General features: G+C 41.5%; 1 protein-coding gene across 1 annotated transcript; it reads right to left on the minus strand.

Moving 5' to 3' along the window:
* Positions 1-9,750: 9,750 nt before the first annotated feature.
* On the minus strand, positions 9,751-24,272 carry LOC311506442 (neurexophilin-1; the record flags this gene model as incomplete). The annotated part of the gene is made up of 2 exons (XM_084570393.1): positions 9,751-10,524; positions 24,216-24,272. 2 exons carry the CDS (start codon positions 24,270-24,272, stop codon positions 9,751-9,753), a joined length of 831 nt encoding a protein of 276 aa, XP_084426519.1.
* Positions 24,273-72,089: the final 47,817 nt, after the last annotated feature.

Consider the following 72,089-nt stretch of genomic DNA (forward strand, 5'->3'; position numbering starts at 1 on the left):
GCCTTAAGGTCAGCTTTTAAAGTTATGGCTGCTGTGTGATAGCTGTACCACCAAATAACTCAATTCCCCCCAAGGTGGAAGGGTCAAGAGGAGTCAAGGACAGTGACAAGGAGGGGATGGGTGGAAAGTAAATTTAGTAGGAGAGGGGAGACTTGCTGTTTCATCTGGAGCGTTGACCCTGATCATAATTCCAATCGGCTGACTTGTTTGATGCTGAAAGAAATCCCTCAGTGTGAAAGGAATTGCCTTGTGTGTGTGTGTGTGTGTGTGTGTGTGTGTGTGTGTGTGTGTGTGTGTGTGTGTGTGTGTGCGTGTGTTTTATATGCCCTTCCTTCATATCTATCTATCTATCTATGAAGGAGGGGCACTGACCACCATGATTTAGGTTTCCAAAAAATCCACCCTGAACTAAAAATCTAACAGCAGAAAACATTTGAGACAGTATCATATGCATTTGCCTCACAAGACAACCTGAAATCAGTAAGAGGGCTCAGCAGAATCAGCCATTAATCATCATAATGCAGGAGGCATCCAGCGATGAATTAGAATCCCCTGGCCCATGCAACCTCAATAATCCAATTATTTAAAAGCCAAAATAGAAGTTATAGTGGTATGCTGAAATCTTTAAGGTGAAGGTCGACACATTACAGCAAAGTAAGGCAAAAGACATCAGCTCCCTTGTGTGCTTGTACAGAAATCTCTTGATGAAGTTATTGTTTGAGCACGGCGCAAGTCCATGAATAATTTTAAATTCTTAGATAAAATGGTGAGGATTTCAGGAAATTTTAGGACTTAGGACTGCATTTGGGTTCAAGATGTATTGTTGTTTTAAGCCAGGATCTGAAGACCGATAGCAGGTTGAGCTGATGTTATTCTACAGGTAATGAGCAGGAAAATATTTGCTGAATAGAGATATCTATCACTGAAATGAGCATGTCAGCATTAGAGACAGCACTACAGCAGAGACAGTTCTATGACAGCCCTGAATATGTTAAATATTTTGTGATAAAGGGAAACATGCACCATGAATGTTGAGGTACTGATCATACAATACAAATGCATAGACATCCTACAGTATACCTTGTCATCATTCAAATTATCTCTACTCTAGTCATTACTCTAACCAGATTCATTCTTTGTTTATCTTCTAAACGTCTGTCTCTTGAATGATTTTGTACAGTTTAGAACAGGCCAGTTGTAAATAGTAGCTTTTCTGCTTTTTATTCCGCTACATTAGGGGACAGTTAAGAGGACAATATTGTGCATTTTAGAGTATTATCATTTTAAATACTTCAATTAAGCCAATCTGCGTGAAGTGTACTATTGACATTTTGATAATAAAATGCTCATATTAACAGTAGATTACAAGTTAATGTTAAAAGGAATCCCCAGGGAGTCATACAAGACTTTTTAGTGTCTTTGAGCTTATTGTTTTGGCTTCATAGCCAAAGAGCTTCATTCACAACAGCTGTTTACAGTTTTGGCGTACTGTCGCTGCTCTAATTAACATCATTTATGATGGATGCAGCAGGCAGTTGTTTACAATGAAAAAGCTCCAAAAACTGTGTGCTGCATACTCAGCAGCACCAAAAGGCAGACAGACACAGTTAGCAACACAGTAAACAAGCTTTTAGCAAAGAGATACAACAAACAGCGGATGGGTTTACATTCTTCAAGTTGGAACATAGACCACTCCAAATCAAATGAATGCTAGTTACTTGAAGCCAGCAACCGTTTGCTGACATAGCTAACATCTGTGATAACAGTTTTGTTTACACCTTGCTTCAATGGTCCTAGGTAGCCAAAAATGTATACCTGCCGTTTTAAACAAGAATTGGAATACAGGATTCTTTAATTATTTCCCATTTAGATTTTTTCGCTTTTATGTATTAGTCTCAGCTCATTCACACTGGAGGAGCTGCAAATGTGCTGTTAAATCGTTTTTAAAACCTGGATTTTAGACATTCCAGCCCTGTATATGAAATAATTAAACAGTGGGCTTTGATCCTCTTATAATTTGTTAAAATGTCAGACTGTGACTTACTGCATGACCGTCCATTGTCATTGAGAGGTCACATTAAAGTCTAGTCTTCCAATTACCTTCCTGCAATGATCCTGTTCTCCATCCTGGCTTTCTCTTTTTACTCAGTAGTAAACGGGAAAGCCCAGCCACCAATTTCACTTCAATCAGAGCAATAAAAGGAGGTCTTTGCCGCAAGAACTTTATTCAGACATTTTACAGAGGGATCTAGACCAAACTTTTTTATTTCACATGAAAAAAAAATAACTCTCAGAGCATTTCTTTGCTGTCTCTTTAGTGGAAACCTCCCGAGGTGAAACAACTATTTGTCCATCGGCTGCATTTTAATGTTGTGGAAAGGAGCTTTACTTATACAGCATGTGTGCATGTGCCAGTTGCAGTAAGTGTCTGTCATGGGACATGCTGCTGTTAGGTCGCTGATTTTTTCACTGCCTGCGGCTCAGTCCTGGTTTAGGAGAATGTCTGAGCTCAGCAGGACACAACTATGAAACATGTTTCAAAATCTGTGTTCAAAATCTTTTGTGAAAATTCTGCTGTTCAAAACGTAAGAATATCCTCACTTGAGAGATCCCTGTTTCCTTGTCTCCAAATAAGCAGTAATATATTGCACAGAGAGACCTGCAAATGAAGACTGATTAAGGTGCTGTGTGTTGTCTGCAGCTGAGTCTGCACATCGCTGAGTTTGTGATGAACCTGTGCAGGAGAGCCGATAATGATGTGAGCCCAACACGCTCCCATGACAGGCTCGAGCAGGGAAATAGCGGTGTGCGTGGAGGGGGGGTCGTTTCTTATGAACAGCCCCAAAGATAACAAGAAGCAGCAAGCCCCCCAACTATGTGTTTGACTTATCAAGCAACAGCCCTGCAGTACTAAGGACCAGACTGTCAGCAAAAACAAACCTGCTGAAATATATTTGTGGTTAGTGTGCGTTGGGGCTTCTTGGTAGGGCAACAGAGGGTGCTCGAGGGAGATGGAGCATTGCCAGGAAGAAAGCACAGAGGATGTGTTAGGGAGGATAGGAGCAAAAGCATGGCCGAAAACATCCATCAAGTTACAGTTTTTGAAGGACAGTTTTCCCAATGAGAGTCTCATCCCATCAACCCCTGGGCTAGGCCTCTGTCTTGCCTCAGCGGGAGAGCGCTCCTCCTCCTGAGACCTGAAGGAAGGCAGAAAAAATTTAAAATCTGGCAAGAGACAGTGATGGAGAGGGGCGGAAAGCTAACCTTTACCAACTCTTGTTTTATGTCTCCTTCTTTCTTCCTTCTCGTGTTCATTGCCTGATATGAGCCCTTAGCTGAAACACCCTTTCTCTCCTCTGAAGACTTTGGCATAAACACTTCTCAGTTACATGAAAAGAGGGAAAAATGCAGCATTTCACACCTCCCTTGTTGCCTTCCGGTTCTCTCTAATGCAGACACAGACAGATGCCGACACACTCTTCGCCAAGAGCACGTGCACGACCACACATCCACACCTGATTGTCTTCTAAGGGAGTGAATAATTACTTTGCCAAAGGGCACAACTGTGATCCCTGGCTGGTATTTAAAGCCTTGTCACAGAATTTTAATCACCCCTCCTCTCCATCGCTTCCTTTAGTTAAGTGGAAATGTCCGCTTTTCAGGCTAATACAGAGATCATGGCCTTAATGTCTTCATCATGTCCTCCAGCTAACACTGCCACATTTCATGACACAGATGCCCATCTTGAGTTTCCACTCTGGCATGGACGTGTGAAGCTATTTGCTGTCACACGCTGCAGTGAAACTCCACAACATGTGTTGTTGTGTTACAAGACTCAGTGACGCGTTTGATTATTTCCATCTGAAAGCCTTATTTTCTCGAATCGATTTATAGATAAAAGAGATTTTTCAAGCTAAGGTAGGGAATGTTGACATGATGAGGGTGTGTGTGAAAAAATACCCTCCTAATTAGTTTATTCAGTTATTCTTTTCTATTTCCATCATGTTGTAGTCCTAGGCCATCTGTGCTTTCTTTTGCAACAAGCTCTCACAGCCCCCCCACAGTTTCCTCAACCCCTACACTGCACTATAATTTTCCAGCCTCTCTTTTGGCCTCACGTGTACCCTGCATTGTGTGTCCACTCAGTCTAGTGATTTGCAGATAGGGGTTTTAGTACTCCATCGTGAAAGGAGCTCACGGTGTCGAGAGGCTTATATTGTATATGTCCTTGTCTGATGTAACCTGTCTCCCACAATGCTCACTTGGCCCACCCGCTCGTCTAAACTACTCGAAGCTACATGATTGGCATGGCAGGGTGCAGAGAGTATTAGGATGCTGGAGCATGAAACCGCTTTATGTATGTGAGCGCATGTGTACATCTGCATTTACATTTGTGCCCGTAGTCGAAGCGTGAACATGACCACCTCAACACACAACCCGGAATATCAAAGCACACCGAGTGTATTTGAATTCAGCGAGCGCAGGGAGGTAAAGTATGATAATAAATTGCATCTGGATGGAGTTGGTATCCAGGTAACAAAAGCCCTAATCAGTTTCGATAAGATCTGCACTGTCCAACATGATCTGGAAACAGATTACACAGACACTAATGGTGCACCAGTCTTGTGATATAAAATATAAAACAAGTTTTCTTTTGTACATGCGATTTCATATTCATATTCACCAGCATTTCATTTTCTCAGGGTGAAAATCCTCAGAGTAATGAAATGTGTGAAAGGATCATCAGGCTGACCCCTTATACTGTTTCATTATAAGACGAAATTTGGGGCTATATTACTCCTTTAAATAAATATATATTGATATATATTTACTAAAATGGATTAAAAATAAATAAATTATGCCAAGAAGATTATCCTCATTCCACTGTTTACAGACTGATTTGATGTGAGTGTCGTCAAGGAGAAACCTGAATCATATTAGTAACAGATGAATGTCATCAGATTTTTAATAAAAGCTCCACATCACTCTGGTTTCGTATATCAACAAATGAGTGAACCGGTCTAATCCCTGTTGATAATTTCAAAGTGTCGAGAAATGACAGCGTCCTGGTTGAGCTTCGACTTTGTCAACACTGTTAGCAATGGATGATGTTTCAGGGTGCAACGTCTCCTGGCAGAGCAATAGTACAGTTCGCGGTGTAACGTGTCATGAAGGAAAATGACTCATAATTATCACTGTACAGGATAAAATTACAAACCCGATAGTCCTGTTGTTCAAAAGATATTACCAAAAAGGAGTACGTACATCCCTAGCGTCTCCTCTCAGTTTCCTTTTCTCTTTTTTTTTTTTTTGTTTCCAGACACACGTTCTCATCACTCAAGGTTATTTTTCTGGATGTCTATTTATCATTTTCAGCATCACACGCCTTCTCCCACCTCCTTGTGCCATGACTAGTTATTTACTCAATTGACTATAGTCCAGTTTCCCATTACTCATACTGAAATGCCCTTTCCTCTTTGAGAAGTGAACACTCTTGATTTGTTTTCTCTTCGTCGTCGACCAAAAATCTCAGTGCTTGTTGTAAGCTCTTATTTCCATTATCAACGATTGCAGCCTCCACTTTTTCCACCTTCTTTATGCATTTGTGCACGTCTTGCATTGTGTGTGTCCGTGCACATATCTGACCTAGTATGCTGCTTTCAGTTTTCACATTAACCTCAATTCTGCTTTCATCCAAGTAAGATTTCTATTCTTCTGTCTCCATGTTGACTTATTTGCTTCCCTTTCATCATCCCCGGCAAGGTTATCCTGAGGCAGGCAGCACTTTTATGGGAACAAGGGAGTATGGAGAGAATGGGGTGGAGGGTCTGGCTTTGCCGCTAGCCATGCCGTAATCGATCGTGTTTAAAGGGATGTTGTGAGCTGAATGTTTGAACCCTTCCCCTCGTTAACAGTTGTCTGGGATTTAATTAAGAAGCAGTATGAATTTAATGTCAGTTGCGTTCTAAAATGAATGAGGAGCGCGAAGATGCACAACAAAGAAACTGAGAGTGGGGGGAAAAACATAAAGAGGAGGCTAATTAGGGGATGAAGTTGTGTTCATGCATCACTCCAGCTGAAACATTTCCTTCCTCTCTCAACCCCATTTTCCTCTCTGCTCCTTTTTCCTCCTCCTATTTCTCTCTCTCTGCGTGTATGTCTGCAAGAGCCCTCAGCAGAAATTTTTCGTCACATCTTTTCTTTGCCGTTGGCACACAGTATGGGTATGCAAATACAAGAAAACAGAGACTTCAGCATTGTTGACACGCTCTTCCTACTCACAAAGTAAAACCAGATATAGCCTGATTCTCTACAATCGAAGTGGCTCAAGTACTTTTGTGTACTTTATTGATTTTTAGAATGTTGAAAACCACAGTAAATGCCATCATATCATATCATCCATACAGTATATCATTCACATGACACAGAGAAACAAAACCATGAGCAACAAAAAGGTAAAACAGACAACCTTCACTGCATGACCCACATTTAAATACAATTTTATTCAGATCTGAGGACTCTTAGCTTTTATTTATATATATATATATATATATTTATATATCATGTATATTTATGTTTTTGACAGTCTCATTTTGTTACTATTCTTTGCTGAGTGGACCAGTGTTGTCTTGCAGTCTCTAAGGCCAAATACCCACGTGTCTGTTGGCACCAGATGGGTCAACAATAAGGCTGTTGCCATAACAACACTGTCTGTCCCACAGCAACATGACTGTCTCTTAAACTCAGTCCAGCAGCCTTTCTTTAACTCGCCCCGGAGAGGCGGAGAGGATGGAGTCTCAGTGAGAGTATTGCTGTAAAACTGAGAGAAGCAGTAAGGAGCAGAGTAAGGGGCTTCTTCTCTGTAGGTAGCCCAACATGTGTCCTTGGTTTTTCAACATCAGTACAGTGCTCTGGGCTTGTGTTGCCCAGCTTTGATTCCGTCGCGTGTTAGTACCCAACATCTCTTCAGATGCCCTGCAGGACAGGGGAGGAGTATTGAGGTTACTGGGGCGTATCTGTGTTGGGCACTCTGTTGGTATGCTCTCGAGGAGGTTTCAAGTCCTCACAGTCCAGGGGCTTATGTAAGATGCTTTGAACAGGAGAGAGGAAAATACCTAAACCAGCACATCTTAAGACTGTGTGTGCACACGCATTTGTTTGATGGGATATAGATATAGAGAGAAATAGATTGAGATGGAGCGAGGGGAGTTCTCACTGCCGATGTTCAGTTGGCTCGACGTTAAGCTCACAGAGATTAGCCAGCTCAGCTCAGCACAGTGTGCAGGGGGTGGGCGGGGCAGCAGTGAGGAACTACCCACAGCATGGTTCAACTACAGGGTATGAAAAGTAGAGAGGGTAAAGGAGGCTGAGGCCAGTCAGCCAGGCCACACGCAGGGAGAGGACAACAGCGTGAAGACAGCGGGGCATATGGCTGAGTAACATGCGGACGTCTGGAGAGGAAAGGGGCAGAGAGAGCCAGAGGATGAGGACATGGATGAACAGAGCACAAGATGCTGGGGGGTGCATTTTAAACACATGAAACTTTCTATTTCAGGAAAAGCACTTTCAGGCATGTATCAGGCGTTTAGTTTGAGTTGCTGCCAAGCCTATATTGTATATTCAGCTGGGACTGGGCTTTCAAATAAATATGCACAGACTGTAACCTGACACTCTGATTGATAGTAGCCTCCTTAGGAAAATCTCCTCAGTGAGAAGTCCTGATATTGAAATACTTATAGTGAGAGGGTGTTGTCAGCAAGCAGGGCGTCCAAGCATGTGTGTCCTTAGACAGACCAGACAGATGAACAGCAGACATGATTGTGCATTGCTGCCATTTGCTCTTGGCCACAAGTTGATTTTGTTGCAAAATTATGGGAGGAAATGAAAAACTTTCCCCTCCTACTCCTGCTCTCCCGAGCTCGCACAGAGCTGTCAAGGCGCTGCATTTATGTCTGGCATTATGCCTCCCCCCACAGGAGGACGGCTTCACGGTGACCGTTCACTGCTGCGTGAGTCCACCTGGGACATTGTCGTGCAGTTTCAGCCAAGCATGCACGTGCACTGATCTGGGCTATATCACTGATGTCACAGTACATTAGCATCAAACCGGTTATCTGATGTCACTGTTTAATGGCTATTCACACCTGTCGTGTGACTGTTCGTTGTTAATGAACCAAGAAGTCATTGTGTCCTCATAAACAGGACAGTGGTAACCTCTCAGCACACAAAATGTCAGGCTACCTAATTCATAGCTCCATTGTACGCTGCTCTCCACTGATATTGTTTGTGAGAGCAACATGAGATGGGCCAGCCAGTGGCCATTTATCTTAATGAGAGCAGTTAACTCTTGGCTGAGCTTTAGCTGCTGGCTCAACGCAAAAAAAACCCACAACAGTCCCCATGAACGTCCTCTCATCCTCCTACCCGCTGACTTGCTTTCAAGGAATACATTTTGCCCTCTCGTTGAAACCTTAATTAGTTCTAAAGGAGATTAAATTATATGTAATTATTGTGATAATATTTTCATTTATTCAAGATAACAGGCTGACTTTAGTGAACAGTATTTGTCAGGAGAAAGCATTCTCCCTCACACAGTCAAAGTTATCAAGGCGTGAAATCAGGAATCCTGACGGCAACAAAATGTAATCTTTCTCATACAGAGGAGACAAAAGAAGGCGCTGCATACTCTACGTCTCCTTCTCCACTTTAATTAAAAGAGCTCACTGAATCTCTCCGTCTCTCACTCCCCCACCTTGCACTCTCTCTCTTAAGTGTGGAGGGCCATTTCTATCTGCATGCAGAATCTAGTTATTTCCATCACACTGAACTTGTCTTCAGCCCTAGTCCCGAATCTTTGTTGAGTAATTTCTTTTTCTGTGTAAATTGTATCATTCTTTCTCTCTCTCCCTCTTTATTTCTGTTTTATTGAAGTGGGGGCAACATAACCGAAGGATATATTGTGATTAGATTTGGTAGGTAAACACTAGACGTTGAAGATGACATGGTGGGATGCTTGCATCACAGGATGAAGACAGAGAGATAGAGACTGAGTATGGGCAGAAGCTTCCATTATTTTTCTGGGATGGATTTAAGTTCATATAAAAAAATAAATAAATAAAAAAATAAAAAACATAATGACCGGGATGGTCCTGCGTCTGGTTACACCACATTCTCTTTGTGAAATAATGTTTTATGTTCTCTGTGGTATTTTCAAATCATGATTGTTTTATAGTTTATGACGGCAAAAACTAAATCACAATTGTAATAAAGTCAGAATTTGTATGCATTCTCCAGTGAATCATATCACAGCATTTAAATGCGCACACTAGCTTAAAATACTGCCTTGTGACTTTGTAAAAGAGCAATATTGTAAAGGGTGATTAAAGGACATTCACAACATGACTTAATGGAGGAGAGAAACTGCTGGCAAGAAGTTGGCATTTAGAAACTGGATTGAGGTAAGAATGTGCATGTTGCCGGTGCTTGATTTTTCATTACCAGTCCAGTTAATGAATGCTGTAGGTAAGCATTCCAAATGCCTCAATATCTGCATACCGTAGATTTTGTTTTGCATATATGTTTTTACATCTTAGAATAGTCAGGCTACAGAAGGTTTTTTTAAGGTGCCACACTGCCACTATGGCACTAAGGACAATTCACAGCCCTGGTTTTCTCCTCACTTGCTGCACTCACTCCCACTCATCCCCCTTTTCCTCTCTCCTCCTGCCTCTCCTCCCCCCTACAAGTCTTCTAGCCAGAGGGCAGGTAGGGCATCTCATTATGATAGTTGTAGTCCGGGCAGACCTTTTGCACCAGGCGGTAGTCCGTGCTATAGAATGAAATGTAGATACAGATGACTTTAAAAGGCTTGGAGCAAATCCAGGACACATGACTCTGGATCTGTTCCTGAAAGCAGGTTTTGGACGGGTCATAGTTGCACAACGAGGTACGCTTGCTGCGATCCACCTTCTCATAGTCCACGCGGCAGTTGAAGATCTTAGAGTCCTTTGGGTACACCACGCTCTGTCGCTCCAGGTCAAACTCCACTGCCTTGACAGGTGGCACCAGGCTGACTGAGATGTTGCCCTGGCCTGTGGAGTTGTGTCGAAAGTAGACGCTGAATGTGCCATTACCATGATCAACAATTTTGCCAGTGATCAGGAGGTTAAGCCTTACTGTCTTGATATTGGAATAGAAGTCTCCCCAGCCAAACATCTTCTTGAACTTGCCAGTCTTTACAATTGGCCGGCGTTTGACCCTGGAGCTTGAGGTGTCAGGTTTGAGTAGATCACTGCCCAGCATCTCCCAGAACTCCTGCTTAGAAAACTCCTGCTTGGAGAAAGGGACCGGGGAGCGGTAGGGCAGCTCCAGAGAGGTTGCATTAGCAGCTCTGCTTTTACTGTGCAGCATCCAGCGGCTCAGGGGCGAAAGGGGTGCTTGCCCGCTCAGAAGGCCTACCGTCTTGGAGGAGTCGTCTGAAGAGCTCTTGGGGCTAGAGGAATCTTCTTCTTGACCCAGTGCCACCTGGAAAGAGATGGTGGGGGAGGGGATTGAAGGAGAAAACAGAGAAAGAAAGTAGGCTGTTAATAACAAGCTAGAAAGAAACGTGGACAGAAACCAAATTAAAGATTTAATCGATACTTAATTTACCGCTCATACCTCCAGTGGTGTTAACTGTGACATTCCATCAGTGTTATATATATAAATAAATGGTTGAAATTTTACAGGTTTTGCTATTATTCCTTTTTTTTTTTGTTTACCTCAGCTGTGGGACAAATACTCCTTTATATCTAGTTTTCACAGAGCCGATGTAATTCCCTAAGCTCGCTTGTACTGGGCTCATGTGCCTCATTTGAGCTGCTGCTCAGTCCAGAGGGATCGAAGAACACATTCAAACTTAAAATCCACACCAAAACTGAATTCACATGCTGTGTGGTCTTGAGGAATTTCATCAACATTTGCGAGGGCAGAAATTTTTCTACAAGGGCTGTAAAACTGTAAAGTGCTGTCATTAAGAAACTCTTTTTTAAAGTTGTTTATTTGACAACAGAGTTTGGAGGTTGGTATATGTGGGTGGATGCATGAAAAGGGGCAGTATTTATGCTTGCAGTTATACAGTATACAGCAGTTATATTTCCACATTGCCAACGGCATTTTACTCAAACAATCTCATTTTAAGTAAATGAGACAATCATCCAAAATGACAAAAATAAATAAATAAATAAATAAATGGTTCGTATACAAAAATTATGCTGGAGCAAAGCAAAAGTGGACAGCAGTGTTTCTTGTTTAAAGGTAAGCTTTCTGCTTCATAAGCTCTGCTGTGTGAGTCTGAGTGCAGGGGAAACTGTTATTGCCTCGAAACATTTGGTCAGAGGATCAAAGTGTTTGAGAAAGGGGAGGTGGGCAAGCGGGAGGGACCAAGAATAAAGTGTAATGTCCAATTAAGACTTCCAGTGTTTTAATTAAAGAAAAAAAAAGTCAGTATCGGCACACGCGCGCACACACAAAGCTGTCAGATGTTAACATCAACTGAGAGGAGGGGAAGAGGAGGGGGAGAGATAACATAGTGCTGCTGTGCTCAGCAGTAGCTTTGTGAATGTGAAAATGGGTAATTATTCAATGGTAATGATCTATTAACAGGTAGATTCTATCTAATGTGCCATGGAAGTATCCAGCATTGTTTTGTCCTCCAGGTTTGACAGTGGAGAACTCACACACACATCATTTGTGAATTTTGACTTGTGGTAAAAGCAAACAATAAGTAATGCAAATGTGAACGCTGGGTTGAGTGTGTATGTGTGTCTGTGTGATCCACCCAGAGAGATTTTACAATGATGCATAATGCATGCATCCCTGTCTGTGCTCTGATCCATCTACTGTCTTGACTGCCAGGGCTTCCTTATACAGGCTTAGTCAGGATTATTAAGTCGGACTCATTTTTATTCAATCTTATGCAGGTTTTTCAAGCTTCCTCAGATTTGTTCACTTGCTCTGCAGTCAGTCAGTCAGTGATATTGATTTTCTTTCTCTCCGAAAAACATGTATTTCCTTTCATAACAATGTGTATCACATTTCACCTGCCCTGAAAGGATTCCCACTGATGTGGCTGTGGTCTGATGTTTGGACTCAGATGAGAGGACTCCCCTCTTCCCTTAATCTGGCTTTATTCCTATGGGGGTGTTACAGGCCAGACGCCCTCTGCTCTGGTTACCTGTCTGATGCTACGCTACACTGCTGTTCAGATCCTTCAGCCTCCCCACAGGGGCCGACAACAGTTCCTGACAACGACTCCTTCCTCTTGAATCAGATAGTTCTGATATCTTCTTTGAGAACTCATTAATAATGAAAAAAATGAAAGCGCTAAAGATTTATTGATTTTACTCTTTACAAACCTGTCTGTTTTTTCAGAAGGGGGAGTTGGGGGATGACGGGACGACTTTGATGAGACACCAGTCCCCATGGCTCCTACAGAAGGATGACTTTGTGTTTGATTTCTCTTCTTCAATGAGCTGCTGGCTGCTGGGCACAGAGGGTAGCGCTCTGCCTACCTCCCCAGATAGCACTTAAGAGCCCCTGCAGTGTCCTACAAAAAGTCCCCTTAGGGTTCTTGAAAAAATATGTCACCCTTGATTTCTGCAAAACTTCCCCTTGGTTTTAAGGTTCTTATCATTTTGGTAGTGATTCTCTGATGGGGCCTGCACACATATCCGAGCAGAAATGTATTGCAATAAGCTTTGTTGTAGCTTACACATTAAGTAAGGCATTCCTTCTCCCTTCTACTCCTGTACAGTCTTCATTAGAAGGCTTGTGAGACTGGGCTGCAGGAGAGGAGATGAAGTGAGTGCCTTGCTATTGTTGAACAGAAGATTTAAGTGTCTGGCACCACTGGAGGTGTCAGATTCAATGTACAGCATCATTGTCAAAGACAAATGTTAGAATTAGCTTAATATGGCTCTGAGAAAAAAGAAAAAGAATAAAGAAACTGAGCCAGAGCGGTAATGATGACTGCAGCATCCACACCACCTTGCCTTTAAACACAGTGGTGGTTTTTGCAGGTAAATGGATAGTAGCGTGGGTTTTTAAATGATATTTGCATGTCAGGTGAATGATGTATCTCGAACGTCACTGAAGTCACACATTACACGGCGGCACATCACATTTTTCCTCATTAAATATTACAACAAGCTTTTCCACTCCATTCTGCATTCTGAAAAACTGCATACTGCTACAATTCTCTCACCTCTCTGCGTTTAACTAGGGAAGTATATGAGGTGTAAGATCTAACTATCAGCACACTTCCAACTTTAACTTTTGAATTGTAAGCAAAGTGAAATGGTGTAAAATAAATGCAGTTCAGTGACGTCTTCACAAGGGATAAGATTAATTATGCAGTGCTTCACTTTGGTGGAATAGTTTCACATTTCCGAAAGCATACCTCTTTGTTGTTTTGATAACCACTGAGCTCTAATGTCATCTTGGTAATGATGTCGCTCACTCGTTTTCATATTAAAAACAGTCATCTTTGAGGTTTCTAGGTGAGGTTTCTTTGAGGTTTTTTGTGGTTTAAAGTTGGTCTGGAACCACTCTGATGGGAACTGATTTTCCTCTGGCAAAGATCTTCCAGGTCAATCAAATCGTTTGGACACGCTTTATCCATCAATGGACAGAAGAGTAGCCGTGATGTAGTCATACATGGCACCTGAGCGCTGTGGAGTTGAACATCACAGCTCTGATTGGCTGTTGGATTGTCCAGTTGCTTGCTGAGGCACTTTTTATTCACATCAGTTGAAACCATACACTGTATAAAGATGGGCAATGGAACTGCTTCTCAAAAGTGAAGCCAAAGCAAGTAGAGCTCCCCCCCATGAGTGGCTGCAGTATAGGTCATAAGCTCCACACCCTCCATGTTTGTGGATGGGAAGTGGGCCAAACTAAAACACTAAAATACATGGTGTTTTTTTTTTGGTTTTTTTTAATCTGTCATTTTAGGCAGTTAATATAATGCTGATGCATACTCAAGACGCTACAGAAACAGGATGTGACATCATGATGACTACAAGTTACCATGCCAACCGCTCTGTGAAGTGGTCCCGTAGGACCGTGAGAGTTGGAAAAAATTAAATAAATTTAAGCAAGTGTAGAAAAAGTGCAGCGTATAACCCAAACATTTCTTTGTAATTGGCAGAGGTAGAGCAGAGCGAAATATTAAGCAAACGAAAACGTAAGTGAGTCTGGGGGTGGGCGGGTTGTCGATAACGTGGCTCCACGTGGCTTGACTCTCGGACTCGAGTGCTGCGCATACTCTACCTCTAAACTCACACGATGGCGCCATCTGTATCCCCAGGGAAATAGTGTCAGTTTGGCCCATGCAAGGAAGTGGGGATGCATTGTCCATATTTATATACAGTCTATGGTTGAAACACACCCCATAATAAAATCCAAACGGTGTGTTACCAGACTCCTATTCTGATAAGAATTGAGTAATTAATGTTGTACCTCAGATAATAGTTCTTTAGTGATGTAACATTAAAGATGTGTTTTGATGAGCCTCAGCATATTTCTTCAACTGCAGCTATAACTTCAAAGCTTTTCGGTTCACATGGTCACATTAATATTTACACCTCAAACCCGCAGTATAATGTAACTGAGTGTAATGTTTTAAATGGCCAGAACAAGTTTCTGTCAAAGTTTGTTTTGTTTCATGGAGCTTGGCAAGATATATCCCAGCTTTAAGTACTGTAGGCAAAGTGTGGGCGATGGGCAATCAGGTCTTAGTGAGGGGGTGGAGGTTCGGGGTGATTTTGTCATTTGTCATGTGCGCTAAGTGAGTCAGTGAAGCGGCTGGAGAGGATGGGAGGTGGCTGCGGGCTCTGTCGCTGTGGTAATTGTGAGTCATTCAGCCTCAGTGAGCACAGGCCCCAGGCCTCTCTCCCAGCAGGAAGTATGGGGAGTGATACTCACAAGCCTGCCTGCTCCATGGGCAATAATCACCCTGTTACAGTGACAGGTATGCCATTTTAACCCCTTTCCCCTGGTGACAGAAACACACAGTAGCCATAATGTACTGTGGCACAGAGATCAAAGGGCGACTTAGCTTAAATCTGTGCCATAACTCTCACAGGAGCGAGGGCCTGGTGACAGACCATGTGTCAGAGTAGGATATTGCTTCAAAATGTACACATTCCAAGTGTCCAAGTGTGTAAATATCATGAGCTGTGAAATCTACTTCAGAGACTAAAGGTCTAATGAATTTAGTTGTGTTTTCTGTCATGACAAATTGAAACTCTTTGGGTTTCAGACTGTTGGTAAAGCAAAAGGAAACAACAACAAAAATAGAAACTAATTGAAAATGTCTTAGACAGTAGGTGATAGTTGAAGCTATTTTTACCATTATCTGTGGTTTTATGAATCAAACATGTTAATTATTAAGGCAGCCGTTGCACAAAAAACAACGACATAATACCTATTAATAATCTAAAAGGGGTATTTGTAATGACAAGACTTGACTGTTTGACTGTACATTGTCTACGGCCGCACGATGCCTAGCCTGAACATAGTGGAGAATTTAGAGCATCGTGTTTCCTTACTAGACAAAGCTAAAAGAAAGGTGACTGTGGACACAAACACAGCTCCAAATCTCTCTCTCTCTCTCTCCATCTATCTATCTTTGGTATTTTAATGAGGCAATTGTCCACCATAAAACGGTGATGATATGGCAGTGTTGATTTGACGATGGCAAAAAAATCTGTTATTGCGACGTTCGTGGTGACTGGAGCTAAATTTATTTGAAGTTTTGAAATGTGTTTCCAACATAGCCTACATGTAATTACTTAATTTGCCTTTTCTGCACATATGGAATCTTCAATAAAGTAAGTTGATTGATTTATAGACTATCTGCCTACTGAGCCACCCAACAGGGCTTAAAACATGTGCTTGTCCTGGGGAGATGACAAGTTCAATAAGCGCTTTCCTCTGGCTGTTGAGCTGAAATCTTCATCTCTAATATGACATCAATTTTTAATTAAAGACCCAGGCAGCTCAGATTTCTTAAGTGTTCGCCAATACTTCATTCTTCCCCTCCCACCCACCCACCCCCCACCCCATCTCTTCTACCCGTCTCCAGATGTAATATGCACACTGCAGGAGATTTCTCTGTTACATGATTAAAGTCGGAAAATGCCTGTGCCCTTATAACTAATTATTCTTCTGGCTAGTGTATATCCAAGAAGAGGTGAGGGAGAGAAAGGTAATTTCACAAGAAACAAGCCATTTGACTCTTATGAATAATTTACTCATGCTACTTGGGGGTCAGTGGAGTTTAGATCTGCAGGTGAATAAACTCACTACACTGAATCTTTTTATTGTTAAGTCTTTTGCCAATCCATTCTACCTTTCTGCATCCTCCAGCGTCCCCCCCCCCCCCAGCTCCTTTTGGACAGGTTCGGTTTGTGTGGTCTCAGTGGACCTGGGCTCATTTTGTATGCTCAGAGTGAGGCCAGGCTCTGAATTGGCTATCAAATTTTTACATTATAAGATATCGACAAGTTGGCAGTGCGAGAAGGATGAGAGTGGTGGCAGGGGGACAGTTTCTCCCCAGTTCTTCCCAAGGGGCTGGGGAGCAATGTCTGAACTGAAGGAACGCAGCTGATTAAAGCCGCTGCTACAGTATTCACACCGGTCTGATAAAAGGAATACCTCCACAATTATGTCATGGAGTTTCAGATGTAAAAATGTTCAAGGTTTTGGTACTTGACTAAATGCACCCAGTTTATGTTGTTGTTAAATTTTATACACAAATTAGCTGACTTAGCTGTCAGTTTCAATTCCAAAAAAACAAACAAAACAATTGTCTTGCTACACAAAAGTCAATGCTCCTGAGCAAGGCAGTTGGATTGCTTCAGTAGACATGTGCTAAGTGGCCAAATCAGACAAATATAGCTATGCAGCTCTCCAGTAGGAGTGTGTAAGTGTTTACACTTAGAGTAGCCCTAAAAGGTACTGAATCTTGGGATTCGCTCATTAGTGGACAACTGCTGGTATACCCAGAATTTCTTGAGGCACTGTCACTGCAGCATCATAAATGCACACGGGATTGCTTTTAAGTTCTGTCTAGAATCACAGGTTGGACAGTCTATTTACAGTTGACAAACAGATTGGTCACTCAGAAGTCTGAAGTTCCAACTGCCTCAGCAATCTTCTAGCTGAATTAGGTCTTTTCTGTGTTTTAAGCAATAAACCCAAATGTGAGCAGGGAAGTGAAATCCAATCCCAAGTGCTTGCTTGGGAGACATTTGACACTACTCCCTGGTAACAGGTGCGAACTGCAGTCCATCTCAGCTGGATTAGAGACAATCTGGAAATGTCACCACAGAAACAAAAACAAGAGGAATGCGGCTGCTACAAAAATGATGTTGAAACTAATAATATGACTTTAAGATGCTGGCCAATCTCAACAGCTGGTTTCTTCTTTACTATGATTGTAAGCTACAACTGCCCAAATCTAACGAAATGTTAGCTTCAGTGGTTAGCAGCATGTGTACTTGCAAGGTAAAATGCTTGCATGTGCCGTTTGTCACTAATGCACTGACAAAAAAAAAAAATCTATATGGTGCTTTAGGTCAGCGATCCTTTGCCAACTAGAGACACTTAACAAGGTCACTGTGAAGTGAGGATGGACTGAGTGCATGAGTGCTCACATCGATGTTTCCTGCAGCAATAAAAGGTTGTAATAACTGCTGTCCTATATTCTTCATTTGCAGTACAATTCAGAAATCGATGTGGTCTTCAAAAAATGTTCCTATTATCCATTTGTTGTACTCAAATTTCCCTCATCCCTGTGGCTGTGCACTGCTTTAATTGGAAACCCCTGTAAAGACCCTCAGCAGGCCTTGTCTGGACATGTGCACCACTCTGACCCCGAAACTCATTGTTCCGTCACTGGCCAGCACGCTGGTGAACTGTACGCTAGATGTTCATTCATGCAGAACTGCCTGTTTACAGATTGCGAGAGAACTGGGAGTATAAATGGGCTTTTGCTCACTGGTCCTACTCTGGTGTGGTATCCAGCCGCTCGAGTCACACCGCGATGAGGTCAGCATGAACCACAGAGCCTGCGGCATCACGAAAGCTTCAGTTTCCTTCAGAGTTAAGCTACACTGACAGCCTAGTGTTCCCCCTTCAAATAAACCCACATCCCCTGCTCCCACATCGCCTTTTCTAATATTGTTGAGATGCCCACAGATCTTGAAACAATGAAAACTTCATTCTATATTGACACAGTTTGCATTTTTTGTCAGTTCCAACCGAAGCTCTGTGAAATTAAAATGTCTGTTATGGATTTTCCCATCCTTAGTTATTCCTCTGTGTGAAAGTCAAGCGCATCTTTATCTGGATCCCCTGGGAGTTACACCCACTCATTCTACCCGAGGCTGCGAGTCATTTTTCTTTAAGCTGTGCACTGTAATCCACGCTTCACTATCCAAACCCGCAGACAAACCTGCAGATATTCTTCTAGGGTCTGCTCTGTCTCCTCTGCAGTCTCCCACAAAGCAATGCCACAATAAATAGTGCCGGTTTTGAGCGGACAGCATATTCTGTCTCAGGACAGCTCTGCACTTCACCGTGGAGGGCTGTCCGTGTTTCAGGGGCCGTGGCTTCTCTCAGTCTCTGGTGTGGCTCTGCTGGGAGGCTGGGGGAGGAGCTCACTGGGTGGTCAGGGGGGAAGATGTGCACCTCTGGGGTCATTCATGCTGTGGATGTGCATAACTCAAGCTGTTTTACCTCACAGGCAGGAAGAGGTTGCCGAGGCCTGCTCATCCCCTGCTTCCTCATGTTTATATATTGTGTCGTGATTGTTCATTGTTGGGTTATTTGTTTGAATGAAGCAAAAGAGAGAAAAAAAATATCCAAACTACAGTCACAGTGGAAAAAACCATATAGTTGCATCATATATGCAGGCAAAGTTAAAATCCAAAAAGGCCAGCTGTCTTATTTCCTATCAAATCTAAGTAAGCATGTAAGGATTATCTGTGCAAACCAACTACTTCTACGAATGCATTCTTATAAAAGGGAGTTAAAGTTGACAAATGTTTAATTTAAAATGTGCTGGAAAAATAAATTCCATATCCAGAGCATTTGAAATTCATGAAAATAAAAGCTGAAGCTGTGACGTAACAATAAACTGAACGATTTGTTGCAAATTCTGAAAACGGGCGGCAAAATGAGAATCGCTATAATTATTCACTGCTATATTTTTGTAGCTGATTAACTAATAGTGTAATTTAGATAAGGTTATGGGCTTTTAGTGAGAGTTTAGATTCCGTGTAATATAACAGAAAAAAACGCAGATTCGCTCACATTAGAAGTTTGACGACTTCTAAAATGCCAACAAATGTTTCACATATTTCCAGCCTTGAGCTGAATTGCGAAACATTTTTATTTGGAAAAATAACTGCATCAGGTTTAAATTGTGAGAAATAACTTCTGATCAAGGTTATGCAGTTTTGTGTTTTGTGTCACTGATGCCGTACTGTAGTTATTCACCATGTGAAATCTGATAAATATATGCTCAGGATTAGTCCAACGAGTTGTCTTGAAGTGCCTCCCTCCAAAAGCACATCATTTATTAAATCAGTTAGAGTCTTTGTTTCCCGAATAAAATAAAGTGAGTGTTCTGATTTTAGCTGTTTAACCACAGGGTTGATGAGAGTCTACAGTCACTTGCTCTTTTCCTTTAAGTGGATGGCTAATAAAAGAAGTGCATATTGCGCTGCTGCTGGAGATATCATTGCATGATAATTGTCCCTCTCAGATCACCCTCTTATGATCTGTTATATTTTCACACGAGGGAAGTACAGGACAGTAAACTGTTTATTCTGCTTCCACTGGGATCACACCGTCAGACTTTTCTTATGTAGGAAATGTGACAATTATGAATGAGTTTGTGTTTCTGTGTGGATGTGAGATTGCCATCATCATTGCAATCTGCGTGTGAAAGAGTGAGAAAGCAAAAGGTATCCAGTCTGCTGCTGCCGTCTTTAACTTGTGACTGCATGCAATACATGCTGTATCAGACTGAGTTATGTCTTCTATTTGTTTTCCCAGGATTAAGGTGGTGTTTCTGCTTAGACGGGGATGTATCTGGGCGGACAAGGTCAGCGACCCTGCGAGGCGGACAGGTATCTCAGAAACATGAATCTAAGAGTTTGTGATGGGTCAAAGCGGAGCGAGGAGTCTGATGCGGTTAGAATTAGCGTCAGACAGCCTGTGCTTTTTAACCTTACACACAAATCTTCAGGTTTGCGCAATGCACGTTTGTGCATTGTTGCACCATGCTGTCTTGTGGTGTTCCAGACAACCTACAGGCAGCTTGGATTTAAGGTCTTTTGTTGTCTCAGTTGTTGTACTGTTATGTTATGATTCAAGTGTTCACTCCGTAGCGTTCAATCCCTTCTTTGTTTTAAAAGGGATTTGGGCTCTGGAAGCTTAGAGTGTAGAAACATAATTTGTTTTTAACTGATGTGCTGTGTTAAATTCATTGCTGACGGCAAAGTCAAATGTAGGGTGATAGTAAAAGTTTAGAAAAGAAACACTTGGCAGAACTAGATCCTAATTTCTCACAGTGAATTCTTGAAAGTACCTCCATGCACGGAGACGAGTGTGGCATGTAGACCTCTGAGTATGTATGAATGTCTTCGCAGAAATTCAATCTGCAAAAAGTGGCATTTTGCGCTGAGCAACAGAGGTGGAATTCAGTTATCAAGCATAATGGCCAGCGTCTGTGTCCGTACAGAAAGCAATCAGAACGAGTATAAAGCAATTCTGCCGCTCACGGCCACTGAAGGGCTACTTGAGGCGATCCCTTCCAGAAAGATCCTGCGAGAAAGAGCATCTGTGTTCAATGTGAGCGTGGACAAAGAGCCGAGCAACCCCAATTTTCACCATGCGAAGGTTACAGCACAGAATTCCTGAGCAAATAATCTATTTTTGTGGGTAAATAAAATGTGGGCATGTACAAATATGTTAACGTGTTTTATGGAAGGAGCGTTACCGGAGGTCCTTTCTTCCTGCTACTGTGAGGCTGTACAACCAAGCCTGCAAAGTAGACCACACGTATAACTACTATTTATTTAACTTTTTCTTGCCTTGTGCACTGTCCTTAATTATATGCTGCTGTGACACTGAAAATGTCCCCATAAATGAAAGGATTATCTATCTATCAAATCTGCAGTTTTCTGGAGGAGTTGAGTTCAATGCTTTGTTTGAGGTCACTTCATTCTAGTTACTCAGATGGCTGAAAGAGAGGAGAGCACACCTCGTTGACCTCACCCATCCCAGATTTTACTGGCGGGCAAAGGATTCAGATCATCAGCCTTGAGGCATTATACATAGATTAACATGTTTTCTCTGATGCATTTTTCTGCAAATATTAGAATCTTTGATGACTGTCACTGACATGTATAGACCTCTGAGGCAGATGTTCAACATATGCCTTTTTTAGCACTTTATCTACACCTCCCTTCCCTTCCTCTCTTTCCCTTCATCTTTACACCTGTCTGTACTTGTCAGTTTGCAATGTGTCATCAGCTGCTGGATCGGTTTTGTGATGAAGTATGTTCTTACGAAGTCACAGCTGAAACATTTAGTCGGTTAGTGCTGATTATTTCCATGGTTTTTCATGCAAATGTTTGAAGATTTACCTGGAGCTGACAGAATACATATTGTTTTTCAAAAAATATATAATAGTCAGTATAGAAAACAGTAGTGAGTTGCAAACCTAAGTTAACATGTAGGCTCTGCTGTCCCAAGGACATTAAAGGACAAATCAAACTGTCATGCTAAATAATCCTGTTTATTCTGTTGACATATGCACACTGGCATTTCAGTCAAATAAATCTAGCCAGCTTGAGATATTTTTCATCAGTGAAGCTCACCAATCTGCTGCCAAAAATAAACATAATTTCTCAAGCAGCCAATTATACAACTGAGATGGTTTATATTATTCATAACCCTCCATTCAAATACAGAGAATAATTAACATTTGAAACACATCATTCATCACAGAAACAACAACCACACTGGCACCTCGTGTTAATAGTCATCTATATTAGTAGCCATTTGCAAAAGCGTCCCTCGAGACGCGACCCTCTCTGAGAATTGCGAAGCTATTACAACAGAAAATCATCCGGATCAAATTTTTAATGCATAGTGGGATTATGCGATTATTAATCACGGCTCTGGTGCGAAATAAAAAGTTACTTAATTTGTTAATTGCGCCATAATTTATCAATGTCACAGGGCTAATGAATTACCCAACGTCTCCTGCTGAGGGATGTCATGTACGTTTTTCATAGATACATGGTCCGGCGAGGGAGAGAAAGAGCCCCAATTAATTTCATTATCATTAGCCACAGACCTTCTGGGTTACAATAGGATGTAGCCCTGCAGCTCACAAAATGCTTCCAGAACCAAGACAACAAGTGAGCCTATTATCCCCACTCTCGTATCTAGTTATACAACTGAAAAGGCACTCATCCCCCATATTTTAAGGCAGCGTGTGGTCTCTTCTTTCACAAAGGACTGAAGAATCTGTGGAGAGAGCTCTGTGTCAACCAAATGTGTGTTTAGTCATTTACAGCTAGTGTCTCTTAGACCTCAAATCAACAAAAGGACTATTACTTTACTCTGAGCATCTGAAGAAAGAATGCCTCAGTACAAAACCCACAAGGTCATCCCTGAATGGATGCCGTCACAGACAGGTACAGTGAACAGCTACTCGCCTTCACTTCACTTTTCAATATTTCACTCAGTTGTGATTTTCTTTCTTTCTTTTTATTTTTATTCGTCTCATTCCCTGGGCCCTGTGATGACTGAACACCACTCAGCACAGGGGTTTCCGAGCAGAAGAATGTTTTCAAGTTTTCTCATGGGAATCAAGGGCTGACTTCTCATTAAAGGCTGCTTTTTAATAAATCTGCCACATGAAAGAGGAGTGGGTGATCCCAGTTTGATTAGTAAAGTTATGTAATGCTGGAAGTATTTATTAAGACTACAGAAACAGCTCAGTGTGTACACATTGGGTGCTAAAGATTAGTGGGGGTCCTGAGGAACGTTTCACACTTTACTATTGAATATTTTTGTATTACAGTTAGAGAACAGAAGGTTATTCTGAATGAGGTTTCACTAATTTCCCATTTATCTCTCTGCCTACAGTATAAATTCCGTTTTTAATCATATCTGACAGTTAGTCAAAAAAGCTGTGGCATGTCCCTCTGTAGATCTTTGATGGGAAAAGAGTACTCTAGCTGTTGTCTTAGGTATTCTACAGTAAGTCTCCACATAGTATGACCACATGGCCCTGCTTGCAGCATGTCATAATAAAAACAAGTCATAATGTTCTTTTTTAAAAACTTAATGTGGGGGCTACTGAAGAAAAAACTGCTTTCTTCAGATTGTATACGGTTTTTTATGTGCTCCTGGCTAACACAAACTCAGTGAAGTATATATATTAAATGAGGAAACTCTTAAAAATTATTTCTAAGGATTTTGTACATTGTCTTTTTCTTTTTTTCTTTCCTCTCCTTTAATTGATTTATTTTATTTTACTGTAATTATTAACACGATCACGGGCTGTCACGTTCTTTAAGTCATCCAACATTTCACAGTGAATGACAGGTTTAAAGAGTGAAGCGGCCTCAAACGCGCATAATACACTCGTTTGTGAGCTCCGGCGGCACAGTGCGCTCCGCACGCTGCCACTGTCCCCCTGAGAATAGTTTCGGTGCACCAGCCGTAGTTGAACCGTGCGGGGTCAAAGTGAATGTTATTGTCTTAAAAATTGGGAGTGAGGGCAAAAATATCACAGATGTCGGCGGGAATGCGTTTGCAAAAAAACAGATGCCAGCAAGGGAGAATTATCTCAGAAATGGCAGAAATGACCTGCATGGTCTGGTAATGTATCATTTTGATCAGCGTCGCCTCGGTTATCAGTTGTCATCCATGCACCTCTGTGTAAATTATTATTTTTTTGTACACTTATATCAGCAAGTTTGCAAGTTGCAGCAAGTTGTTGTTGTAAATGGGATGCAGACATCTTATGGTCCCGCTTGGCGCGGGCACGAGGTGTTACATGGGTGATATAAGGTTATTCGGAGCTAGATGTGCAAGACTAAGATGCGTGTGACTTTTTTCCCACATCCACACTCTTTTCTTACCAAACAAGCGGTTCCGTTGAGTAGGAGCAAAATGAAGCCGCGATTGGGATGCATCATTCCGGCGCGTAAAACCTACAGCTTCCCTTCCTCGGTAAAAAAAATAAATAAATTATAAAAAATATATATATTAACACAACTCCCGATGTCGGGCTTTTCCTTCTTCAGGAAGATGCTCTTCCTATGGCACCGGATCTCTCTCGGCGGACGCACGGTCCCATGTCCAAAGCACACTTAAGTGCTGCTTCCACAAACCTGAAAATAGCTGGAAACCACTTGGAGAGCCCCCTTTTTCTGTCTTTTCTTTTTACACAAATCCCGTGCTTCAGTCAAATTAGTTGTGGTGTGAGAAATCCATGAATGTGCGGAAGGCTATTATCATCCATGCAAAAAAGAAGAAGAAGAAAAAAAAGAAAGATCCCAGCTCAGAGTGAAACTGGTTGACTGGGAAGTGGGTTGATCATATCTGGTCATTGATGCCAGTGGAGATCCTGGAGGAATGGAGCTGCAGCCTCCTGCAGAAACTGAGCGATGCTGAGACTGAAGAGCGAACAGACGTTTAAACAGTTTCCCTCTCTCTCTCTCTCTCTCTCTCTCTCTCCCTCTCTCTCGCTCGCTCTCTTTCTCTGTGGTTGTGCCTGTACTTCTCTTTCTCGAACCTCTTTTCTCTCCATCCCTTTCCCTCTCTTACCCCCTCCCTTATCTCAGTCTCTCTCCACCTATCCAGCATCTCCCCCTTTCAGTAATTTGATTCCATTCCCTCAGTTCATCAGGCATCCAATCAAATAAGAAACAATAAAAATAAATCTACACAACAATAAACATCTGCTCCACTTGTACGAGTGCTTTTAACTCTCCACCTCTCTTTTCCATCAGCCCACAACCGTCTGCCTCACTGACCCACTGACAACTTTGTGGATGTTTCTTGCCAGCAACCCTGTCATTAAATATAATCATCACTGTGGGGTGGGTGGACATCATTGATTGGGAAAGACTGTGCTCATCACAACAAAAACAGCTCCTGTATCATATGGTAATGGAGGAGGTTTAAGCTGATATTATCCTCGCGTACCGCCACACGGTACATGTTACAGATTGTTTTTCCTTCCCACAGGTCGGCTGATCCGGGCTGAAGAGTATCGAGGTACGTGGCGAGCACTAATGAACCAGTGACCGTCACCTCAGTGAGTTGTAATTAATAAAGACTTTCCCCAATAACACACAGTTCATTAGGAGCAGGTTAATGGACTGAAATGCAAGATATCACTACGCAGGTCCCCTGGCTCCCAACGCCTACATTTATGCTTAATTAGACTCATAGATGAGCTTCTGTCCTCTCTTACTCTTCTTTCTCACTTCTGTCAGACCATCTCTTGGTCAGAACCTTTCCCATCAGGGTGTTTTTGTCTTGGATCAACCCATTTAAACCCTTTACACATGTGTGTATTTTTTATTTTTTTATTTTTGCAAGTGGTAATAATGCACACTGTGTTATCTGCTTTCCACAGTAAAAGGGTTAATTGATCTTAGTTCAGGGGTTAATTGGCACAACAGGCCTCCTACTAAAAGACCTGACTCTATATGTCGCAGGTCACAACTGAGTGGACACCAGAGGAGAGGAGGCCCTGTCAATCCACTGTGACTAAGACATCAAAGAGGTTTGGTCGCAAGGAATTTTTAAAAATACCATTCCTCTCTCCCAGCCATGCGTCTGTGTGCACACATACAGATCTGCTGCTCATTATGATGCAGGAGATGCTGATGAAAGGTGGGAATGAGCTCATTGACTTAGGGGGTTGCTTGATCTCTCTCTCTCTTTCCCTTTCTTTTTTATTACATTATTTCAAACGTTAAACGTGTCTCTGTATAATTCGAGCCTGCCTCTTCAGTCACCTAGGGTATCAGGGAGCTCTTTGGGAGAGGAAACAGCAACCTATAAAGGGAGATCCGCTCCCGGGCCCACAATCTGAAGAAACAGCAACCATAATAAAACTCCTTTTGAAACGGAGCACGTTCATTTATACACACACACTTTCACTCTCGCACATAATTATAGGGCCATAACTCAGTCTGTGTACACTCTGGGGAGCAGGCAGACAAGCGGCTGCTATTTTTTACTCTCTTGAAAAAAAAAAACAAAAAAAAAACATTGTGGATGCTAGATACCCATCATTTGACACCCAGGATCGACTTATCTTAATGTTGTTTCACACACGACTCACATCAGCATGACAAATAAGAATGCGTGTTTGTATATTTCCGTTTTATACCGCTCTCCTGCCAGACCCGAACAATTGTGCTCAATCATTGCATTGCTTGACACGTAATCCTATTTCACAGTATAATTCAGTTTAAATGCGGAGCTCCAGGCAACAGACAGCCTGGTGAGATGTGGTAGACTGGGATGCAGGGTTTATAGATGAGTATTGGCTGCCCTCTAGTGTCTTTTGTCACTTCTGCAAAACCTTTCATGGTATGACTATTCAATAGGTGAAGTCAGTTAAAGGGTTAATTCACCCCAGTGTAAAATGAAGATATTTATGGTTGTGTTGTGTCTAGGTTTTAACATATTAAACTCTGAAACTTCTACCACACTACTGCAGAGGGTATTTTTGATAATAAATATTTGTCTTGTTTGGCATGGTGAGAAAGAAAGGTTCATTTTGTTCAACATTTCTCTTATGAAAGTTTTTTAAAAGGTGTCCGGCAGAGGTTTTGAGAATGGAGGGTGTCGGGCCTTTGGGGCCTATGGGTTGAGGGGAGGGGCCTCTGTGGATCATCCCACAGAAACTTGATCAGTTTGGGATCTAGTGAATTTGGAGGCCAGGTCAACACCTTGTGCTGTTCTTCATGTTTTTGAGTTGTTCCTAAAGCTTTTTTTGTGTGTGTGTCTGTGTCAGGCTGCATCCTGCTGGGGATGGCTGCTGCCATCAAGGAGTGTCATTGCTATGGGGTGGGGCTGCCTGGTCTGGTCTAGGTGGGTGCTACATGTCTAAGTAGTAAGTGGTTTTAATGTTGTGGCTGATCGGTGTGTATGTAAATACAAACTGCTAACAAAGTCAGGAAAAAAAAGACTTGAAGCTACACCTATATGTTAATGTTAATGTAATTATTTCATTGAAATTAATCTACATTTAGTCTGAAATAACATTTAACTTTCCAAAGAAAGCGTCGCCACAGAGACAAAGGTTTAGAATCAGAATCAGCTTTAAGGGCCAAGTATGTGCACATACAAGGAATTTGACTCCGGTAACTTTACTCTCTTGTTCATAAACACATAAACTTAAATAAGTGAAAGAAAATTAAAGTAAAAAATAAAATAAAATAAATCTCAATCTATACACATAAAATATAGAATAAGAGCAGATATGTACACCAAAACCAGGGTTTTGTACAGTGACTATATACAGTAGTGCAGAGTTATTGTTTGTTCATGTGAATGGTCTCACACTCTGTGACTGCTCAGAGTTCATCAGAGCGACAGCCCGGGGGAAGAAACTGTCCTTGTGGCGGGTGGTTTTGGCGTACAGTGCTCTGTAACGCCGGCCTGAGGGGAGGAGTCTGAGCAGATTGTGACCAGGGTGTGAGGGGTCTGTGGAGAAGTGCTGAATTTACAATTTGCCAATAACACACGAGGTTCTATCTGACCATTCTAATATCATCCAGATCAATAACCATATATTCAACCAGGATCTGTATGGAAAAAGTCTGTTCTGGTGTGTTCACACCTTCATGAAAAACATCAGATGTAGGTGACTTGGAGACAAGAAATTCAGCGTTAGGCCAATTCAGTATATATTGTGGACTGATTAAATGCTTAGGGGTCAGATTATCTGTTGATTTAAAATAATAAAAAAAAATGTAATTTCTAAGATTTGGATGAACTAACTTTATAGTACAATTTTCGTAATATGCTCTTGTAGATTATATTTACAGTTAACTTGCAAATTGATCTCAGCAGCAGAGGGCACCAGCAGCCACTGAGGGGCGCTGTAATCAAAGATAACCCCTGAGAGGCTCTGAGGAGCTCTGGCTCTGTCCAGACTCCCCCTGCATGGACATGAATAACCATCCATCATACATGGATGCCACGAATATCTGACAACATGAACATAGTCAGTGTTTGCTCACTGCGACAGTTCGCGCCATCATGAGAAAAACTTTAGCTGAGGGAAATATGTCTGATTCTGGCCGCTGTTCCTGGTTTAAGAAGTGCAAACAGTATCAAGCTGCATGTCTGGCACATATGTGTCTATCTTGATTCAACTGGATGTACCATCTATGAGGGAGGAAAGTCTACTGTAAAGAAACACCATGTATTCTTTTTTTAGCTGTTTATTGTCAACTTACCCCCACCACTCCACTCCTCATTCTTAACCTTTAATGTTTAAAGATATAAATATACGAGGCACTTCAAGCTAACAGTGATTGAACCCCATGAACGACTCTGCGACAGTGCAGTCAGTCATCATGTCCCCAGATAATAAATGCCTTTCTTAAGAGGACAGGCCACAATAAGAGAACAGGTCAGAGAAAAGAAGGGCTGATGACAGACGATAGCAGAACAAAATACAGGACTGAGGGATGAAGGGAGGTTTAAATGTGGATTGAGGGATGAAAAGGGGTCTGGATGGACGGAGTAGAATCAAATCTCCAGCTCTGGGGAGGTCTACATGCTCAAGATCCATTAATCCCACACAGATCCCTCTTTTCTTTATGTTTCATTTCCTCATTTTTCTCAAAGAAAAAGAAAAAGTCTAAGGTATTACATTTATTGGGAAAGCCTCAAAATGCTAATCTTCTGGTATGGACTGTTTAATCATTCAGTTTTGAATATATATATATATATATATTGAAGCCCATGTATATTTTCATTCTAGTGTTTCCACTCAAACACTTTCCCAAGATGAACACACGCCTTTCAGCTTTGACTTGAAAACTTACAATAACTTCAAATGTACCACAGAGGGTTAATTGAGTTACAGAAGGGAAGTGATTAAGTGAATCACATTTGGGACTTATCAGCTTTATAATTTTCCTTCATTTTTTTTCTTTATTGAAGAGGAATGGATTACTTCCAGACCTTAACAAGAAGAATCCAAATGTTCCCATAAGTCCAAGCCCTACTCACAGCGTCACTGTGGGAAAGGATTGGCCGGTGTGTTGGTCCAGAGAGAAATAGAATGAAAACGAATGGCCTGATCACATGATCAGTTTCCCCCTTTGTTTTCCTCCTAGTATCTGCAAAAATTATTTTAAGGACATTTCTAAAACAAAATACTCAAAATATGACTTTAAAATATAGTATTGTAACACCCAATAACTGTTAACACAATGTAACCTAACCTGTGCCCAAAGCACAGATAAACTTATATTAAGTAACATTAACAAGTTTAGATAAAGAATTCCCTTAGAAAAGATCAGCTGTCTAATGTTTGATTAAATTGTCTTGCACTTCACTTCAAGGCTCTAGATTTAAAGAAATGTCAAATAATATATATACCTTTTAGATTTAGACATTCAGACCATACAGATCTGATGCATCTTCACTAAACATTGGCTTACAACGACTACAGCGGGACTGTTACATTATGCAAAAATTCCTGAAGTTAATGGTAAGACAAAAAAAATTAACCATGGGTCATAATCAGTGATATTCCTTTCAGTGAAAGGAACAGAAAGGAGTGTCATTGCTATGGGGTGGGGGTGCCTGGTCTGGTCTAGGTGGGTGCTACATGTCTAAGTAACATCCACATGAATGCCAGGTTTCCCAACAGAACATTGTATTGTCACAAGATGGCATAATACAGAGGAGCCTACCAAAGTGAAATTTAAATGACCACTATACAGAAATTGCTAAACACGAGGTCTGGTTTGCAGCTAGACAGAGCTTTTTATTTTTTGCCTGCTTGTGGTAAAATCTGACCAAGACATAACACTGGCCTTTGGTAATGAGCACTACAGCTTCAAAGCTCTACTAAAATTGGTTGAAGAGCTTTAGTGTGCTTTTCTTTATACTTTTTGTCATCTGCAATGTTTTCATAGAGTTAAGAGGTTTAAGTATAGGTGTGACAGACAAGAAAGTATTAAAGCGTTATGAGATAATTCCTTAAAACCTTTAGGCTGAACTTTTTCAAACCCTATTGGAAAATGTCAAAAATGCTTTTCCATCAAGACTACAAGCAAGCGGTTACATGAGGTTCTAACTGAACAATCTTCATGACAACAATATAGCTTTTATATCAAAGGAGACCATACAGTAGAGATACAGTTGCACTGGATGACACCTGAGGTTTGTAATAATCCAAGAACTATTTTCACAGTTTCAGTCAGGATAAGTTGTCACCCACTCATGTGCTTCTGATCAGATGTGAGTCTGTGTCTGCTGACATGTCCACAGCTTGTGTTTGGGCCCTGGCATGTCTAAAGGCGTTAGTGACTCAGTGCTGCATTACTGTTTGTTTGGGTTTTGACAACATGGGGGGGTGAGAGTGACTGAATTTTAACACCACAGGATTTCAGCTCTTGTTCTTTTCCCTCTCCCTATAATGTTTAATCTCCCTCTAATACTAAAAATAAACATGTCAGGCAGCCAAGAAAGGCCAGTTTAGGATTTCCCACTGAGAGGCATGACGTTCATTCAGACTTTCTCTAGTGTCTATCAAGTGACATGGTTTAAACCAATCTGACTTTTTGTGTGACCTTTGACCTTAAACAACCCAGTTGGTCCACTCACAAACATTTCCTGAGCTGCTACAAGAGCCATGTATTACAGCGGAGCGCCTCAGGGGTTCAGCCTAAATACATTTGTACTTTTGTCAGGAGTCCTTCAGTCGGAAATCTATTAACACTGGGGTTTACTTAATCAGCATGAGTGATGGCCGTCAGAATGGACTGAGCAATGGAGAAACGTAGAAGCTGTGTCATGAGGTCACGCTCCAGCGTTCCCTAATAATGGTGCCTGTTAGTGATTTGGCATGCTCTGTATATCCATCACCTGAAAAGTGTGAGATTAAAGGAGAACGTGAGTGGTATTTAGAGTTATAGTCCATTAACTTCTAAGTCTGGTCTACATTACATCCTGCAGTCCTAACAATAGATGGTGTAGAACAGCAATAAAACAATTTTTGAAATACTAAAATGAAGATTGTAATTTGATTGATTTGATCTCTTGTTCTGTTAGTTTTTCTATCATAAATAAGACAACTGTCCTTGATTGAGTTAGAAAAGTAATACTTTTTGACCGTCTTTGAATGCAGAGCTCAGAAACAGAAGTATCCGATGGTTATCATTAAAAGTCATCACATTAGGGGACTCTGTCATCTCACCTTTTAAAGGACCATCAGTCACCAGATCCTCTCACATGCATAATTATGACCCAGAGAACAAGTGAGGCTTTGTGGTGGTCATTGAACCTTCTTTTTTTGTCAGTCCTACTGATAACAGAGAGGCCTGCAATCTGTCTCAACCTATATATAATATAAGAGCTTCCTTTTTAAAGAAGCCACAGCAGGTTCTTCCATATGGCCTATATGGCTATATTGAGGTGGGGGGAGTCTTATGGTCCTGATACAGTGTCCTCGAGTTACGCTGTTTATAGGGCAGATCAAAGTGGAGCCACCATCAGTTGAGATGCTCTGAGAATCAGAGAGACACAGGGAAAGCCATCAGGAGGGGCCACTGTGAAGGTGTCCAACTTCAAGGCCTTTGAGCTGGACCTGCGTCATACGCCACTGTGAGGCGGGTCAGTCAGTAGGGGTGCCACAGAGGGAGAACAGCAGGGTGCCCTCAGGGATATGAATGACAGGGACCCTTTGAAGTGGGTAGGGTTGCAGCTCTGTGGCCGCGTTACCCCGCCAGAGCCCCACCCTACTTCCCCACATCACATATGGACACCTCCGAAAACTACCCGCGGGAGCACTGTGGCTCCCAGACCACGGTAGTGTAACCTGAGAGCGGCTGTAGCAGCCTGTCAGACCACTGATGGAGTCTTCCCATTGGTCCAAACAGGAAGCAAGCATGACCCCTTGAAGCCCCAGGGTCGGCTACGTCTCTTAGAACAGTGACAATTGGATTAGTGTCTTATGCAGGCCAGACGGCCTTGGGACCCTATAAACATGGACACATTCACAGGTAGAAGTGGCCTGGGAGCACTTACACTTGCACCTCTACGTGCACAAGCAAATACACCTTGTTTTAGCTGCTTGGCTCTGAGGTACTCAAGTGTATTTCAGGTTCCGCCGTTATATTCAGACAGCAGCATCAGAAACATGGTGTTCCCAGTTTCATTTTTAATTTATGAAAGCAAATCGATCGTTGAAAGTAGTTTTCACTGAATGAGACATCCAGTCAGCCCCGCGACCCTTTCTATCTTTAGTCTCTTTTTTTATGTGTATATATATCTATGGCAGTTTCTGATGTGAAAAATCTAGTAGCAGACACACACCTCTACTTCAGGCACATGGAAACCACGTTTTGTAATCTGGCTTGCTGCTGTCCTTTACTTTTCTTATGTCTGCCTCTCTCTTTGTCTTGCTCTCTCTCTCTTGCTCTTTTCTAACTGTCCTTTCCCTCTCTCTTGAGTAGATGAGGGCACGGCACCATCAGACAAAAAAAAAGATGATTAGACAGCTTTAATGCCACTGGAGCCAGTTTGGTTGTCTGGTCAAAGCATTCTGTGCCTATAAGTGCATTTATATGCATGTGTGCATGTCGTGTGTGTTCACATGTGAGTACTGTACGTGTGTGTGCGTGTACGTTCATATAATTGCATGTAACCATGTGGCTGACTCAAAGGAGCAGCGGTGCATACACTACCATCACTCAGAGCCAGCCCCGCTTTAATGGTTGCCATAATTAAAAAAAGCTTTTAAAGAAGGTTGTGCCACTAAAGGGGGGCAAGGTGGGGCTGCTGCTGCTGCTGGACTGTCTGGCATTCTGCAAAAAAAAAAATTAAAAAAAAAAAAAATCCAGAAAAGGTAACGTCTTCTGACTGAAGGGGTAATTTTCTAACAGTGTGGAACATGCTGAATGGTATTTTTTCACTCATCCAGCAGTTACAGAGCAACATTAGCATTAATTTAACATGACTTCTGTGTCCATCTGGTGAAAGTGAGTCCAGTAGTCAGGATTCAGAAAAGCATCCTTCATGCATGTCCTTCATGCATACAGATACGTACATACTTGGCTATATGCCTGTGTGCTGTGCAAATTGTTCTTGTTTGCTGTGTGCAATGGTTCTGGTTAAAAGGCCGGCATATGTTATGGAAAAGCTTATGTTGGGAAAAAAAAAATGGAACCTCTCCCACTACTCCAATCCTAAGCCTCTTCTTATGCTGGTTGGGTCTGCTGTAACATTTATTTCTATAACATAAGCCTTTGGGAAGAGTTAAAAAATTCATGCTGATGTACAGAGGAACATGAAAGTACTATTTAAACACAAGCTATGACCTCAGTAACTGTATTACCTAATCCTATAAAGATTACTCCACTTTCTCCACTGGTGAAAGGCATCCACTGGCCACCTGAATGTGATTCAGTCCAAAGTCTACCACAATTTAGACACATTTACACTGATGGTCCTAATGGTCATTCGACTGTATACCTACAATATGTCATGTAATTATAGTACTACTCAATCACTCCATTGGCTGTTTGAGAAGTAGTGTAATTACTACTTGCTTGATGCCATAAGCTGCTGTGTTTACATGTCTACAAAACATTTAGTTCACTGGCAAAGCTCCGTAATGTAAACAACATGAACATACTGTAGATGGAAGCAATTACATGACTCGGCCATGCCCCCAGTGATAATGGTGAAAGCATAAATATTCATAAGAGCATGCATTAGATGCTACATGGGATTCAGGAGTTTCTTTTTGTTGGAGTCATGATGTTGGAAACGCATGTAGTTTAGCTGCTGGTTGGAATGCAGTACAGAGGTTTGTATTATATTACACTCTGGTTTCAGCTAGGAAATTCAGTTTAGAAGACTCTGACCATTTCATTAAAATGTGAATGAAATAGTTTAGCACTGGTTAACTGTGGTTTTATACAGTACTGAGCTAAACTGTAGTCCAGCGTGTCGGCGTGGTGATGCTTTTGGATGTGTGGTTGTGATTAGCACACCCTCCCCCAGGTTGTGAAAACATTCGAAAACACTTTTCATTTCCTTGGCTTGAAATGAAGAGCATCCCCATTCTCACACTCCTGCTTATGAAGGTAAATGATCCCAGTCTCCCACAGGAGAAGTCCAGTGGAGCGGTTATTGTGGCCTCTGGGGTCATATAGAGGAGGTCAGGGAGTTAAACAGCCCTGAGCCTAGCATGCAACTACTGTGCCCCACAGTTTATCTCCACCAAACCTACTGAGAATCAGCAAGGGAGGGGAAACACCCCTCTGTTTACTGCTTTACCCAGAGGTAAAAGCAGCGACTTGGGCGAGAAGGTGTTAGTTTCAGGTTCAGGCAGAGGTCGGAGTTAAAGAAAGGTTGAGGGTAAAGGTCTGGACACTGGACTACTTCTCCCTCCATGTTGATTATCTTTACTTGTATTTATTTGCATTCACCTACAGCGGACAGGCTTGTTTTAATGAACCCATTATGGAAATTTAATATCCCGCGGTCTCCAAACAGTGAATAATTAGTGATCATTTTTAATAATGTGGAATGTTTTGCTTTTTTTTGCTTGTACATAATGTGTATTATTTGGCATGCGGCATACATGCTCATGTTGTTTTAACGTGTGTTCATTTGAGACTTAAGATTATTATTTTTGTCCTAACCCTTTCATGTTTGCCTGCGTCCAATTAGCACATCATATGTTACAGCACACCTATTTTTAGTTTGTGCAGTTTTATATACTGTATATTGTACAACTTTTAAATGACTGGTCTTGTATGTTTAATCTAACCAGTTATTGCACTGCCTTTTTGGAGCTCATTAAATGTTCATTTGACCTGGTGTTGCACACTGTTCGCCATTACATTGATGGAAAATATTGGAGAATTGGAGCCCTCGGCCTTGCTTCATTAATTCGTGACTGAGGTGGTGGTGGTGGAGGTGGAGGTGTTAAAGCGCTCAGTCCTCATGCCCAGGTGGGGGTGGTGGAAGTTTCTACGTCGGTTCTCGTGTTCAGGAAAAGAGCAGGCAGGGGCGCAGGATCTGAGCAATTACACTATTTGGGTTACAGGGGAGCTATTTATTTGCACAGTCTGACATGTTTCTGTCGACCAGGGGAGCTGTGCAGCATGGAAAACTGATAGCGCTGATGTGTATTTATTTGTTCTGCAGGCAAAGCAGCCAAACAGAACAAGGCTGGAGAGAGAAAAAAAAAATTATTTAGCAAGTTTTTCAAAGAGCTTTAAGTTTTGTCCCAGCATGTTGCACACTGAGACCTGTGGAGTTGTGGGTGGTAGAGAGGACATGTCCTCCATCTGCCTGTACAGCTTCTTTCACCACAACGTGACGCTGGAAACTAACCAGAGTTGGGTTTTAGGTTTTTAGCTCATAATTTTCTTCCTTTTTAAATTTAGGAAGTGTCACACTGGGGATCCCGTGATTAAAAGATATCTTTAGTAACATTCTGGCACCCTGACTGCTGCTGTAGTCGGTTTCCTGTTTCCACTATAAGATGTGTTGAAAAAAAACAATCCAAGTCTAGTTCCAAGTTTGCTGAAGTGGTGCAAGTTTATTGTTGTTCCAGGTCATGGTGAGCCTACCGACACAGAGTGGGTCTGAGACCAGAGACTGACCCAGAATGCAGGGCCAGAGAACAGATATACCCTGTCCCCAGGTGTGGTTGCAGACAGTTCCTGAATAGATCGTATAGTGGAACAAAAGGACAAAAGAGTGACACTCAGGTAGTATGATCAAGGCTCTGATCAGCAGGGGAGAGGAGACAGGGAGGGTAGACAAAAGGGTATGATCAGGAAACTCTGATCGGCAGGGGATCAGAGACAGGAGAGATCAACATATGGCTGGATTTGCCCCAGACATGTCAAAGCCAATGTCCCTTCAAAGACAATGTATGTTGTATATTTAAATTTTCTTCTTCAGATGACAGAGGTAAAATAAAAAACAACAACAAAAAAAAATCAATAAAAAAGTCTAGCTAATTAACTTAACATTAGTTGAATAAAAATGAGCTTTTCATTCCAACTGACTGCTAAAACTAGAATCTAAAAAGGTGTTTAATATAAATTTGATTGCCACATGCCTAATTTGTATTTCTAGGCTGAGGATATATGTCCCAGTCAGCACCTTACCATATTAGGTGATAATGTGGAGGTAGATGGAAAGCAAGATTGTTGTATATTTTATTCTAAAATGTTGTCTGTTCCGCATACATTTGTGCTGTTACTAATAACAGTAAAGTATAAGATCTGGTTTCATGATCAGGGCTTAAAAAGAAACAACTATGCAAATTAATGTTGTTCAGAGTGGTTCTTAGCTTTAGAAGTAACACTATGTGAGGCACCTCCCTTCCAACTGTTTATATAATACGAAGAAAATGTCTTCAGTATTATTTAGCAAGGGGACAGCTGTGACACAGGTGTCCATAAAATATCTGTTCCCATGTTACTGGTGACAAGAAACTGAAGTATTAAAACGGAAAGGCACAACTGCTCCCTCCAAAAATAGCTCCTCTGTGTTGGACATCGACGTGCCATTGCCAGTATACTGACATAAAATTACATGGTTTCTATGGAAGCTCAAATTACCTTTGAGGAAGTTTTACTGCTACTTGTAGCTGCTGACATGAAAATGTGTCCAGTCCAGTTTTAAATGTCATGCTGTTGAGTTTACTGTCAGCACGTCATCAGTTTCTTTTTTTTTTCTGGGTGTAGATCGTAAGTATACCATGCATGTGTGTTCTGTTAAAATGACTGTCACAATGTAACAGCCACTGAAAGAACTTAAGAACAAAAATAACCAGACACAGGAAAATCTCAAAAAGAACTCACTCCCCATTTCATTACCATTGTCATCATTATCACATTTATACCACATTCACTTCCCCCACAAGTGCTAATGTTGACCATGTGTATTTCTGGCAGCTGTTTTAAACTCCAAACCTTTGCCCTTGAACTGTACTCACACCATTCCTGGGTAAGCACGGCTAATCCACCACTCATGCAGCCACAGACTACACTGAATCAATACAGCAAAGCCCATGTATTATTCTCCAATATTATGAGCTTTTCACTTGTATAATTTGCACTATTTATAGTATATTCTGTGGAAAGGGCTGGGTCCTTCACATGGTGGGAATGCTGCGCTGCTCTGTATTCCACACGATGTCAGACATGAAAGGGGCTTGAGGAATAAAGTCCGGCATGACGACTGCATCCTGATCCTGCAGAGATGCCCTCATCATGGCTCTCAGCGCTAGATTACAGGTAGAGTAACATATGTATGAAATATATGAAAAATACTTCATGCTTGCAGCGTATTGTTATTCCAAATATACTGGTATGTTCATGGAGGATAACCTGACTTTGAGGAGCAGCAAAGCTTTGCCCTTTTGATTTTTTGCCCTATGTGATGTTTGTATATACGTCTTTTGTATGTGCATTTGTCTAAACTGAGGCTGTGGTGCTGCTGATGAACCATTTATACGTGGTGACTAACAAAAAAGTTGTACGTGACTAGCTGTCTGAAGGGAGTTGAAGTTGTTACGGGCGCACTTTGTCACCCTGAGCGCTCATGATGCTGATGGTGACTCACAAGTATGATTGATTAACCCTCATAGCAAAAATCAGCTGCAGTGTGGCTATGTTTAAAGAATATGAAGTAGCTCCAGTGTCATTTGATTGCATGCAGGCCAGGGGGAGGTTTATTACTGCAGGCTGGCCTTATCAGCATCATTCTTCTGCTTTAGCAGGATATGCGTCACATAGACCAAAGTATACCAGTTTCTGTCACGACCCTGAATCCCTCTCATCATGATTACTTCGCCCTCTTTTCTTTCCGTCTTCTTTAGTCTGTCTTCTGCTCTACAGTGCATATCTCACTCCTTAACAGCAGAATTTGTTTTATTTTCCCCTCTCAGCTGTGTTCACATCCCTCAAATTCAGACTCCAGCTCACACAGTCTGCAGTTTTTAGAATAACCCATAGGTTTCAATTCCAGATCTAATCTGACTGATATTGACTAGAGGTGGGACATAATATTGATTTGGAAATATATCACATTACTGTACTTCCCCCTGTGAAACATTATCAATACACTGTACCAAAGATCGATATTTCTATTAAAACACGCAGGTGCTCTTAAATAGATTGCCTGGAGAGTCTGATTTACCCTTGATTAGTCCCTTTTTTGTAACTCCTCATGGTGGTGCTTATCTAAAGAATGAGGCGAAGTTTCCTAACTTACTGTGGAGTAGAAACTCACCTCTGGGAACCGACAGAATGTGGGGGAATCCTAATCAGGGAGGTATCTTCATCTTTCAATATGTTTGGGCCAGGCCTGGTAAAAGTCCTGTTTTTAGAAATGTCACGATTTTGTCATTAGTTTTCCTGGGTTTCTGTTTCCTGTTTTATTTTAAGTTCTTGATTTCCTGTTTTGTGTTACTCCCTGTGTTTTCCCCTTTTGATTAGGTCATTGGTTTCTCCTTGTGTTCGGTCTTGATTTGTGTCACCTGTGTCTCGTCATCCCTGTCCCCTGTGTGTATATATAGGCCTGCCTTCCCCTTTGTTCTCTGTGATGTCGTTCTCGTCACACGTCGTACCTGTCCCATAGCTTTGCCTCATCTTGTTTAGCTCATGTCTTGATTCTAGCATCTCGTCATAGTTTTTTGTTTTCTCATGGTTTTGGCTAGGTTCATAGGTTATGTTTCAAAGAAGTTTTTGGTTTCGTCAAGTTAAGATAGCCTGCCTCGTTTGCAGCGCTTTGGGTTTTGTTAGTTTTGTCTTTTTAATTAAATACCTTTTTGCCTACTCTTGCCTCAGCCTTCTAAGTCCTGCATCTGGGTCCTAACCCCCTTACCTTGCATCCCTTCCTGACAAGAAAGTGATCTCTCATTTGATTAATTTTAGCTGGCATATATCCATAATGCCACATATGACAGACTTTGTGTAGAAGCTGATGAGACGGCTCTTATTTTTCTTTCTTAAAGTGGCAATCAGCCATATAAGGTCATTTTCTGTCATCTGGGCCCACTAGAGGTTATGCTACAAGATAGTCTACCGTGATATCACCGAATTGCATTTAAATAGCATGCAACTTCTGGCACATTGAGATGGTAGGGGCTAAGGACAGGGGTAGGCAGTCTTGTCGAGATTACATGGCGTGAAATAACACGCCAGAACCAATAAATACTGATAGCACTCGACATGACTGCCGTGTTACTCTGTTATTTGCTGTTGGGTGGTGCCAGGCTGTGCAGCCCATTGATGTGCGTATCATATTTGTCAGCAGTGTCGTTAGACTTTGTGAAACCTGAATTTTCTCTTCGGACAGTTGTTCTGTTTTTATTGTAGAAGTAGTAGATTGTGTCAACTGGAAAATATTTACTAGAAAAACCTTTTAACATCTTTGTGATCATAAGTTTAATACCTGAATATGTATTCAAAATGTGAACAAGAACTAAATAGATACAAGCAGCTGTTTTGCTCGATAAACCACTCACTTAAATTTAGTTACCTTATTGCCACAAAGAGTCAATACTTAACAAATGAGCTGAAGTTCGAAGACGAAGAGACACAAGCTGACAGAAGTTTTATTTACGACCCGGGGAGCACCACCTCCTATAGGAAAAGAACATTTTCATCAAGGTGAGACTTCCTAAGCTTTCTTTTCTGGGGTTATATGGGTCAAGCTCTCTTGCCCTGTCCTAGCAGCCACGGTGCCCTGTCCCGTGATGGATAGGGTGGAGGTGCAGTGATTGTGATCCACAGAAAACAGAACCTTTCTGAAACAAACCCCCTGCTCCTCTGGCGCCAGGAATCCGCAGCGACAAGGCTCAGAGAAGTGGCATCAGCTATGTTTTTTGATATGTGCTGTAACGTAACCTCTCACACAGACTTTCTATTGCAAATGTAAATGAGAATGGCCCTCAGCTTAAAATATGTCAATGTCACATCTGTGATGTCTCTTAAACTTTGACTAATAAAACAAATAAAGACAGGTTTGTGCACTTCGAACCACAATTGTAGCACTGTCTGTCATTGTATCGGTTGTTGTTTATTTTTACATCCATTTTTGTTCAGGACACTTATGCTCACCTGTTTGTTTTTCCATCACTTCGGATAGGTTACCATGACCTTGACTCCACCATGCTGAGCCTGCTCAGTATAAGGGCACGGTGAACACGGGTGGCCACAAAGTGGGATAGCAGTTAGATTAACAACTTGGGGAGATTTGTTTATGAATGTCAGATAGAAAGAGAGTTTCTCCCTCTGCTTTTTGAAGACGCAGAGGCCCTAATTTGTCTGCTAATCCTGCTCCTGGAAATTGTGCGGGGCCTGCCTGCTGTAATGCCTTCCAGGCTGCCGTCAGCAGCAGCAGAAAATTATTTTTATTAATCTATTTTTAAAGGCTCACAGGGTTGTGCAGTAGAGGGCTATCAGAGTGAAGGATGATCAGGCTGAGACAATAGGTTTAGGATGCACATCCGAACACCTAATGGTCCCCTCCATCTTCCACACTCACATGCATATAAATGCCATGCTTCCCCAAACCAATACACACATGCACAAAAAAAAAAAGACATGAAAAGCACACAATTTCTCACTGCTGAGTGGGAAAAATATACTGCCAGCAATAGATTACAAACGATAGAAAACTAGAGTGAAAAAAAGGACATTAGACTATTTTCATTTTATGCCTTTGTTTAGGAGAAAGCAGCCAGTTTCCATTACAGGCTTCTGTTTCTGTTTAAACCGAGGTAGGCGGCCATCCAAGACTCAACAGAATAAAAAAAGAAAAAGAAAACAAAACCCTCGGCTGGCAGCACCATGTCTTGTGTAGCTGTTTGTCTGAGATGAAAAAACATCTCAGCACAGTTCCTTCTTTATATAATAAGCATGCCTTGTGTTTAAATACCTGATGCTACACAATAGGAGAGTTCTGCTTGGGATGATTGTAATTGTCTGTAGGTTTGTTTACAGTATTGGGCTCAGCTTGACGTCGGTCCAAGTTTGCTACAATATAATAGCTTTTATGACTTTTGCGTTGTCTTTTTTTAAAATTTTCGAGTCTCTTCGTTGATTGAATGCACTGCTGTTGGAGCTCTGGATGGATTAACAGTGTTATGACTGGGCCAGATGTTTGATGAGCATGCTTACAAAGTGGATTGCTGCTGAACACTCTGATTACAGCTGATTAGCGCAGTTTAAACTATATCAGTCCCTCCGTTGATATACAGCATGATTATCATGTTTCTATGTATATATGCTGCTATTTTGCTTGCATTAAAGCATACCTTGCACATTTTTTGAGTGAAATAATCAAAAGATGTTTCTGATTAGCTCAGCTCCCCTCCCCCAGCTGTGTCTTCTTCCCTACGATCCCCTTATGCGTTCACTTTTCCTCATAGGAAGTGATTTACTGTCAAACACATTCCAACAGCCACCCCCAGCTACACACACTGATCTTTCCTAACAGACCCATGCACTTTTATTTTTTCCCATTTTCTAGCCTTTCTTCTTGTGCCATATTGGAATGTCATGGCTTTTTTTTCCCAGGCACATCTCTCCATTGTGTATCTGTTCTGGTTCCTTGGTGGCCCTGAGGAGTATTTGTTATTTCAATCATGTGTTTGTCCTCATGCTTTGACTGATTGCATGTTGGTACTTTAGTTTGTTTGCTCTGTTCTTTTGTTTGTTCTCACATATCTTGCACTGAATAAATGCCGAGAAAACCTGGAGAGGTTATGCAACTCACTAACACTCATCATTGTCATGATCTCCAGTTCAGGTATTCTCTCTCTATATATCTCCTATTTAATTTTGGAAACAAGTAGAAATATTGTGTCACACCAGAATGTGCTTGTTGTTCCAAGTGGGTAAAACTTTTCTCTCAGTAACTTCCTCTCCACATTTCCTGTGTCCTTACTGTAACTCATTCTTTTTGTCCTCTATCCTGTCTCCCTCTCCTCCTTCCAATATGTTTTCCCCCTCTTCCTCGTCCCTTCCCTCCTGTCTCTGCATCCAAGTCAGAAACATCCTGTTCATGGTTCCATATTGACAAAGACACAGCTGGTCTGGGTCTGCATGTGGGCCGGCTGCTCCAGCTTTATTTATGTCTCTCTCCTGGTTAGGCAACCGAGCTCTGGACCAGATGGCTGCAGTGTTCAATTGGACTCTGCCATTGTACCCCTCATAATTGGTACTTGGAACCAAGTGCCTCATTAATTATGCAAAAGGGACTGTTTTAACGCACAGTGAGCGGGTCTTACTGAAGTGTAATACTAATCAAGTGAGTGCTTTGCTGCATTATGCATTAGAGAATTTGATTTATTTTAATTATGGGCTTGTAACCGGATGGTTTTGTCTGTCTGATTCTTTGGACAAAGGAAGGTGGGGAAAATAAATGAGTAGCATTCCTTATCAGTGTCCTTCTGATGCCTTTGAGAGAACTGACTGAAGTTTATGATGTTTTTCTACATGAAAGTATGTAGGGCTGATGCAGTTTAGGAAAGGTAATGTGGATGTGAAATATAATGTGGGCCACATCCGTCTCTGATGATCTTTTTTGTAAATGAATTTTGCAACTTGAATGTGCATCAGGAAATTCAGTCCAAAGTTTGGGTGTAGAAGATTATTTAGTTGGATGCACCTTCAGGTGTACAACCAGAACTTTCAGTTCGTTTCAGTTTCAGATGATTTTTAAACTCACCTTGACAAATTGACGCTCATCCTTAAATCAACTGTGGCAAAAAGAAAAGTAGGATTTTATTCTGTGATTTCTTCCATGTTTGCGAGTTGAAATCACAAGAATTGTCTGTGATACACAAAAACACACCGCAGTTTGGAGACATTTTCTTGTGTATGGAAGCTATTTGAGGGTAAAAAAAAAACAACCAAACCCCATCTGAAGGGATTTTAAGTTCAAAACCACCTCATCATCTCAAGTGTGAAAACACCTCAAACCCTCCAGTGGAGCTGCTAAATGATCATCTGAAGTCTAAGGCTGCAGTGAGATGCAGCCAGCGCCGAATGTGCTTTTCTTTGGGATTGTTGGAAAACAGACGATAGATTGGCCTGACCTTCCCCGGTGAGTAAAGTAAAGGTTAAACATTCAAAGACAGTTCTCCAAAGTTCAACTCTGCTTTCTATTTCAGCATATATCCAGAGTTCTGCACCATTACCCTGAACCATTTTTCTACACAATACATCTGCTGGTTGTCACAACAGCCGGGCATCCAGTTGTATCATGTGCGTTTGATACTGCCGATGATTTGGCTGGTATGTAAACACTTGTCACCGGTGGTTTGAGGGGATGTGACCACACTTGTAGACCATTGCTCTTCGAGAGAGAAACACCACAGTGCACCACAGCTGCAGATGTACTTGGCTGGGGCTCTGCAGCTATCAGCTCTGAACAGTTGGCAGTGTTGGGTGGTGGTCCCCTGAGGTTTCGGCTGGTACTGCAACGCCGTGAGTTAATCTATGGTAATTAGAGAGCTCCATCTTGGCTACGGTCTGCCGTACACATGGTCATGCATGAAGTGCTTAGCTCACAGAGTGTTGGACGCCTTTGTAGCTTTATAATCATATTAGGAGAGCATGCTTTTACAGTATGTGGTGTTGGGTGGCATTAGGCTGCTCCAAAATTCACTTAGTGATTATGCTAAATCTATTATTAAATCTATATGCACTCTGTGCATTTTATATGTTCAGAGAGTCAGTACTTATGCAAGTGTGAAATCAACTGTACAATTTTCTATTTGGAAATGTTAGATTTTAGAAATGTTGTGATGAATATATTAAATACACGTAACAGACTGGATTAGGTACCTTTGAATTCAAATCCTCTCAGACATAGCTGCTTGCATGGTATCTTACATCATATAGCTCTAGGGTCAAGATAATGTCAACATAACTGTATAATCCATCATATCATATTAACATATCAGTGTTGTGTTTTACTGTAATGTTATACAGTATTGATTCCCAGCAGGAATATGTGTGTGTTCATCAGAGTAAGACTGTATGCTTAGGTGTGTGAGGCTAAGTGTGAGCGCTAGTGTGTGCGTGGGCGGGCGGAGTGGGTTGCTTTCTTTGGAGTATGACCTTGTTAAGGTGTGTGCCAGCGCTCACCTCATGTGTTTATTGTAGCACACAAGGCCCAATTAAAACATTTCAGCTCCGCTTACAGCACTGATCTCAGTCTCAACTTTTAACAACTGTATGCATTTTAATCAGTGCAATTATCTTTTCATACTTTAGCACTTTAGACAAAGAGACCTTTATAATTAATGGTTGAAAGTCCTTTGTATCCATGATTGTCCATTGAAGTTTTAAGGGGCCTTATGATCCATGCCCATAGACCCAAGGAAGGGTATGTTGGTAACAATAAAGAAGACAGAACCAAGTATTACAAACAGTGAATATACTGTTTGGAAATAACCTTATGTGTAAGTAAGATTAAGATCAGATTTTTCAGATTTCTTTAGTGTTGTGTCTCAAAATTAAAAGTTTCCTGAATTACTTCTGTCCACTACAAAATTGTTTTAGTTGTTCTTTACCCAGCCATTTCATGGTTGTTAGCTATTAATCATTTTAATAATAAGTTCTAAATTTTCAGGTCAGGTGATCATCTGAACACTGAAAAAGTGTTTTTCCTGCTGTAACTATTCCTCCTAATGGCTAGTATAATCAAGAGAAACCATTAAAGTAAACTGTTCCAGTGTTTGCACGAACACCTCAGTAGTGAATTAACACAAATTCCAGCTATAGTAAACCCATTCTTCAAAATAAAATCAGATCAGTTGTAATAACTGGAATGCAACTTGTTGCCATAGCAACAACATGATGGACTGATGGTTTCAACAAAGTGGTCTAGTTTTTGTAGCTGACCCCTGCTGTGTATAAATAAGCCAGTAAGTATGATTTTAAGTGCAACAATAACATGCAGTTTCAACAGATCACTGGTATTTAACAGAGTTCATGGAAATTGCTTGAGGTCTGATGCTGATTTCAATCTACTACGCTTTTTCTTGCGCTGATTGTGCTCAGCCTTCACGCATTTACTTCTAATTTCCTCAACAATAAAAAGACATTTTCTTAGTTTCTGTGTGACGGTATTCCTGGCTTTATGTTCCCATGCAGCTTGACTAATTCAGCTAATTTGCATGAGAACACAAAGGTGGAAACCCCAGCCTCTGTCTGCAGCTCTCCCTTCCCTTCTGTCTGAGATTTGCAGGCAGTGACTCATCCCTGCGTCTGCCATGACCCCCACTCACAAGACACATACAGAGATGATTACAGCTGTGCATCAGGTATGATCTTGTCTTCACTGTGTTTTTCTGATGCTTTCTGACAAAGATAGAAAATGGGATCATGCCAAAAAATCTCTCTCTTCTTTCCCTGGGTGGCTGACAAATGTGTCCATTTCACCTGGTTTCAGTCTGTGTAATAGCAAGGTTTTGTCATTCATAGTCCGATGAAACACAAAAAATCTCTAATGATGATTACTGTAATTGCTGCTCAATTTTTCTGCCTCCACCTCCTCTATCACCTCAACTCCACGCCCCCACATGCTCAATAATCTGCCATCAGCAGACTTTCCCTAAGTTTTCTCATGCAATTACGCACAGCAGTGTGTTATTGGTTTCCATGGTGAGCTTCTAAGATAAACATCAAAGTATGTGACAGGAGAGTGGCTTATTGATTCAAGAGATTTCAGGGTTGCTCTCATAATGTGTCCACATTTGACCTTTGACTCGTCTTTATGTTCTTTGACAACACAGCGGATTGCGGTTGAACTGAGGAGACTGTGGGTCTTCCCCCACGGCTTACAGATCATCTCGTCATGCGTCCACCCCCTCAGTTCACTCGAGCCTCGCACTACCTCAGACATCACCGAAACATGAAACGCGCCCAGATTTTATAACGTCCCAGTGTGCATGACGGTGATGACATATGGAGATTGTGGGAAATGTTTGAAAATTCACTACATTTGACTTAATCATGCAGTATGTATGGATAATGGAGCGCATGTCTGTGGCTGTAACAAGTGCTTCAATCATTTTCTGCATACACGGTGTTATTTATAACTTTTCAAAGCAAAAAGTTCTTCAGAATTAAATACTGTTTATTACAACTGGGGTCTTATTTTGTAGACTGTGCAATAGTTTTTGACAGTTTGCATTTGTCAGAGAAATTGCTGAGATCTATCAACATTGCTATTGTGAGACGGGAGTGGCTGTAAACACTGTTTAACTAGGTAATCTCCAACAAGAGCACTCCTAAAATGTTGCAGAGAAAATGAATGAATGTGGCTTCAAAGAAAAACTTTGTACACTACGGCAAGCACAGTGGATCAAATAAAGAAATCGATATGTGAACTGTGATGGATGTGTACATTGGACCGTTTCACTTTTATTTCCTCTTCCAGAAGAAGTCTGCTTAACAATTTCAATCTGAATGATCATTTTACTCGACTTTTAGAACTTCTTCCCACTTCCTCAGAAATTATCTTGTTGAGCACAGTGACGGGAATCATAGCCAAACGATTATGTGTTCTGATTTCTTTGTTTTAAAAAATATCTACGCATGAGCAGTCCTGTAATGTACAGAAGATAACAACCGCAACCCTCACAAAGGCCTCTCTGCACTTCATCGCCTCAAAATCCCCCTTCTGTTTTTCGGCACACAGAGAAAGCCGCAGTCCAGACTCCTCGGACAAAATGATCTCTTCATGCTGTAGCCCCCGAGCTCTCTCATGCTACCATAGCGCGTTTTCATCACTTTGTGTTTCTGATCAGTGACGCTCACCACCACTCTGTAGCGGGATGATGTGGTTTCAGCCTCGTGAGAGTTTCGGGGAGTGAGGGCCTTGTCTTGTCATGTGATTTCCAGGCCTGTCAGTGTGTGGGTGTTGGCAGAAGAATGGAGGGAAAGGGCACGACTGGGTTAAGTCTTGCAGCCTGTGGGCCGCGTGTGGTTTAGGCATTGTGAAGAAAGGTTGTTAAATTGGCCGAGTTTATTCACACTTGCCTGCTAAACACCAACAAGTCAAGCCTGACGTCCACTCCCACCAGCGCTCCCTCTCTGTCTCTACCTTTAACTCTGATGGTGGGGAAACACAAACTTAGTGTAATTACCCTGACTGCATCTCCCTCATTAAAGTCCTGCGGTGGAGCTCATAAACAGCTGCAGTATGTAGACCCTAGTGAGCCACACAGTATTCACCCAGGACCTCACCCACACATAGCCTGGATACACATCACTCAGCCATTAGCCAAACCTTCCACCGTCGCAAGTTTGCACAAAAAAAGCTTAAACATCAGATTCATAATGGCAACAAACTAGGATTTTGCACCCTACACTCCTGAAAGTATAGCAGTAAGCACTGAACATGAACACTCCCCAAGCCTCAAATCCCAGAACTCTACAGTATTTTGCTCAAACACACATCCTCACTGCCATCCTGTTGTTTTCAACTTCTGCTGCCAGAAGACAATAGATATGCACCGTAACACGCTTATGTGTCCATGCAGTGACACTGATATACGGTTTGTTTACTCCAGATCCTGGAGCGGCTTGTGCTGGTTCACCTGCAGGCTTAGTTGTTGAGTCTTATTGAACGCCGGCTTTGTACAGAGCCCCTTCAGGTTCACTTTCCCTCATTTTCATAATCACTAGACATTTTGATTGTGGAGAGTCCATGCCTTTGACCATAAGTGCAACAGACTGAATCCATTAATAAAAAGTCAATGAGCATGGTCAATAAGGCAATTTAGCCAAATACATGAATCAACAATAGCGTATTAAAGCCCTTGCCAGTAAGTGGGTCCAGGGGGATGGCGTTTTGCTGCGCACTGTGAAAAATCTAATGCAATTATTATCAGAATAATGCCTGGTATTGACTGGTGAGAGAGGGCATGAGGTGCAGGAGGTGCACGGGTGGGGTTGCTCTGGGGATGACCCCTTCCCACTTCAAGATTGATTGGGTGTGTCGGAGCAATTCCAGCCCAAATGATTCAGTGTGGGCCTGCGTGTGTGTCGAGCCGCGTCCAGGCCGGACTCATGTTATTAACTTACCCAGGAAGAGGGCACCGTAAATAGCCTGCAGTGGAGCCTCATTGGGGGACACTGCAGAAATAAAGAGGGGAAAGGCAGCCCTGGTAAACTCAATTTGTAATTTAATCCAGGGTGCTGCTATCGATTGAGATCTGCTTCTGCAATAGCAGCCAACCTGCAGCTGGGCAATGGATTAAAGCTTGTACCAACTTATCATCCACACTTCAATGCTGCCCGGACACAAAATTTTTTGTATAATCTTTTTCTTTCATGGAAACTATGTCTCTACCCAAACACACACACACACACACACATAATGCTGTCACTCTGAATGCTGGGCACTTAGCCAGTAAAAAGCAACTCCCAAGAGTCTGGAACTCTCCATGACATAACGTAATGGTAAAAAATGATATTGAACAGTTTTTTTGAAAACCAGTTTAATATAAGTGAGGCCCACATAAAAAAACACATTCTCCCTTTTACCCTTAGTGGTATCCAACAAAGCAGCTTTGGTTTCGCTCGTCCGGTCTTTAAGATATACATCTCAGAGACTTCTGCCGCCTACACAATACGGTGGGTGTGAATGGAATTTAATTTGTGGTGCTTAGAAGTGTCACACACCATCCTTCAGTGAAGTGAAGTATATTTCCAGCTGCATGTGAAAACAACTTGCAAGGATGCCTTTAAACAATCCAAGCCGCAATTAAGTGTTATGTACAAAAACACTACAAGTGAGGGTGAAGAGAAATCAGTTTGTCCATGAGAAAGCTCACATAAGTGAGTGTTGGCAGGTCTACTTCCCTCTAAATGTAAGAATGGGGTATTCCTTTAAAGGTCATTTTAAAAAATGAATAATAAAAAGTACACCTTTTATATATTTATACAAAAGTTCTTTTAGTGTCTGTTTAGTGTAAAAAGTGATGCTTGTGCTCTGTGTGACCTCCTGGCCATTGTTTCTTTAAAGCACTCCAGACTGAGGTTAAGCGTAGTCCTTTTGTCGGCTGTTATAATACAAAGCCACGGCAGAGAGGCGCTCCCCATTCACCTCTGCGCCGTTTGATCTGAGAACTGTGTCTGTGTGAGAGACGATACCTGTGTTAACTATCAGCTGTCAGCTCCGACCGGTAGCTCTCTCCGCGCAGGGAGGAGGTTTACATCAGTCTCGGATAAAGCGCGGCAGCTCGACTCCCATCCGCACCTCCTGCTCCTCCACATGTGCATGTGATTCCAGAAAAGCTGAGAGCATTGTCGCAAATTAGTGTGTGAGGTGGATTTGATGGATGCCTCTGTCTTGTCAGACGGGTGGTACCAATTGCTGCCTGTAAAATAAACGGTGTCTGTAATTTTTTTATTTTTTTTTTACCTCACAGCATAAAGACACCCTTTGTGACAAAAACAAGATCAATCTAACCAGGGTAAGATAAACTATACATCAGCCTGATTAGACTCAGCGAACGCACTTGGGTTGAACTGTTTGCCATATGGAGCAATGAAAGGCTTTTATATTTATATGTTCTGCCACGGTTGTAAGGGTGAGAGGCGAGAGGGAAAATGCATGGCAGCTTTCTGTGAATTAATATCCTGAATTCCCCCACAGAAATTTTATTAGTTGCGTGTTTTGCTTGCAAAATCCTATATAACGCTTGGAATACATCGTGCTTTCAGTTTTATTATGGCACCTTCTAAGCAGCTACTTAGATTTATTTCTATTTATTCACATAAATGCAAGGGTTACATTTCGTGTTTCACTGGCTAACTCTGTGTAAAAGGTGATACATTATTGGACGATTTACTGGAAGCTCGTGCTGTCACTGGCCGCACACAAAGTCCTTCATTTTATTCCCATGGTAGATAAGGAGAATAGATTAGATTGTTGCTGCGAGATATCAGTGAAAGACAATCCTAGCATTTTAAGCATACACCACGAAACCTCTTTCTCTTCCCCCATGATCTCTTTCTTCTCTGCGAGTCTCCCTGCGTGTAGTCCATGTATTTTGTTGAGCAATACCGTATAACTCTCTGGTTTTTATCGGTTCCATGTGTTTCATGCCTGGTCGGGGACTACAGGGGAATGAATTGATCCCAAAAGAAACAGACTGCTTCAATTCTCTGCATTGCTTTAGCCAATCAGCAACCCTGCCGCCCTCGCTCACTCTAATGATAATCTTACAAGGGTTTCAGTAATATCTCCAGGAATGCTTGCAAACTCACAAACACTTCCTTCACCTTTGAGTTTCTCATGTCCAAACTTAAACTCAACAACTGTCGGATTTAATCGGAACAGATTGGCTGAAGGAATATTAAATCAGACTGAGAGGCTTGGTGTAAAATCTTTGACAATTCACTTAAACAGAAAAATATTAGCTCCTAAAAACCATGTAGACCCTTGATCGGTTTGGTTCTCTCTGGGTGGAATGAATTCGTTCTTTCAGACATGTTTGCCCCACATGGGATAAGAGTTGATGTAGTGAGTTTACGGGAGGGACAGAAACAGAGGTAACTGTTTAAAAAGATGAATGAAGCCAGAATCGACGTGGGAGATGTGGGACCCTGTCGGCCCCCGTGGGTCCCTGACGGCCCATCTTGGTCGTCTGTTTTTGTCAATAAAGTTGAACAAAATTTCTTTATACCTTGCAGATTTGACACTCCACAGAAGGCAGAACTACTAGACTTATATATAAACCTGATTGAGGTTTTGTTAACACATAACTTACTGGACTGTTTTATTTAGTCTGAATGTAAACTGATTAGAGATTCCATCTTATTTCAGTCAGGTTGACAGAATACTGACCATGTAAGCGTGGCCTTTGCCGTTTATTGTTATTAGGTTTCAGACATTTCGCAGAATTGATGCAAACACTGTCAGATGAAGCAGCAATGTTCATAGTCCCCAGTCTCACCACTGCACAGGATACAACACTGCAGGTCTTTCACTGTGGTTGTCGGACAGTATTTATGGGAAAAGGCCAAAAAGCCAATGAATCCCTTCATGGCTACAATGAGGTAATGCTGACCTTTGCTCTGAATTTATATGTCATTTTTATGATTATTGCGAGCCTCCAGAATTAGCGGCAGTATAAAGTGTTGGGGGAGGTGGTCATTTTAAAGATTGGGTTGAGTCTTTGCAGGTAATTTATAGAGTGTGTGATTTCTTTCGAAATTAAAAAACTGGTTCATTTCATTAGGGATTTCGGTTTGGCTGTGGAGGCACACACACCACACATTTTTCTTGTGCCACTGTTTTACTTCCAGAGAACTTTTTTTCTTGTGTCCTGTGATTTATGCATTAGCTAATCTGTCACAATCACAAGCTGGGAAAGATGTTTTCAGCACCATCGCACGCTGTCAGGGCCAGGGGTTGTGATTTAGGGCATGAGGATCTGTTGCCGCTGTGAGGGGAGGAAGAGGATCGAATCGGGCCCGGTCTGCTTCGACATGGGTCAGCGGAGAACGTGAAGGCCCTGGAGGAGCTGGAAAGGTTTTTGCGAGGTTTATTTTTCTGCGTGTTGGAGGATGGAGGGGAGTCGTTTTGCAGGTTCCAATTGAACATGATGGATCAAGCATCTTGGAGAATAAACACACACTCACAGAGACTCACACTTTGTCATTCTCTTTATTGCTTATAGAGCAATTCACTCCATCAGTTGTGCACATGTGAGCGAGAACAAAATCAACTACCACCATTGCTCACCATGCTGTAACACTCCAGCTCCCCTGACACTGACTACACTCTAAATAAACAGCCAGATGAAAGCTCAGGTCCATGTCAGAGTTAGCTCGACTCTAATGAGCTGACCAAACGTAATGGATTGCTCATTACTGCTACTTTAGTGAGTCTTGCCTGCAATTTTTTAAACGGGGAAAACTAACTTTATCCCTGTCTGGCTGACAACTTCAGTGAGACCTTTGGCTGCTGTGAAGGTGACAAATTGACCAGCAGACTGCAAATGATGGAATAAACGGGCTGTCAGGTCTTTAAACAGTTCATCCATAAAAATCCAACAGAAAGTCACAAACGGCCAAATGGTTTCAAATCCTACATTGTAAGACGATAAATGATGCAATGATACAAATATGAACAGTTAGTATAATTTTGAGTTTTTCATTATTTTTTTCTTTCAGTTCAGTTTGGTTTCAGTCAAGAACTAAATGAGCAAACACACTCTGGAAATGATTGGTTTCATTTTATTTATTATAGGGGAAAGATTTAAGAACAAAGCACTCTGTGAAGGCAATTTCCTGAGCAGTGTAGATAAAGACACGTATAGAAATGGATACAAATACGGAAGACATTGTATTTTTTTAACGGCTTTTTCTGCATGTAGTTTCAGTTTTTGGTGTACTCTTAATGATCTTGCAGGTATAACATTTGAGGAGATGCATTAAATGTATCAGATGAGTCACTACAATTGAGATGACAAGATAAATGACACATGAGCATATGAGATATAAGATATAAGGACATAAGAAAACCTTGAAAAGGTTTAGGCATTGGGAACATTAGAGTTTGGATAAGAGACTTGCTATAAATTATATTGGAGGATACTTGATAAGGTGCTCAGGAACTTTTACACCTGCACCATCGAGAGCATCCTGTGTGGGAGCATCACCACCTGGATGGGAAATTGCACCAGGCAGGACTTCCTGGCCCTCAAGAGGGTGGTCCGTTCAGCGGAGCGGACCATCAGAACCCCCCTCCCCAACCTGCAGGACATCTACACCAAACGTTGCAGGTTAAGGGCCACAAAGATCCTGAAACAGCCCAGTCACCCCGGACACTCTCTCTTCTCTCTACTGCCATCAGGCCGGCGTTTCCGATGCCTGAGGACAAGGACTGAGAGGCTGAAGAAGAGTTTTTATCCCCATGCCATCCGCCTGCTCAACTCTGAGCCTTAACTGGACTTTAAATATCACTGCACTTTATTCATGTAGCTACTGTAAATGTATGTACATATACAACTACCCCCCCCCCCCCCCCCCCCCCAAGGTTACCAGTCTATATTTTTATTCAGTCTATATTATTATTTTTTATTTTTTATTTTTTATTTTTTTATATTTAATTCTCTATCAGTGTACATTACACTTACATTGCTTACCTTGTGTGTAACTACTGTTTACTGTAGTACTTATATATTTTTTATTTTTTTTTACTACTGGCTGCAGGTACAACAACACATTTCACATTGCATTGTACTATGTATAACTGTGCATGTGACAAATAAAACCTATCTATCTAAAAAAAAAAAAGATAATTTAAGTTAAAACAGAGATTAGAGAAACACAAGTTAAAATCAAGATGATATGAGTGATAAGACGTATAAAGATTGCTGCAGATTTGTTAAAGACAAATAATTATGAGATATGGAGCATGAGACATGATAGAGATGAGATAGGAACAAAAAGGTGCTACAATCACTAAAATCTAAAAGTAACTCCTAACAGGCAAAATTGAGGAAATGAATAAGATTTAAAGGGGCGGTTATTTAATACGCTAAGAATTACAATAACAAGCAGTATTCACAATCCACTGATGTATGAGCTTCTTACCGTACAGTGAAATGCAATCTAGTAGAACAGCCCCGCAATAAAACGTATTCTGCCCGCCTTCCTATAAAAGCGAGCCGGCAAAACATCAGAAACATCTTTCTATATTGTGCTGGATTGCATTATTCTTTACAGCTGTACCTAATAAACTGGTGAATCATTGTGTATATGAACTTAAAAGACAGTTTATAGACTGATGTGCATGCAGACTAATAGCTGCAGAGTCTCTGGTGGTGACTTCGTCTCTTCAAAGTCTTCAATCCTTTAGTCTCTATTTATGACGTGCTGCTTTCACAGAGTGGTTATGATGATTGGTGGATATGAATATAATAACCTGTGGATTCCACTATTGTCACTGATAGATAACACCAGTATCAACATTGGGTATTATTAGCATCAGCTGGGCTGCCCTACCTTCTTTTCAGATCATTCAGTCAACACCAGTAAAATGAGAAATTCCTCATCACGACCTCAACGACCTGCAATCTAACACCTGTTCAGCAACAAAGGGTACAACAAAGATGAAGGTCATGAAATGAACCACAACCCAGCGACACTCTTTGATGTGCGTGTGAGCTGAGTGGACATGTGCCTGATTGTGTGGCGCGAATGAAATGACAACTTAGCTGATGCTGGTCTGGTTTGACTAGTTGTCAGGTGTTAGACATTACAGTCCCCCCCCCCCCCCCCCCGACCCTATTCTGCATGTTTTCTGACACCTTGCCTCACATTCAGCTCATTCTCTTACAGAAGACGAGCTTGTGCCCACTACCCTTCCTTTCTCCTATGAAGCAAGGCCGTCACGGCTGACACCTGCCCAGGAAGCGCTTAAAACAATTAGAACTCCCTGGAAAGCTGAGAACGTTGCCTGCCAAGAGGAGAAAAAGAGATATAAAAGCATAGCTCCCTTTCTTAGATTAAAAACCCTAAATTAAATCAAGTGTGCCATCAGTGCGTGCTGGGGAGGGCCCCTAATGGCAGGCTTCTCAGTCTTTTATTTTATTAATTCCCTCTCCTTGCTTCCATCTCATACTGTAACAGCCTCTCTGACTCATCTGCTGCAGGAGAGGAGGGACGGGGAGGAAAAGCACCCAAGAGTGGAGGAGTGGGGGTGGGCACGGTGCCGGCCTGAGGCGGAGTGAGTCACGACGCACCGCAGGACCCATTCATCACAGTGTGGCGCTGGCGCTGCCTGCACCTTGGCACTGTCCATCACAGCCAACCTGGCCGTGAAAATTAGGCTGCTTTATCTGTGGGCTCTTATGTTATTGTTGCCTCTGAGCTCCTTTGGTCCTGTGGTGGAGGATAAAAGAAAGACCTTAGTTAGATGACTGTTTAATGTCAGGATAATAGTAGTGACTGCATACTCTCTACAAGCTAAATACTTGTCAGTGTAAATCACTGCTCCTCAGCATAATAGAGCTTAACATCTCTCTTAAACCATCCTGCCGTAGACCTACATTTGCTCTCATTTATCCAATTCAGTAGCAGGTACAGTTGTTGTGAACCATGGTCCATGCCGTGGACAGTTTAAGACTTAAGACTGTCTTTGAATTGCTCGTCTTTTTCTGTGTTCTCCAGCATACAAGTGTATAATTACAATTGCATAACATTTGTCCTTAACAAAGCACAAGATAAAGACTCAAGCATATAATTTTGGTGCTTGGCAAATACGTACGTGATGCCTCTGGATTCAACTGTAAGAATTTAAGATGTTGTCTGAGGCTGGTGTGCTTTCAGCGCAGAGATGGATGGAAGTTGTTGCTTTCCAGCTGACAACCTGCTTAAATATGATTTTGGACGTGTGAATGTAAAATTATTTCTGGGAGATAAGTCAAATTCAAAATTTTAATAGTCACACGATTATTCCAATCTACCGTTTGGGCTCCCAGACTGGAAGGTTGTCTTGTGAAATCAAATGTTATGTTGGGTCATTACCACAGCATATGTTGCATTAATCAGAAATAGAGTTTGTTTTAAGGTAAGGCACAACTGATGGTATATTTAAATTACGCTTTGTAGTTTTATGTGATATACGGCCTATAAAGCAAATCAGCAGCAAGCAACTGCAAAGTAATTGCTGATGATAGCACTTTTAAAAACTGAGTACACATTCAACTGTCTGCTTACGCGAACATTGAACTCAGATGTACATATGGATGTGTGTGAAATGCATTATTCTTTTCATCCATAGCTCACTGCTCCTGAACAGCTTCCATTGCTTACCCACAGAGGATCCCAGGCATCTTTAAAGAGGCCTGTAAACCAGTTGCAGCTGTTCTAAATAAGTTCTTCTAACATCTTAAACCCACTGGATGTCAGATGCCGAAGCAGAGAGTGTTGAGGGATGAGACATTAAAGCCTTGTTGTGCTGTATATGTTCAGTGCATTGTTGTGTGTGTGCTAGTCATTAGTCATTAGTGAAACCTCATCTGTGCTTCCATCTAAACAATATTCTTGGTGATTAAGAACAATCCAGAGAAAGCATGGATTTTCTCCCACGAGGAATGGTTGGAAATGTTTCTTTTTTTTCCCCTTTGTCCTGGCTGTGGGACCCTTTGCTGACTGGTGGGGTAAAACGGCCGAGGCATGTTGATTTAATCTTACCTTTCGTACCCCTTCACCTGGCGTTGGCCATTTTGTTTATTCAAATCACATGTCGGCCATATGATGTTACATTTACGTATCTGCTTTCTGTTGTCTTTGATCAACCTGTCTCAGTCGATTTTCTCAATTTATGTCACACATGAATAATACATCACTTTGCAATCATCACCATTTGTTTAAGTTATCTTTTCTCATTCAGGCAGGATTGGATTTGTTTAAAAAATGAAAGAAATGTACAGTCACCCTGGGACGTCTGTTGTTTGTTTCATTTTCTTGTTTAATGACCATTCCACGTTCAGCTCGAAAAATGTGTGGCCCATATGGTTAGGCCAAACACATTGCATCTCACATTCCTCTTTGAGCTCCGAGGCCCTCGGGCAATTTGATTCATATAAAATTATGGACGGACATCACACATCTTAGGGAGCCTCCGCGGCACATCGCAGCCCTCAAAGATCTCATTTATGGCTGTTGAATCAGCCCTCTGTCTTGCTTGTATTCTCAATCATTCCTCCATTTTTCCACTGTGCCACTGCCCACACCATTGTTGTAGATGACAGGGCTGCCTACCCAAGGCCACTGTATTACTCACTACTCAAAAAATGGTAGGACTGTTTTGCCTCAACCCCCCTCTCCCCTTCGTCTGTGCCCAGCATCCCTGAACACAACATCCTCCCCTTTACCCCCCTCTTCTATCTCCCCTACAGTGGTGTCTCTTCTGCCTTCCTCACTTTAATCTTGTAAAAGTGGATTTCTGATATAGAGAGTGAGAGGGCTTTTAAGTGGATGGTATTGGGGTTGGTATAGAGTCTGTATGTGATGGTGAGAAGCAGGGGGCAGAGTAATGCGATGGGTAAAAGGCAGGTGGTTCCTGTAATGGATCCTGGCCCTCTACCTCCTGCTAGCAAACACCCTCCCTCCCCGTCAGCCACTAATGAGCCTATATAGACACCCAGTAGTGGGTTCATGATGTTGTGGTAAAAAATGAAAGCTGGACACAGAGAGAAGAGAAAGACTCTTGGTTCATCGTGCAGCATAGCGCAGCCGGTCACTTACTGCTATTGATCCACATTCCAATCCATCTCAATTTGCCTCATATGTAGTCACATCCAATTATGTTTTGCTCCATCTTGCAGAGGCATCCAAAAGCTGTAATTCTATGATGAGCTTGCATATATGCAGCAAATACAGAATACTATTCCGGATCAGACAGTGAGGAAGTGCACGCCTTTCTATGTGCACAATCCACTTTGCTCTGTCCAAATGCCTCAAATCCCTGGGGTGAGTGTGCTACTCTTTGTTATAACATCTCCATTTGAGGAGAAGATGAATGCGTTCCCTTCTTCGTTCCCCCTCACCCCTCCCCTTATTCCTCCTTCCTGCAGAAAGCTGCAGTCTGGGTGGTAAAAGTGTAGGGATGCACAAACCCAGGAGTCTCTTAAAAAAAAAAAAAAAACTGGTGTTTACGTGTGGGTTTCTTCCATGTGTGATGAATCACTTATACATTCTGAACAGTAGCTCTGGATATCCATCTAGTTTTTATTAATATCCATCTAGTTTTTATTATATTCAAGGATACACTGACATATGTGCAATCATGAAGGCTCATTCACTAAGACAGAAACCCTTGGAAAATAAGATGTTCAAAGATATAAGTGCTCCATACAGACAAACACGCCTGTGTATCGGAAAGAATCTTCACTTTAAACTAAAAGATTTTTTTTATATTATATTGTAAACAGTATTGAGAATAGATCTAGCTTTGTTTCTGCACGTTTGGTTGAGATTTTCCTTTTTAGCAGTGTTTGTCACCCGACCAGAAAATTGACAGTTTTCCCAAACAAACATATAACAGAAAGAAGACAAATGGTATGAAGTGTTTGAATATTTCTGCCAGTTTTATTTAGTTTTGTCCTGATGCGTTATGTTATGTTTTTCCGTAAGCTGTAAGTGAGCTAGTAAGACCACAAACCAAACGCCTGTTAAACGTCTGGTCTTCTCCTGCGCCTCCGGACTGTGCAGCAACAATGGTTGTGTAAGCTGATTGCACGTCACACTGTGCCGTCTGCAATCTTCTCGTGCAATCTGTTTCCAGCTGTACACTAGCAACTTGGAATCCCACGGTGTTCAGTGAATTTCTGATTTGTGAGGAAGTCGTCACCTTTTTATCCGTTTTTACTTAAATAGACTTAGACTTAGATAAACTTTATTGAGCCACAAGGGAAATTGCTTGTTTGCAGTAGCTTAGTTGCACATAAAAAAACACTATTAAGAACCACAAGTAAAAGAATGATTAAATAAAATAAAGTAAAATCTAGTAAAATTAAATAAAAATAGTATAAGCAGAAAAATGCACCGTGTCTTCTCTCGACCATGTGCACCTTAAACCTGAGGCAGACCTTGACGAGCTCCCTTTTTTGTGTTAAATGAAAAACAGATATATGTCCTCTTTAGGCTTATATTGTTTTTCTTTTTTTCATATGTAATGGTATCTCTTTGCTTCCTGGAATGTGACACCAGATGCTTATTCCACATTTTGCGCTCCACCTCAACTCTGTGCACTCGTGGGGGCTTTGGTTCCAGTAAGAGAGGAAAAGTTGCAAACTGAGGACGGACCCTTTCTCCAAAAAAAGTCTTTTTGAGTGGAATTTGAGTTTCTAAAGAGAACGAGTGAGTCTGGTTAGACTGGTAGGTTATTAAATGTACCGGTGTAGCTTTCTTCTTTATCTATAATAAAGATTTTTACAGATTTTTTGTAAGCATGGAAACAATTGAAAAGGTTTTGTTCTTTGGTGCAAGAATGCCTGTGGGAGGAACAATTCATTGCGATCACCCGGGACCTATATGTGACACAGTTTAGAGGACCTTAGTTACTATGACCCCATTGAAATCCTGACCTCTGCCACGTGACAGTCTATAAAAGTTCAATCCAAACCCAGTGCTGTAAAGTGTGTTTTCAGAACAAGAGGCCTTCTTAGGGACATTCTCCGATAAGTTTCCATGGTGACTGCAGACTGAGGTCATCTCTGAACATGGGGCGGTTAGGGTTGGAGGTGCTAATGAGCTGAACATGTATGTGGAACCATCCCAAGATCTTAACAACTGTCCCAAAGCCTAGTGGGAAAGCCAGATGAGCTGAAGAGACCTTTATGCAGAAAACAGCAGCTGTTCAGGTCAGGAGTATGTTTCCAGTGTTGGAACAAAAATATCAAACTCATTTCAGTGTGAAGACATCTGCAAAGTGTAAAGTGTAATTTTTAGATTAACCGGGTGCACACTGAATCTCAATGCCTTATTATATGACATAGGACAGGCCAGTGTCTTAATCAAAAACATGCTCGGTTATGAGTTTGCGATTCCAGTGAAATTCATGCAGTTATTTTGTCGGAAATTGGTTAATCATCCCCTTGGGTGGCTAGAATTCAAGTTTTTGTGTATTATCGGTAAAGCTACCCCTCCGTATGGCTCAGTAAGTGTACCGGAGTTTGAACATTTATCGAAAGCCGAAATCTTTCTCTTCAGTGAATCATCATCCAACTTTCTAACCATTACAACCACAACATTTCAACTGTTCGGCAATGGACCCTGATATTTGACCTTCGCATAAAGCGATGTCAGAAATTCACACGGTGATTATGTGTAATGTGTGTGTCTTCTCTTTGGTTTGGAAATGTTGCCTGTGCAGTTTAATTAAGCACTGTTTAGGTATAAAACATCGAAAAAATAAAGTGGATCTCCAGTTTATTGCTGGTGGAGATTTTCCAGGCTGTAAATCATGACAGCACTGAGCTCTGGGAGAGATTTGTCCACATTTACAAACATTGATTATATTGTCCCAGGCCTAGTGTGCTTCTTTCAACTGTGTTCTATTATTACAGCAGATACAAGGTACTAATGAGGAACAGCTGTGTAGCATGTGTGCATCCCTCTTCATTTCCATTTCTGAATGGTATTCTGTTGTGTAATTTGCTCAGTCAGAGCCTTCATTGTTACCTCTGTCCAAACTCCATAAACATGTATGCTTTGCAGCAGGATACCCACAGCGTCGATGAAATAAACATCCTATATACACCAACCATCACCTCTGGTTTCACCAACACACACACAAGATGTTTGACAGCGTTGATACGGTGCTTCACCCGCATCAACATGAGTGGACGCCAGTTCAAGTGGTTCATCGAGGGGTTCGCTCCCACAGATCTCACAAAGGCGAAGCTTCACAAGCACCCACACGCTGGCGTAAAACCAGACACACAAACACACAACGTACAGTCCTAAAGACAGCCGCTCTTTACAGTCAGCTCAAGAGAAGAGGGGGATGTCATTCTGGATGATGTCCAGGTGCACCTCTCCCACTTCTGTCGTTAAACCCCAGGCCTGTGGGAAGGATGGTTTACTGGGGCCCGCTGAGTGTTCTGACCCGGAGATGAAGCCATCTCAGATCACCAATAGCAGCTCACCATTATTACTCACAAGAAACGGCAGAAGTCACAATGAACAAATTTATTGCTCTGCTATTGAATGATAATCTGACATGTTACACATCGTCCATGTCCCTGTGATGACATATTTATTAGATTTGGCAGCGTTCTTGCTCTGTATGGTGAACTTAATTTTGATTTGTTCTATGCTTGGTCAAGAGCTGTAGGATTAAGGGAACTGGTGCAGCAATCTGAAACACATGAAGCCAATGATTGGTCAATTACATACAGCTACCTTTAAACATTTAATGCACAGAAAAGGAGCTGCTCTTTGAGGGATCTCTCAAAAAAACAAAACAGAAACATTATAACTGTGTTGAGACAACTTCCAGGTTATATGTATTCATACACCATGATTTTGTTGGAAATCCATATATTTATAGTTGCTCTGAACAGACAGCTATCAGACAGATGCATAATTTAAATACAGCAGTGGCACATTTTCAGACAGTCTCTCAAGAGAGGCACTGCATTTTGTTTACTAGGTTGGTGAGAGATTCAAAGTGGCATTAAAAGAGCTAGAGGGAGGAGTGACACTTCTGATCACGTTTACTGGAATTTGTAATCCATCCCAAATATAACACAACCAGACAAAAGCCAAGACCCAAGCAGCGGGCTGGTTGATGAAAGGAGGTGCGACACCGTAACACTAGAATAGATCTGATTCATGCTAGTTATTGCTGGACGTCAGCTGGAGTAAACTAGGAAAGCTGTAAAGGCCGCTGAATTAAAATCCCACCTGTAATGTAAAAGATTGTCATGTGGTGCCAAATGTGACTCAACACCCAGTTTATAGGCTATTGATTTGGTTTCTTTAGCTCCAAATGACCTCATGTCCAGGCCAATCATTTGACAGCTGAGTCTTGATCTTTGAGAAGCAGATGTAAAAAACATATTTAACACAAGGTCTACTGCAAACAGTGCAAAAAAAAATAAAAATAAAAGTCAAGCTAAACTTTCAAGCCAATACAGGTGAGACTATGAATAAATTAATATTTACAATTCCAACACACTCCAAACTAGTGATGACCAGTATAAGTGGACCGCAGACTGCTTAGGGAACTCAGCTGCAGTTTTAATATTTGTGATTATTCTGATTCCATTTGATTCTGAATGTTATCATGTAAATAAAGTACAGCAGTATTTGTAGGAGATTCTGAGAGGCTGTATGAGAAGCGTGGATAATCGCTGTGGATATACTCTGGTTGACAAGGGATGAGTCAGAAAACCAGGCCTGGTAGAGAAACCCTAAGCCAGGCTTTAAGAGGTTGTCGAGGCCCTGTCCTTACCCATCAGACACGCTGGCTGTATAATCCACTCTGACAGCCTGAGGTCCAGTCTAAACGTGTTTTCTCACTCCACCAGCAGACAGGTGAAGGCTGATGGTTTCACAATGCAGCCCAGTGAACATAAACTCTGCAGGTGCCTGGTGCCGGTGTCCCACAGCAATGCAATGAACTATGAGTTTCAGACTTAACACCCTGAGAGATGAGTGTGTAAGCCATACGACATGTGTTCAGCCTCATATCACTAGTAATTGATTTTCGGGGGGGGGGGGGGGGGGGGGGGGGGGGCTTTGTGAGCTACAAATACAGGCAGAAGCCTCTAAGGTTATTGACAGTGAAGAATCACTTCTCCTGCACTCACCATATGGTCTGAAGCCATGCAGCAATATTTCATGTAAAACTAATTTAGGCCATTTCTGTTAAGTCCTCATGTCAGCAATGAGGTATTATCTGGCAGCTCACTCATGGGTCTTCTAAGTAGCTCCTTATTAAATGGAATTTCTTGTTCTAGTCCATTGGTGAGGGAATTGATGCTGTGAAAACTCACCGCAACTGGTTCTTCTGAAAACTGGAAGAAAACAGACAAGGCTGTTGGTAATGTTGGAGTCCTGCTTCAATCCTGTCTGCATGCATGGTCAATCCTCATCACTCACAGGCCAGCTCCTGTGTGTGTTTGACAAGATGGTTGCCTCCGTAACTTGATTGTTACTGTTCTTCTTCCAGGGCCATAAACACAATATAGGAAATTTATACTCATCTACATGCTTAGTAAATGGGTAATTGAAGAGCAGAGCTATGAAAATACATGACTCTGCAACTTTGAGGACTGTATCTAATTTCCTGCTGGGGCTGGAATACCTCAGAGTGGAGTATTCGCATCTGTGGCATCTGTTAACCAAGGGCTAATATTTGTAGTTGAGACATCTTAGATGTCCTCCCTCGGGGTTAAACGCCACATTTAGCGTCTCTTCCGCTCATCGTTTTTTCCCCTTCATTTTTCTTTTGTATATTATTAGCCATCATGGGAATTATTCCAGTGATTGGTTTATTTAAAAGTTTGTCTTTCCTCATAGATCTCAGGGCTATGCCGTGATTAGAAACCAGACCTACTGACACTGACATGTGGGAAGCATCGACTCTTTCCCAAGTTGTCACTTCCTTCCTTTCCTCTGCCATGATGGAGAACCACCGGCTATGTCCATTCGTCAATGCCCTTGCCCATTAGAGAGGTCACCGCAGGTTATTACTGGGGGTTGCCTGTGGGCCAGAGGTAAACTCTGACCAGTGGCAATGCAATAGGATATGGGTTGCAAATGGGAGAAGGAGCTCTACCTGTATTTGTGCTTGATCTTTACAAAGGAAGGAAAGGCTCAGAGTTAATGGCTTGTTTATATTATTTAGATAGCGTTGATCTTTTGATTTGTTTAATTAGCCTCCTAGTCAATCAATCAATGTATCAATCAGCACTCTGTGGTTTAACTAAACATATTAATTGTTTTGGATTTCTGCTCTCCTGATGGTGCCCTGAAGGGGGAAAAAATTTAAGGGAAATGATTGGGAAGAATTTGACTTAGTGTTACCTTCATAACAAAACAGTCATTAGTTAAATAAGCAACAGAAACATCACTGAAGGCGACATGGCAATGCAGAGAACTTATGCTTGGTCCTTCTTCTATCAAAGCAGGAAACGGCAGGTTATAATGGCAATGGCTCCCAGAAGATTTTCAGTAGCGAGGTATCCATTTCAAAGAGCTAGAGGACAGTTTACCCAGGCTGTTTGAGAAGCAGAAGCAGTCTACCTGGTCTGTTGTTGGGCATTGTAGCTTCTAAAACTTGTTTTCAATCAATGCCTTTCTCATACCATTGCCACCATCCTGTTCCTTCCTATCCACCCACTGTGAGATAAATTAAAAGGATTATCTTATTTTAACAGTTGTTTCTATTCAAGATGATCGTCTCACGCCTACACAAATCCACAAGTTCCACAAGTAGCAATTCATAGCACTGCTAACTGGATGTAAACAATTACAATGGAAAGTTGAATTTTGCTAAAACCTATATTTATAGAATGCTAGCTGCTTGGCTCTAGGAATGGCAACCTGTCAGTCAGCCATATTTATGCAGACTGAATCCATCTCAATTACTGGATGGGTTGCCATGGAGCAAGAAGCTATATCCTACTGACATATTTTCTTCAAGCGCCTGCTGCAAACTGACAATTGTGGTTTACAGTGGTATATTTTGAGAGAGTACTGCAGGATTTAGTATGCAGAATGCTTAGTAACAGTTAAGAGTAGATAAATAATTAACATGTATTGTCCTGTAATCTGTAATGACAGAATCAATGCCTTTCTCATAGCATTGCCACCATCCTGTCCCTTCCTATCCACCTATTGAGGCTCAACTGAGAGCATTTCTTTCTGAGCAGCTCTGCCACCCAAAAATGTTTGTACAACTCAAACTGCAATCTGCCTTTCTCCCTCATTATCACCATCGATAGTACTGCTACTTTTTCAGAATGCTTTAAATGGCAGCTAAGAGTTTGGTCAGCAGCCGCCCTGGAGGTCTTTCTCTCCTAATTGCCATGTCCATCCTCACCCCATCCTTCCCCAACTCGCTCTGCCATTCTTACAGCCATCAATGGATTTCCAGCCCAATCACTGTTGCCATGGAACATAACATCTTGTGGAACAATAATACAAGCAGTTTTCATAATCAAGGCACAATCAGTCTGACCTTACAAGCTGAGTTGAATGTTGCCAGTACAACTGCAAGATCTGCTCAGTGTGGTCAGTCAAAATGCAGTTCTTTATGAAGATTTGTCTCTGAAGTATTACATGTAGCTCCACTGGGGTTGAAAGGACACCTTATAAAGTCAAGCTGGAGATTAAGTAGCTCCCGCTACAGTACAGAGACCGGCCATTTCAGTCATTAGACAGAGCCATGCACTACTGTAACCACACACAGGCTGGCTCAGCTCACACTCACCTCCTAATGGCTTTTCCAGAGTGGCCCGCGGCTGCCCCAAACTCTTGTAATAAGAGGTTTGGATTTTAAAGTAAAACAGACATGCCCTACCTCCAGCTGGGCACAGTGTTGTACAGCGCAACAGTACAAGTACAGCACAAAACCAGGGATCTGTTTGATTTACTGAGCACATAATGGAGTACAGTAACAATGAAGTTACTGCAGGGGAGTAGTGGGATTCGTCTCAAGATGCTGCTCATGTGAACATAAACCTTGGTGTCCATCCAGACATGCACTCTGTTGTTTTCACCCCCACATGCATGTACTCCACTACCCCCTTCTCGGTTTCACGTGCCCCAAATGTGGTCGTCTTCTCGCTCACTTTCAAGGTTAAGAGTTCAATATAATTCATCAGTATTTTTTATCATGGGGGTGATGAGGTGGACAGCAGGCCTGTGCCATGGAGAGGGATTAAACACTGTCATCACCCTCTCCTCCCCCAGAGCTCAACACAATCTGTCACACCGACAGCAGGTCCCAGTCTTCCCAAACTAAAGCCAAACACATGCCAGACTGCAAAGAGACAGACAGGTAACCCCTTTCTGAAACACAGCATATGTTGCCTTGTATCCAAGTGCTATGTGCAGCTGCACTGCCTGCTTCCCCGTGTGTGTATATACATGTATTTAACTTTGCTTTATTGTGCTCTTTACCATGTCTGTGCATGAAAAGCCTTGACTTACTACTTCCTAACTGAAAGTGTTCTCATCTAGATCACAAGCACACTTAAATACTATACCAGTCCTTGAAAACTGAGCTTATTGAAATCATTTATATGAAAAGGCTAAATCAAAATGTATTGAGACTTTTCTTTTCATGAGACACACTGGCTGCCAAAATTTGAAACTGGTCTTGAAACCTGAGGAAATAACCATACTTCCCCCATCTTTAGTGCTTCACAACTTTTGTCTCATGTCAGTGATTGTTTCACTAACACATTTCCAGACCACTGTAATATCAGTGCACTCAGTAACTGCACTGTGGCACTGACATTTTCCATGTGTGCATCATGTTGCTGTTTAAATCAAAGAGATTTGAAAAGGGGCTTGTGCAGACCCTCATTTTTAAATTTAAATGCAGAGGAAATATATTCCTCCAAATTCTACAGTAAAAATGACCTTTGCCTTAATTAAACTAAATATTCTGTGGTCCCACAAGAGGCCATCTTCAGTTATGAAAACATCCAGCATGCCCACACATGGGAAAAGAAAGGTGGTCACGACTCTTGGTGCCCACAGCTGGAGATTACCCACAAATATTTCTGGAGGATTATATTAGTTAAAAGCAATGGGCGAAGGCTGGGGGGTCCCGTCTGACAGCTGCCTGATTTCTCAGATCTTTTCATACTTCATCTAAACTTTTGCTTTACAAGTCCTTCAGTTTCCCAAAGTAAAGGTAGGAAATATTCTTTAATGTTAAAGTTAAATGACCAAAAAGACACGTGAGCCAAGTCAGAAAGATTTAGGATCTAAGCTTGTGTAATAACTTCAGGTCTCTGGAGAATAAAAAAATAAAAATAAAAAATCCATTTATTCTGGATGGAGATTGTCTATTATGATGAATGCAACGTGTTCACTTGGGATTTGTGCCATCAGGTCAGTAGGTTCAGCATTTCGGTTCAGAGACAGAACATAAATGAAAAGAGAAAAATATTAATGTGGGAAAGAGTACAGAGGAAAATAAAATCCAGAACTGTTCATTCATGTGTAAAGCTTTTACCCCACTGTTTAAATGTCACAGTCTGGTGTCTTCAAAAACCATCCTCCCACTGTCTGACTAAATGCTACGTTAGCTGTAGCTGAGCATTAATGAAAAGGCATATTACTCTGGATATCAAAATAAACACATTGGATAATTTAAAAAAAATAATAATAATAATTCCACTGTGAAGCTTCATCTTGCACAACTGTTTTTCATAGAAGCAAAGCCTCACCGAATTTATTTCTCAGCCCCCTCAGATCTGAATCATAAGACCAGCGAGCGCCTTGTAGCACCATTTAAACACTGTTTTGGGTCATGAGAAAATCAAATTCAGAGAAAGGTCTCCTCTGTGGGGGTGAAGGTATGAAACTGACATGAAGCAGGTTTAGCCTTTAGCTGAGGTTTAACACACTTGTAACCACTGCCTGCACGTTGGCCTGTCTGCCACTTTTATAAGGCAATTATATAAACTATAGCATTTAAAAGGGAAAACAGCATGGTTTAAACTTTGTTTCTGCTCTGTGTTGGGTGTCTGGAAATTTATGTGGCTCTCATAAAGTGGCCAAAAGCTGAAACATTTCTCAGAAGAGTAGTGACTTTTCTAACATCACAAAATGCACTGTAAGAAGCATTTTTCATTCTTCATGCTGCAGTGGCAGTGGTCACTTTTAACACACACTTGGTAACACTTTAAATGATGTATATTGCGCTGCATAATGAGCTCTTGTCTAAAACCTTTCACCAACACTCTGATATTTCATATATATTTATATAGTTGCCCCTAAACAATTTGCTTTTTCTTGGCTTTCTGTCCCTTACTCATATCATACTGTGAAAATCTTCAGTGCCCTATTAGCACACAGTGTTCCCTTAGAGAAAGTTCAGAAAAGGTTTGGAAGTTGAGGTGGAAGATAAACTATATCCAAGAACCAGCAAACTGACAGTTTAAAAAAAAAAAAAAAAAAACAACAACAAAAACAGGTATTTCCTATAAATTGCTTCTATCACTTATTTGTGACAAGAAGTTTAATTGTAACGTAAAGCTAAGGCCTGGATTATGTTTTTTTTATCAACCATATTGAAAAAAAAAACAGTGAAATACAACATTTTAGGCTCTAAGTTTACTCAGGAAACATTAATGGTCTTGATTATATACTGAAAAATTCAGCATAATGGGAATTAAGGTCATTAACTTAAAGCCAAATGTAAACCACACAATAACCACACTCAAGTCTCAAGTGTCAAAATCCTGAATGCTTGACCATCTAATTTATTCTTTGTGCAACAATTAATACAACTTCCTTTCAGTATTTGGGAATATAATTCTGGTTTATTATTCCAAAACTGAAGATAAACTCATCTGCACAGCAATTGTAATTATAATTATAATTATAGTTGAATTAAGCTGTGATTGTCAACACAAGTGAAGCTGCAAAGTCATCAGAAAGCTACTGATATGTACAGTATGTGCTACAAAATAAAATAACTAAATATTGATAAAAAGAGAGCTTGCACATTTCCATTGTGAGACTGATCAAGCCTGTCACAAAGCAACAGGTAACCGGTATCCTCTTGTTTTTCTTCCTCTGACTGCTGTCCTGGTACCACTGAAATGTAACCGACCCCGTTAGCCTGATATTGTCTCTGTTGGTTCAGCGAGCTCCTTCGCCTCCCTGCTGGAAGTAGGGCTTCTATTGATTTCATTCTTTAAGTGTTACCATAAATTCCCTCCCCATTAGTTTAAACTGGATGGCGTTTCATCCACCCCATGATTCATCTGGACAGTCCTCCACAGAGATAGAACCATCCTCTGTATGCCATCTTCTCAAACTATTCATCCCTCCTCTTATATTACCCCTCCATCAGCCACTCACCTCTCTCACTCTCCTCCGTTTAAGTGCAATGCTTCCTGGATTTCTGCCGTACAAAGAGCTTCCACTGGAGAGATTGAGTTCGCCCCTAATTTGGTTTTGATCATTTTTATCTGCGTCATTTGCTTGTTGGATGTGTGGCCCACTGTCTCCGTTGTTGATATCTGAAATGTACTCAGAGTACTTAAAAAAATGTTTAATTCTTTAAAGGGAAGTTGGGAGTTTACAGCAAACAAGCTCTGACGGAAAGGCTTTCCATGAAACTTAAGCAGTCCTCCTGAACAGGCTGTTTAATGGACTACAGATGAGTTTCAAAAGCACACAAGAACTGGGTGATGCTGCATTTGCAAATATATTATGTGGTTTCTGTGAACTTGCGTGGTTGCCAGATATCTTCGGATCTTAACAAGTAGAACGAAAAAGTGTCGGTTTCATTTTCTTTTCTGTTATTGTCATTATGTTATTATTGGCGCCTCCTGGAATCCTCTCCTTTTGACCCACAGAGTCTCGCCGAGTTGGCAACAAACAAACCAACTGCATTTTCTTTTCTGAATCCTATAGCAAATCTCATGATTACCCTGTCCTCTCATCGGTTCCACTGCTTCTCAGGTGTCATGTGATCACCAAGCCCAGGGTTCAGTTTTCCAGGTCAATGTTTCTGAGGTTATCCTTGAATTATTTCCCTTAAGTGATTGGAGCTTCTCAAGTGTGAGACGCCAGTATGGCAAATCATTCCTGGGTGAAGCCATATGTGAGGCTTTAAATGTAAAGACTGCAATAATAATGCTGGGCTGGAGCCAGGGTCTGCAACGGAGGAGACATAAGATGGATGTCTGGATGACGTACCTGAGGGAGAGTTTCAGTAAGCGGATGAAAAATCCTGCATTGTTTCCAGCAGGGATTTCAAAGCAGAGGCTTTGATAGAATAATTATTGGGCCTAAGAAACTGGATCCTAACAGTTTTAAGGTCTTCATACAGCTGTGAGACCCAGCATGCTTGATTGCACTTTTTCCACATATATTTTTTCTGTATGCATGTTTGTTTGCATATATCCGCATACGTACGATCAGGCAGGAAGAGCTAAATTGGCTTCAAGAGATCAAAGCAGTAATTTAATCTCAGTCTTTCAAACACACTGCAGGAAGTTTTCATTAAAAGGCCTGTGCATCAGTGTAAGGAGCCTCACCCACCTCCATGGCTGCCAGTTAGCTGATTAATACCCCGGAGGAACCCAATAACCAATGGCTGGCCCATTACTAGTGCTGCACTGAGAGGGTGAGCAAAGCAAAGAGGGGCGGATAGAGACCTGGATACTGCACCACAATAAATCACCTCCATCCAACACACTCACATATACACATTAATAAAATTTGTTTTTATAAAAACAAAGCCTTCTTGAAGATTAATTGTAAGTACAGAACAAAAACACTGCAGGAGCCTGTGTTTTGCCATGATTACAAAGCACAGTTCTAAGTAAGAGCACTCACAGCAGCACCTCCTCCAGATGCCAGTAATCACAGAGAAAGAACATTTCCTTGCTTACATGACACCCAACACTTAAACAGATGATACAGAGGACACTATATGAAATTAATTAAATTTTTGTTTTTAAGACACTTGCAACTGGTTATACATTAGTCAATCTTATGGTCTGAAAGGCATCAGAAAATGATGAAAACTGATTCCCAGAGTGCAAGGTGAAATCCCAGTAGTCTTATTTTGAAAAACCACCGTTACAAAAACACAGGTATTGACTTCATATAACCATATGAAAAGGGAAATGACAGAAAAGTAGCAATCCTTTCTTTTAACAGGAAGGCAAAACCATTTTACTTACTAAAGTGATTGAAGTTGTGTTATAGAGCCTAATATCAACTGTAAAGTTGAAAAAGCAAACTGTTAAAAATATCTTTACATGTCGGAGAAAATAAAACAAAAAAATAAAGAAACAGGACTATATGTATTCCTATGCAAAATCTCAAAAACATATGAAGTATTTAGATTAACAAATAGAAATAGATTTGTTTCAGTTGCTGAGGTGGGCAGGCACCCATCCGCCACTCAAAGAGGCCAGGCACTTAAGTGTGTATAATTTTAAACCATTAATTGAATGTAGACGGGCCTGTTATACACCGATCAGTCATAACATTATGACCACTTACAGGGGGAGTAAATACAATTGACCGTCTTGTGACAATTCAGTGTTCTGCTGGGAAACCTTTGGACATGGCATTCATGTGGATGTTACTTAGACATGTACCATTCACCTAGACCAGGCCAGACCAGACACCCCCACCCCATAGCAATGACACTCCTTGATGGCAGTACCCATCCCCAGTAGGCTGCAGCCTGACATAGGCACACACACAAAAACACAAGGTGTTGACCTGGCCTCCAAATTCACAAGATCCCAAACTGATCAAGTATCTGTGGGATGATCCACAGAGGCCCCTCACCTCAACCCATAGGACCCAAAGACCTCCACTAACAACATTCTGTTGCCAGACACCACAGGACACCCTCAGAAGGCCCATGTCCATTTTCTGATGAGTCACAACTATTTTGGAGACGCACCGGAGACCTACCCAACATGGAAGGTGGTCATAATATTATGCCCAATGCCCGCGTGCACGTGTGTGTGTGTATACTGTATATGAGTATACACTGTAAAATGCAATATTAATGCTGACTTGCATTTAATTGTTCACTTAACTATTTGGCGAAAGTATTTACATCTTAATGGTTTTTTTCAAGTAACACTTAATTGCAGGGTGAAGAAAGCAATTTACTTCATATTTCCAAGGTAAGGTCACTTACAAGAACCAAGTAAAGGAAGCAAGACATTACGACACCAGTTGGAGGCGGCAATGAGCATGTTTGTGCACGAAGCAGAAAAAGAAGAAGAGTGCTAATCATGTAAATAACCTACAGACAGTTCACAACTTGGTTGGTACTGGAGAGACGCTGCATTATTTCGACTAGACAAGGAAATATTTGATTATCTTCCCGGAAATCGCTGTGGTAAGCTATTAAGCAAAATCTTCTCTTGATTTGAGCAGAAAGTTTGGTATGTTTTTCTGTAACCATCTTCCAAACCTCACTTTGGCTGTTGTACTTTTTGATTTGGTGTTTGTTTGTTTCTTAGGTTGTGAGCGCAAAGAGTATGG

The sequence above is a fragment of the Chelon labrosus genome (genome assembly GCF_963514085.1).
Source record: "Chelon labrosus genome assembly, chromosome: 21".
NCBI lineage: Eukaryota > Metazoa > Chordata > Actinopteri > Mugiliformes > Mugilidae > Chelon > Chelon labrosus.